Source organism: Mytilus galloprovincialis, chromosome 9 (genome assembly GCF_965363235.1).
Source record: "Mytilus galloprovincialis chromosome 9, xbMytGall1.hap1.1, whole genome shotgun sequence".
NCBI lineage: Eukaryota > Metazoa > Mollusca > Bivalvia > Mytilida > Mytilidae > Mytilus > Mytilus galloprovincialis.
The window spans coordinates 12,335,345-12,407,433 of NC_134846.1; the positions used below are offsets into that span (position 1 = coordinate 12,335,345).

At 31.7% G+C, this 72,089-nt stretch overlaps 2 protein-coding genes across 5 annotated transcripts; one reads left to right on the plus strand and one right to left on the minus strand.

Annotated features, from left to right (window-relative positions):
* Positions 1-1,839: 1,839 nt before the first annotated feature.
* On the minus strand, positions 1,840-14,209 carry LOC143044419 (small ribosomal subunit protein uS8A). Of its 2 annotated transcripts, none has more exons than XM_076216427.1 (5): positions 14,088-14,209; positions 12,381-12,519; positions 11,791-11,870; positions 3,080-3,165; positions 1,840-1,958 (listed from the first exon to the last, which is right to left on the minus strand). In XM_076216427.1, the coding sequence occupies exons 1-5, from the start codon at positions 14,175-14,177 to the stop codon at positions 1,865-1,867; spliced, it is 489 nt and encodes a 162-aa protein (XP_076072542.1). In that variant the 5' UTR covers positions 14,178-14,209; the 3' UTR covers positions 1,840-1,864. The 2 variants fall into 2 exon arrangements, with proteins under 2 accessions (XP_076072542.1, XP_076072543.1); XM_076216428.1 differs by having other exon boundaries at positions 14,054-14,094.
* LOC143044417 (uncharacterized) lies at positions 14,208-42,712 on the plus strand. Of its 3 annotated transcripts, XM_076216423.1 has the most exons (27): positions 14,208-14,358; positions 16,638-16,757; positions 17,042-17,332; positions 19,260-19,448; positions 19,663-19,941; positions 20,650-20,899; positions 21,470-21,502; positions 25,701-25,868; positions 26,442-26,512; positions 27,325-27,466; positions 28,042-28,079; positions 28,589-28,762; positions 29,238-29,470; positions 30,102-30,151; positions 32,679-32,720; positions 33,810-33,877; positions 34,326-34,385; positions 34,961-35,078; positions 36,176-36,297; positions 36,659-36,844; positions 37,273-37,402; positions 37,562-37,644; positions 38,505-38,578; positions 38,888-38,939; positions 39,338-39,424; positions 39,996-40,087; positions 42,315-42,712. In XM_076216423.1, the coding sequence occupies exons 2-27, from the start codon at positions 16,656-16,658 to the stop codon at positions 42,451-42,453; spliced, it is 3,273 nt and encodes a 1,090-aa protein (XP_076072538.1). In that variant the 5' UTR covers positions 14,208-14,358; positions 16,638-16,655; the 3' UTR covers positions 42,454-42,712. The 3 variants fall into 3 exon arrangements, with proteins under 3 accessions (XP_076072538.1, XP_076072540.1, XP_076072539.1); XM_076216425.1 differs by lacking the exon at positions 32,679-32,720 and having other exon boundaries at positions 42,315-42,711; XM_076216424.1 differs by lacking the exon at positions 21,470-21,502 and having other exon boundaries at positions 14,209-14,358; positions 42,315-42,704.
* Positions 42,713-72,089: the final 29,377 nt, after the last annotated feature.

Below are 72,089 nucleotides of genomic sequence, written 5' to 3' on the forward strand. Positions count from 1 at the left end.
AAGTAAAAATTAAAGATTCAACAAATCTGTTTTATGTATAATGCCCACATCAATATCAATGAAAAACGGCAGACATGCTGCATACCCCTGCATCATCAGTAATTTAAAATTGGAAAATGTGATATTGAATTAATGATTTTATTCCTCAATTTAAGAAACTTCAGTCTCTTTAGTTTAATTTTACACTTGAGTCTCTGAAATAGAGATTAAGGGGATCTTATACAAACATTTCACTAAGTGCTGAATATGCTCTCGAATCATGCAAATTTTAAAAGCTGTTGATTCCCATTAAAAGTGTAAAAGTAAGCAATGAAACGAGTATCAATTACCTATTCCAATTACATAATAATTTGTCACTTATTTTGGATATGTACCAGTTTCATCTTCTTTGAATGCTAAAGGGAACTAGCTTCTCGTTTCTTACATCAATTAGACCCTTGGTTTTCCCGTTTGAATGGTTTTATAATAGTATTTTTTGGAGTCCTTTATAGCTTGCTGTTCGGTGTGAGCCAATTAGGCTCTGTGTTGAAGACCTTACTTTCACCTATAATGGTTAACTCATACAAATTGTGACTGTGATGAGAGTTGTCTCATTGGCACTCAAACCATTTCTATGTGTCATATTGAAAATGTTTAATGAACAATCAACTCAGTGTTAATTCATAACAGAATATTTTTTAATTCATAAGTCATGATAGTGGGAATTAAATCACTCAAATTTTCTATCCTTTTTTTTATTCTAGCAGACTACACCTACAGGTGTCACCTCATATTCCAAACCAATCTTTTCCAGGTCCAAAATGCTTCAAGAATCAGATTTTTCTTACACCAAAGATGTACCAAATTTTAACAACTCGTTAAACTAAGGGATAAGTAGAAAATACCATTTTCACCCACAATTCTTGTCTCTGTCCAAACATCATTATTGTCCCATCTCAAAATGTGTATAAGGACTTCAATGACAATTGTTTTCCAAAGCATTGCATGCAAATTCCAACACAATTGCTCTGAATACCTTTAAAATGCAACTTATTGGTTATAACTGCCCATGCTTTGTATATTGTCCATATTACTTTCTACTGTTGATTCATGTATTTTCGTAGATAACGTAAAACTTGTGTTTGTGGATATTTAATTTCGTGGTTTTGCTGAGGTCTACATACAACCCTATAGAAAATTTGTAATTAGTTGAACGTTTAATTTCATGATTAACCTGTACCTACGAAATCCACAGTATATTATAAGGCCTTTATTCACCAAAAAAAACCAAGTTTACAAATTCTAAACTAAATCTGTCGGGCGGTTACACCATTATCCCAGCTTAAAGGTAGAGGACATACTAATCACCCACATTCTACACATGCATGCCTCAAATTAGTGATGTCACCAAAATCAAACTGGATCTGTGTTTTGTGGTAATAAGCATTGTGTACAAGTCTAATCACATTTGGTTGAGGCAAACTAAAATTAGAAAACAGTAACGAAAAATTCAGCATTTTTTCCTTTTGTAAAGAGATATAACTCTAGGACAGTAAGAGTAACACGACCATTATCAAACTGGATCCGGGTTTTGTGTTAATAAGCATTGTGTATAAGTTTAATAACATTTGGTTGAAGCAAACTTAAGAACTGAAACCAATTTTGTGACACAAAGGACCTACAAGGATAAAACTGAAACTCTGCTACAGCAGGTGAATACAAAAATTGAAGTTTGTTGAACTCCTGAGTATCCTTAATCTCTCTTAATATTTCCTGAATGTTCAATACCCTTTTCTCAACATTTCTTAACTAATCTTATGTATCCTCATATATTTCTTGGACACTTAACAAAACACTGACTAGTTTACTTTATTTTTTATTGTCTTTAGAAAAAGAAGCCAAGGATCTTTCCTCCTAAATGTTTCCTTCTGGCCTCTTCATGGTCCATGATGCCTCCTGAGGTTGTTAGTACCAAAAATCTACAACAACAAATCATTAGAATCAAAATTAAGCAGCCAAATTTGAATTCATTCATTTCAGTAATAATTTTTCTTTAAAGTGCTACGAAAATACATGTTTGATGGATGATGAATGGAAATACACATTGCGATTGCAATATTTATTTCATACAGTTGGGAGAAAATAAGTTTTGAAAGCAAGTCATAAGATGGAAGTCAAATTAAGTTATCATACAATTGAAATGTTAAGGATGTTCTCTTGTCATGTTTTGGAATTTTTGTCAGATTTTTGAAATCCTCTGGTTTTATCCATTTGAATGCCTTAAAAAAATTTGCCCATGACCACCATTTTTGTTTTTTTTTTAAATCTTTTACATGTACAATGATGTATTATTATAAGCCATTTGTAAAAGTCTTATAAAATCTTCTTTAGTTTTTAATAGTTTTTGAGAACTTTAACTTTTGGTTAAATATTTTTTTTGCTTTTTTGATTCATTAATTTCTCCCCTATCAATATATGCTAGTGTTATGGAAAGTTATTTATTTTGAACCTTCCTTAACAGAGACCAGAGAGGTTATCATAAACAGTAAGGTAAAAATAGAAGATCAAACTATTTACACTATGGCTAAAAGACAAAAGATCTAACAAATTATGAGACAACTATTATCTTAACTCTACAATAACACAAGCAAATCTTGTTGACAAAAAAAGCTAAGATTCAGTCATTGTAGATTAATTTGAGTACATTTTGGAATTTTCCTCTAGTATATCTATCAAGTATCAAATTGTAACCTAGTCATGATAGTCAAAATAAACTGAAAACATTTCATATACATTCCCAGTCAAGGTACTGTCTATGATAGGGGAGATAACTCTTTTTGCATTATTTTTGTCATTATCAAATACATTTAACTTCACAAGAGAATCTTGGTAAGTTGGAAAATATCATTTCAAATTTTGTCTAAAATAACCAACTTCTGTCCTTTCCAAGACAAATAAGTTGTAATTTGTTTAACCTGATAATTTTCTAAATTGTGGAAATCAATGCCTTAAGACTATCAGCTTAACCCATACTATATTTGAAAGATCTCTGTACTGAAAAAATATATAGCTAACAATATATTCTGATTCAATCACTTACCCAAACTGTCTTGAAGGTAACAGATTTGTGGTCCACTTCTCCATGTCTCTCATGGCAATGTCAAACCTTGGACTGATTACACCACACTTAAAAACAAAGAAACCACAATAAATACAGCTGTCTACTTATCATGCTTATTTCTTGCTTGAATATATAAGTGATCATATCCCAATTCTGTGGTGTTTTTATACCCCATTTATGGACAATATGTTTTCTGGTCTGTGCGTGCGTCCGGCTTCAAGTTAAAGTGTTTGGTCAAGGTAGGTTTTGATGAAGTTGAAGTCCAATCAACTGGAAACGTAGTACAATATTCCCTATGATATGATCTTTCTAATTTTAATGCCAAATTAGAGATTTTCCCCCATTTCCTTGGTCCATTAAACATAGACAAGAGGCTGTCACAACGACAGCAAACCGGATTGAATAACATTTATTTGTGTCCTGCCAATATCACAAAAACCATAACTGATGAACAGTGAAAGTGAAAATCGTCAATATCAAATTTGACCTCCATTTTATCATCAGTATCAACACATCAAAATTTGAAACGCTTAGGTTGAATAGTTCATGAGTAAATGCAACAAAATGAATGGAAACGCCATTTTTCGATCTTTCAAGAACCATTTTTTCGATCTTTCAAGAACCATAACTCCTGAACGGTAAAAGTCAAAATCGACATTATTGAAATTGACCTCCATTTTGTCATCAGTAACAACATATTAAAATTTGAAAAGCTTTGGTTGAACATTCATGAGTAAATGCACGGACATGACTGGTAAAGCCATTTTTCAACCTTCAAGAACCAGGACTCCTGAACGGTTAAAGACAAAATCGTCATTATTGAACTTGACCTCCATTTTGTCATCAGTAACAATCAGTAACAACATATCAAAATTTGGGAAGCTTTGGTTGAACAGTTCATGCGTAAATGCATGGACACAACTGGAAATGCTATTTTTCAATCTTTCAAGAACTATAACTCCTGAACGGTAAAAGTCAAAATCGTCATTATTGAACTTGACCTTCATTTTGTTGTCAGTAACAACAAATTTAAATTTTAAAAGCTTTGGTTGAATGGTTCACGAGTAAATGCACGGACAACATTTTGTTGCCGCCCGCACCTCCCCAAATCAATAACCGACATTTTTGTCACAAAAATCCGGTTAAAATGATAGTGCAGATGGAGCATCTGTGTACTAGGACACATTCTTGTTTTTAATAATTTAGTATCATTTGTCAGCACAAAGAGCTCATCATGACATGATCTGGTCATGAATTCACTAATCTACATACAATGTATCAGATTAGGAAAACTAATTGTAAGAGACCAGAGTGCCATTTTACTTTACAAATAAAAAGTAAATAGCAAAGAGATCTCTATTTTTATGTTACATTCAATGCGACCATATAAGCACTAAACTCCTTATACGGCTATTAGTGAATGGGTCTTATATTAAGATTTCAAATCTTGAGAACTAGTAGATTTCAGTCGAAAGTATGGCTTAAAATGAAATTTCATTTACATGTATTTGGTATTGCGTGCCACCCGACCCAAAGAAATTCTCGCTGCCTGAATTATTATGTTTGCGTTTCAGAAACTAATTTTTGGGGGTATTAAAACAACTGAAAATTGAAATGGAATTTGATCACATCTGCAGTTCGTTCCAGACTTTAGGCCTAAATTAAAATATTGTTTGTTTGCCCTTTTCCGACCCTATGTTTTGAAACAGGGTAGGTAGGTAGGTAAAATATTTTATTTTTCTTTCCCAAAAAAATAACTTAGCTCGGTACATTTTTTGTCATGGGTAGGCAGGTAGGTATAATATTTTATTTTATAGATACAAAATCTGCACGATGTCATTTTTGTCTGTATTGCTTTTGTTTAAGTATGCTTTTGCTAATAAGTTTCTAGGACTATTAGTATATATAATAGTCCCAACCGGCCAAGTTTTGAAAAAAAAATATCATGTAGAATGTGAAGTTAATTCATATGCACTACAATTTTTTTCAAATTTCAAAATATAGGGCTGTGCGGCATATTTTAAACGTTTACATACCTAGAATTTTTAAGAATTTTAACTTGCACTAATAGTACTATGTACCTTGAACGCTTACCTAGACCATAAGTTTTTCTGTAAGCAGGTAAGAGATAACTTTGTTCTGGTAAAATATGTCCGGGCAGAAATACATTGTACATTACTAGTAGAAAAAGTCCCTAGAGTGTTTAAATTTTTGTGTGTGCCTGTGTTTCCAATAAAAATGCTACAAGACTTGAAACTCAATTGTCTCGTATTTTACACCGCATTTATAAATGATCTGTATGGAAAAACTTGGCGATTTTACTGCCAAATATTCTCCCCTTTACAGACCTTTGGTTCATGTCAGATATAAATCAGAATATATCAATGCTGGTCGAAGGCATCATTAACATAATCATCCTAATCTACGGACCACCAAAGGCCATCCCTATATAGGATACAAAGTCTGTTTACAAAATATTTTGTACACACGTTGATAATTTAGTATTGGACGAACATTTTTTGAATGAACCCTGCTCTTCATGTATAAAGACACAGAGTAACGTTCGTTAAATCATGATTTCAAAGCTTTCAACATCGATTTCAAACAAATGCTTTGAAACTCCAAATGCAAGTGTTCATTCATGTCAAACGCTCATGTGATACCAAACGGACTAGACCTTAGGCCTAAAAAAAAAAATATGTGTTTCCGGTAACATCATTTTGAAAAATAAGGTCGGTAGGTCGGAATTCTTTTTTTTTTTTTTTTTTTTTTTTTTTGACATCGTAAATGAAATCCGGAAAATTATCATGTTTTTTCCAAGTCCGGATCCGTAATTAGTTTCAAAAACCGGAAGTGTGCCATTTGCAATGTTTTTGAAGCACCTGCTGTGCAAATTTCTTGGATTTTAACCTATTTGGAATACCTTTTGACATTAATAAAATGTTTTACTGGCTTTCTATGCAAGAGGAAGCAAGAGAGAAAAAATATTATGTCATCTATCAGAAGCCTGTGTCAAAAACAGGGTCGGTTGATAAATTTTTTTTTTTTTTTTTTTTTGGAAGATCCAATAAAAAAGTTAGGGTCGGGGCTAAAAAACAGGGTCGGTCGGGTTACCGGATACACGGATCTTTTTTTTCTCGGCCTTATACAGGAAAGATAAAACCTGAGAATTCCGGTAAAAAAGTTTTGAGCGGGAAATACAAATATAAGATTTTTGGTAGGAACAAAAAATAAAATAAAATAAAATCTTGCTGGTAAACACAAATAAAAGATTTTCAGGCAGAACAAATTTATAGGGTCGGTCGGTAAAGGGCAAACAAACAATATTTTAATTTAAGCCTTACCCATTTCAAATCACGATCTTAAAAGTTCTTGCTGTACACTGCATTGGGAACAAACATTTAAATAACATAGAAATTGATAGAATAGAAAAAATCTGCCAAATGTAATGTCGAAGAGGCCAGAAGTGGGAAGCATCCCCCTATGCTGCTATGCCTTGCTTAACAGAGGTGAACATTTTAAAAATAAAATTTTCAGCTATTCTTTAGAAGAAACATTCTGAAAGTACTTTTAGCTCTTACATTTGGTAAATCTATGTGTTTCTATATATTCTAGTGACCATGATCTGTATATGTGTTAGTATAAACATTTTTAAGAGAAACATAAGATTTAAATGAATTGTATATCTCTATTCCTTGTATTCTTTCAAATTTTTCATGATTAGATTTTCCCCTAGTCCATTTTTTTTTTAGACAGATACTGTAGACTATTATTATGTTAAAAATTGAAAATTCACAAAAAAAATGTTAGGATGACACAAATGCCCTTCTGCTAAAACTAGAGGCTCTAAAGAGCCTGTGTCGCTCACCTTGGTCTATGTGAATATTAAACAATGGACACAGATGGATTCATGACAAAATTGTGTTTTGGTGATGGTGATGTGTTTGTAGATCTTACTTTACTTAACATTCTTGCTGCTTACAATTATCTCTATCTATAACAGTACTTTCTGTGGAAAATGTTATTGAAAATCTTCAAATTTTAAGAAAATTGTTAAAAATTGACTATGAAGGGCAATAACTCCTTAGGGGGTCAATTGACTATTCTGGTCATACTGACTTATTTTTAGTTCTTACTTTGCTGTACATTATTGCTGTTTACAGTTTATCTCTATCTATAATAATATTCAAGATAATAACAAAAAAACAGCAAAATTTCCTCAAAATTACCAATTCAGAGGCAGCAACCTAACAACCGATTATCCGATTTATCTGAAAATTCCAGGGCAGATAGATCAAGACCTGATCAACAATTTTACTTCCTGTCAGATTTGCTCTTAATGCTTTGGTTTTTGAGTTATAAGCCAAAAACTGCATTTTACCCCCATGTTCTATTTTTAGCCATGGCGGCCATCTTGGTTTGTTGGCCGAGTTACCCGACACATTTTTTTAACTTGATACACCAATGATGATTATGGCTAAGTTTGGTTAAATTTGCCCCAGTAGTTTCAGAGGAGAAGATTTTTCTAAAAGATTACTAAGTTTTACGAAAAATGGTTAAAAATCGACTATAAAGGGCAATAACTCCTAAAGTGGTCAACTGACCATTTTGGTCATGTCGACTTATTTGTAGATCTTACTTTGCTGAACATTAATGCTGTTTACAGTTTATCTCTATCTATAATAATATTCAAGATAATAGCCAAAAACAGCAAAAATTACCAATTCAGGGGCAGCAACCCAATAACGGGTTGTCGGATTCATCTGAAAATTTGAAGGCAGATAGATCTTGACCTGATAAACAATTTTACCCCATGTCAGATTTGCTCTAAATGCTTTGGTTTTTGAGTTATAATCCAAAAACTGCATTTTACCCTTATGTTCTATTTTTAGCCATGGCGGCCATCTTGGTTGGTTGGCCGGGTCACGCCACACATTTTTTAAACAAGTTACCCCAATGATGATTGTGGCCAAGTTTAGTTTAATTTGGCCCAGTAGTTTCAGAGAAGAAGATTTTTGTAAAAGATTACTAAGATTTACGAAAAAATGGTTAAAAATTGACTATAAAGGGCAATAACTCCTTCATGGGTCAACTGACCATTTTGGTCATGCTGACTTATTTGTAAATCTTACTTTGCTGAACATTATTGCTTTTTACAGTTTATCTCTATCTATAATACATGTAATATTCAAGATAATAACCAAAAACAGCAAAATGTCCTTAAAATTACCAATTCAGGGGCAGCCACCCAACAACAGGTTGTCCGATTCATCTGAAAATTTCAGGACAGATAGATCTTGACCTGATGAACAATATTACCCCGATCAGATTTGCTCTAAATGCTTTGGTTTTTGAGTTATAAGCCAAAAACTGCATTTTACCCCTATGTTCTATTTTTAGCCATGGCGGCCATCTTGGATGATTGGCCGGGTCACCGGACACATTTTTTTAAACTAGATACCCCAATGATGATTGTGGCCAAGTTTGGTTAAATTTGGCCCAGTAGTTTCAGAGGAAAAGATTTTTGTAAAAGTTAACGCAGGACGACGACGACGACCGACGCCAAGTGATGAGAAAAGCTCACTTGGCCTTTCGGCCAGGTGAGCTAAAAAAGGAAGTATTCAAATCTTTTATAGCATGATACCCCAAAAAGGATAAACAAACAAGAAAAGTACTAATAAGCTCCATGTTCATACATGTAGCACAGACACTAATTCCAAGAAAGCTTAATATCTTTCCTGTCAGATTGTGACATGATCTGGTCATGAATTCACTGATCTACAGACAATGTACTGGATTAGGAAAATGAATTGTTAGAGACCAGAGTGCCATTTTACTTTACAAGTAAAAAGTAAATAGCAAAGAGATCTCTATTTTTATGTTCCATTCAATGCGACCATATAAGCACTAAACTCCTTATACGGCTATTAGTGAATGAGTCTCATCTGAAGATACAATTCAGTTCGTGTAATTCTAGAACACTAAAAACGTCTTGAGAACTAGTAAATTTCAGAGGGAAATAAGGTCTAAAGTAAAATTTCATTTGTTGGCATCGCTGCCTGAACTACTGAAAAACTTGCAGCCCCAATATTTTTATTTTAATTTCAGAAATTATTTTTTCTTTGTATTAAAACATGTTTAAATTATGTCACGCAATTTGATTCCTTGTATTGTTTCATATTTAATTTGAAGGTTAAGGTATTCCCTAGTCCATAAAATTTAGCTTTAGTTTTTAGACGTTTACATGTACCGTAGACTTTTAATTATATAAAAACTAGAGGCTCTAAAGAGCCTGTGTCGCTCACCTTGGTCTATGTGAATATTAAACAATGGACACAGATGGATTCATGACAAAATTGTGTTTTGGTGATGGTGATGTGTTTGTAGATCTTACTTTACTAAACATTCTTGCTGCTTACAATTACCTCTATCTATAACAGTACTTTCTGTGGAAAATGTTATTGAAAATCTTCAAATTTTAAGAAAATTGTTAAAAATTGACTATGAAGGGCAATAACTCCTTAGGGGTCAATTGACTATTTTGGTCATACTGACTTATTTTTAGTTCTTACTTTGCTGTACATTATTGCTGTTTACAGTTTAACTCTATCTATAATAATATTCAAGATAATAACAAAAAAACAGCAAAATTTCCTCAAAATTACCAATTCAGGGGCAGCAACCTAACAACCGATTATCCGATTCATCTGAAAATTCCATGGGAGATAGATCGTGACCTGATCAACAATTTTACTTCCTGTCAGATTTGCTCTTAATGCTTTGGTTTTTGAGTTATAAGCCAAAAACTTCATTTTACCCCCCATGTTCTATTTTTAGCCATGGCAGCCATCTTGGTTTGTTGGCCGAGTTACTGGACACATTTTTTTAACTAGATACCCCAATGATGATTATGGCCAAGTTTGGATTAATTTGGCCCAGTAGTTTCAGAGGAGAAGATTTTTCTAAAAGATTACTAAGATTTACGAAAAATGGTTAAAAATTGACTATAAAGGGCAAAAACTCCTAAAGTGGTCAAATGACCATTTTGGTCATGTTGACTTATTTGTAGATCTTACTTTGCTGAACATTATTGCTGTTTACAGTTTATCTCTATCTATAATAATATTCAAGATAATAACCAAAAACAGCAAAATTTCCTTAAAATTACCATTTCAGGGGCAGCAACCCAACAACGGAATGTCCGATTCATCTGAAAATTTCAGGGCAGATAGATCTTGACCTGATGAACTATTTTACTGTGTGTCAGATTTGCTCTAAATGCTTTGGTTTTTGAGTTATAAGCCAAAAACTGCATTTTACCCCTATGTTCTATTTTTAGGCATGGCGGCCATCTTGGTTGGTTGGGCAGGGCACCGGACACATTTTTTAAACTAGATACCCCAATGATGATCATGGCCAAGTTTGGTTAAATTTGACCCAGTAGTTTCAGAGGAGAAGATTTTTCTAAAAGATTACTAAGATTTACGAAAAATGGTTAAAAATTTACTATAAAGGGCAATAACTCCTAAAGTGGTCAACTGACCATTTTGGTCATGTTGACTTATTTGTAGATCTTACTTTGCTGAACATTATTGCTGTTTACAGTTTATTTCTATCTATAATAGTATTCAAGATAATAACCAAAAACAGCAAAATTTCCTTAAAATTACCATTTCAGGGGCAGCAACCCAACAACGAAATGTCCGATTCATCTGAAAATTTCAGAGCAGATAGATCTTGACCTGTTGAACAATATTACCCCATGTCAGATTTGCTCTAAATGCTTTGGTTTTTGAGTTATAAGCCAAAAACTGCATTTTACCCCTATGTTCTATTTTTAGCCATGGCGGCCATCTTGGTTGGTTGGCCGGGTTACCTGACACATTTTTTAAACTAGATACCCCAATGATGATTGTGGCCAAGTTTGGTTAAATTTGGCCCAGCAGTTTCAGAGGAGAAGATTTTTGTAAAAGTTAACGCAGGACGACGACGGACGCCAAGTGATGGGAAAAGCTCACTTGGCCCTTCGGGCCAGGTGAGCTAAAAATAACATCTATATCAATTCAAATGGAGGTTGGAAATTCTCAAAACTTGACATATTAGGATGACACAAATGCCCTTCTGCTGAAAATATTTTTTTTCTTTCAAAATGCGATACCCAATAAAGTAAACAAAAGGAAAAGTGAACTCCAAGTTCATAGCACAGGCACCAGTTTTTGTAAAAATATACCTTTATATCTTTACCAATCACAAATTACTCATCATGACATGATATGATCATAATTCACTGATCTACAAATAATGTATAGAAGTTCAGGAAAATGAATTGTTAGAGACCAGAGTGCCATTTTACTTTACAAATAAAAAGTAAATAGCAAAGAGATCTCTATTTTTATGTTCCATTCAATGCGACCATATAAGCACTTAACTCCTTATACGGCTATTAGTGAACGGGTCTTATTTTAAGATTTCAATTCATATATAATTCTATAACAGTAAAAATAATGTGTTCATAGAACAGTTATGTTGCTCAATGTCTATAAACCTGGTAAACAACCTGACCTAAGAGCAGAAAATTGCCACCAATTGGTCTTCAACACAATGAGAATAACACAGTTTGGACTATTGATGTATAAAAAAAACATGATAAAATTCATTAGAAATTAAAATTTTATACTAATTTTACATACTTTATTTAATCTTCCTGTTAAATTGACAACAATCTTGCCATTTCTGTGGTCATCTACAATCTCAAACTCTCCAATGTAACCTGAAAAATATATAAACTTTTTTTAAATTGATGGTTTACAGAGTAATAACATGATTTCATATATATTTTTTTTTTAAACTTTAAATGGAGTTCATTTTTTGGGCTCAACAAATTGTAGTAATTACTGCGTGTTTGCTTCATATTTATTTTGTGAATAATCCACATCAAGCTTGCATCGTTATATAAATAGGAAGTCTAGGGAGACATGTTAAATGTTCCTTTTACAAGTTCTATAAGGTGGGAAAAAGTGTGTTTTTGAAGTTTAATGCAGTCAAGTCATTTAATGTGTCAGCTGTGCTTTGAAAAAGTCTTTTTGTCTGTATGAAGATTCCTACTTGATCTTCCCTATTTGTAACCAGAAGTCATAATGTCATTTTGAAAGCTGTGATTGTTTAAGCTGCTTATTGAATTTTTCAGGAACATCTCCACAAGGAAATTTGTGTTTAATATATATATATATATACATTTTGTAAATTGACTGTTTACCAACAGATAATATTTCATACTTACCATGCTTCATCATTACTGTTAAAAATTTGATGATGACTTTTGATGAAGGTCTGATCAACACCTGCCTCTTTCCTCTCCTCTCAGCGGCTGCAATAGACCTCAAGGCGTCTGCCAATACATTCATACGCACCATCTTGAGCTGAAAGTAAAAATACAATTCAGTAAGAAATAAAGTAAGGTATTTTCATATGTACTTTACTTTCATCACGCTCACTTTGGTTTATTTGTTTCTAAATTGTGCTAATTGGAGGGGTCCTGATCCCGAAATCCCAAAGTTAAAGAAATTTAATCCCAGACATTTCCAAAAAAAGAATTCCCGGATCCAGAAAGGATCAATCCCAAAATCACTGAAGCATGACTGGACCCCCCCCCCCCCCCTTAATATAACTTCTGGATCCACCACTGAATGTATTTGTATGGTCCTTCCATAATAACTAAGTACAATGTCGGGCAATACTAATTACTAGAGGGTTGGTCAATATACATCTTCTACTAAAGGGTTGCATGGTCATCTACATTTACATTTTCTGTTAAACCTGACCCAATACTCCACCCTCTGTGGGTGCAAGAAAAAGAGTAATTTTGTAAGATAACCAAAGAAATTATAAAAGCAAGTATAATGTATGACAGAAAAAATTAAAATAATAATAAAGCAATGTATAAAAAGGTGGGGGGGGGGGGATTTGCTTTTCATTCATCTGGCCTGAACCAATCTGGCTTCCATACACCTTATCGCTATTTGTCCGCCATTACTGAATATCACACAGGTTCCCGTAAAATGTTGACATCATAAAACAAAATATCTGACGTCACAATGGAAAAGCGATTGTTGTATGCGTCAAAAGTTCAAGCGGCCGGGTCAGCTGGGATTAGCGATAAGGTGTATTGCGGTACCAGGAACAGTGGCGGATCCAGCGGGGGGGTTCCGGGGGTGCGCACCCCCCTTTACTTTTGCCGATCAATGCATTTGTATCGGGACATATGTTTTGCACCCCCCTGCACCCCCCTTTGCCCTGGGTTAGCACCCCCCCTTTCGAAAATTCCTGCATCCGCCCCTGAGGAATATTATCCACGGTGGCGCCGCCACAGCTCCAGTCCATCATTTCACTTAATTGGCAAATGGGGGATTGCACAGATTCATAGTCATAGATAGTCATACTATAGGCAGGAAACAGACTAGTATTTGCAAGACTGCTTTAAATAATTGGGCTTACAATGTGGGAAGTTCGAGATATCTGCTAGCCTGCAGACCAAATATGGCAACCAATCTCAACAATTTGAAGCTGTCGGTTTATCTAATACCTAAAATTTTACTTCAATACTTCATTACTTGACAGGAAAGTTTGAATCAGTGACAATCGAGATTGGAAATACGGTCAGTTACGTATTCAGTTTACTTAAACAGTTTTAACATAGTGCATTTAATAACTTAAAGTGTGTCTACTCTGTAAGGCTACAGCTATTCAAGTTATTGAAACATAATTAAATAATCTGATTGTAACAGATCTCAGTACGCTGATTTGTGATAGACATGTCATAGAACAAGATTGATTTTCCGATTATACGCTGTAAAGCACAGAAAAATTATCATGTATTTTTATAGGTATTGGTTCATTTAATAATTTAAAAGCCTTTTAATCGTTCAAATATTTTTCATATGTTAGGATGATTACAGATATTTTTAAACACAAATAATTTGGCATGTACCGTTGAAATTAGCGGAAGTAAAGGAAGAAAACAGTGAAAGGAATTGTGGGTAAAACAGGTGCTCGTCGTAGTCTTAAACACGTTTTTCATTACATTGATTTTATGTAAATATAAAACGTTTGGCTGACCTATTTCGTCGACAAGGCAATGTAAACAATATGGCTTCCAAGATTTGATTTCCGTCTCTCCATCTCCGACCGATGGTAGTAGAACGATTCACAGGGTTATCGAATAAACATGCCTTTGACCAACATTTAAGTGAAATATTTATGTAAGGAATTAACTTGCCAGAGAAATATGAATAATGAATAAGTCTGTAAAGTAAAACGCATTGATGTAAAAGTTTTAAATATTCCCAATACCCTTGACAATATATAGACTGCTTGGAAGATATGATAAAAATTATATGATACGATATGGAAGTAATATGAGGCAGGCATAACCTGTGAATGGGGACGAAGTCTGTATGATTTTTTTTTATAAATCAAACATGTTAAAAAGAGAAACGGAAATACCGTAACGTTTCCGATTTTGGTTCTGTTGTTAGGGATTTAGTTGTGACGTTATAACGTCATATTCAATGTAAACAAAGAACGTAACGTTTCCGATTTTGGTTCTGTTGTTAGGGATTTTAGTTATGACGTTATTTTAGTTATGACGTCATATTCAATGTAAACAAAGAAACGCTGTCATCAGGTAACGTTTTTCTTTATAACAAACAATTTTTAAAAATGAATTAGTATTGAGTCCTTTCTTTGACTGATAAATATACATGTACATTTTATTAAAAGTCTCATGGAAACAGAAGTAGATTTCTGCGCAGATCCGGGAATTCTAAAACGCGACAAAATAAATTGAACGATTTTGAGTTCATTAGTACAATGAAAATATCAGGAAAATTTTCCTGATTTTTTTTTTTTTTTATTGAATTTTCTACTGTTATTGGGGACTTCGTCCCCATAAAATTTTGATTTGGTTCTCGATATTTTTTTACTATAAATTAAATAAATAACATATACATGACATAAAAAAGAGGAGGGGGAATAGGACCTTTATCAGGACTTTGGGATCATGTGTTTTTAAGCTCCGGATTGAACCTATTGGGATCCGGGAATTTTTTTTCGAATTTCCGGTTACATGTATATGGCCAATTAAAATTAATTGATAGATTTTCATCCCGCCCGTCCTTCTGAAATTTTTTAAAATTTTTACTTGTTAATAGACTTTACATTTGCACCCAATACACTTTCGTTCCCACCCTACACATTTGCGCCAAATTTTTTATTCGAATTTCAGTTGAATTATAAGATATAATTATTATATAGAAATTAAAACTATTGACTTTTGTTCATGCAATGACTTTTGAGTCAGGAAATTTGGACTGTGAATGATATCCAAATCGCAAGAATTGTGGAACACCTTGGTACTCAAAACTTGGCTGGATTAAAGAAATTGACACAATCACAAACTTGTTAGGTAATAAAGACCGTATATTTTGTTAAAAAAAGTCAAGAAACATGCAATTTATTATAGCGAGCCCTTAGATTTACCCTTGGCGTTCGTTTTTTGTTGACAAACAGCAAACATCTTCTGTCCCAATACCCTTAATAGAGCCATTAAACAACAACTTCTTTTTTGTTAAGTTCACGTTTTACATTGTTATTATACTTGCATCTTGCATATGCACCAACCCTATATATACATGTATATGATTTTCAACACTGTTTGAGTTTTCATTTTATTCTGTACTCATAATACTTGTGCTTCATACCAATGCATTTGCTTCATTTTATAAGGAGTACAAACCATCCATTAGAAAGCTAAATTAATTTGGTGTACATTGTAGTTAGTCCAACAGAACATGCTGAAGGTAGCATTACTCCACGTTTTGGCTGTTAACCATAAATAGTTTTTTAAAGCGTCAATTTTATGTAGAACAGTATTTACCAATCAGAGATATTTATTTTAGAATTTGAAAAATTATGTACGATTCCTTATACATGTAATGATGTATATACATGATATAAGCTTATTATTACACTTGCATATATGAAGAACTCAACACAAGAGGGTTGCAAATGAAATAAAATTACAAAAATAAATCCTTCCAGCAGCCCCATTTTTTTTCAAAAATCTGGATGAAAGTCTATTATTTTTAGTTGGCCTATTAATTGTTATTGTTTGCACATGTCCTAATTCAGGAATCTGATGTTCAGTAGTTGTCGTTTGGTTCATAAGTGTTTCTCATTTCTCGTTTTTTATATAGATTAGACCAGTTGTTTTCACGTTTGAATGGTTTTACACTAGTAATTGTTGGGGTCCTTTATAGCTTGCTGTTTGGTGTGAGCCAAGGCACTGTGTTGAAGACCATACTTTGACCTATAATGGTGTACTTTTATAAAATGTGACTTAGATGGAGAGTTGTCTCATTAACACTCATGCCACATCTTCTCATATCTATTATTATAAATTTTACTTGTGGTACACTTTTGATTAATCTGATAAACATTAATTTACATGCTTTACTAATATAGTTTCTCTTTCTTTTAGGATATAATTGGTGACAAGATGTCTATGTACAGTACCAGACCAACCACAATAAGAAGTGGCATTACTCTGAAACCAAAATATAATGTCCAACATTGTTCAGATAAACATACAGAAGAACAGGTATATTTTATTGAAATTGGTTTTAACTTTATCCTGTTTTTATTGTATTTTATACTAATTTGTAAAAATCATTTTATTGATGATAAGATTAATATTATCATTTTTATACATGCAGATAATAATTTTATATTTTTTTTTTATATTTGTATAAAAGCAGATGTGGAATGATTGCCAATAAGACAACTCTAAACAGAAGTGACCAAATGACTTAGAAATTAACAACTACTATACATGTAAGTCAACATTTATGCATGTTTTATTCATTACTGTTACTCTTATTATAGAAAGACATAGTGAGAAATGCTCAGGCTGAACTACATACGATTATCACAGCATTAGAAGTAGTGAAGTCAGATCAAGAGGTTGACCGACTTAGAGAGGACTGTGTGAAAATCAAAGAAAAAGTAGATAAAGCTTTGTTGACCTTGAAAATCTTGTATAAAATAAATGCTGAGTTACAGTATGCCAGAGCAGATGTCAGACATGGAGAAGGGGAGCTAATCACTATTGCTCGTAAACGTGTAAAATGGTTAGAGGATCGTATGGCCACGCTTTGTGGTAAAAATAAGCGACAGGTATTAACACTTTCTATATATTGTTGAAATTTATTTTATGATTAAAAAATGATGAATAAATAAAAAAAAAATCATGTTAAAATTCAAGAGTAAACATTAATCTCTGTCATATGTACATTTAATTTTGTACATGTAAAACAATAGTAGATTTGAATAAAATATATAATTTACAAAAGTAAAAAAAAACACCATAAAAGTAAATGTACCGTTTACCATATACTATAATGTTATATCTACTTATCTTCACAAAGACACTTGCTCAATAAGACCTGTGTATTTACATGTAGAAACTAAATTTTGGATGCGATAGCATAAAATACGGTGAGGTTATTGGCTTGTTGCTTCAGTATTGATTTATAACTGATAAATTAAAAATGAGTTAGAAACTAAGGTTCTAACTCACTCAAGCTAAGTCCATCTTAGATGGACTTGTCTATTCTGTTTGATCAAACAGCTCCTCAAATATTTGTGTATTTGTAATATTTTCTCTGTCTTTGAAGAAATAGCATAAAAAAGAGTTGCACACTGAATAATCTGCGTAGTTGGTTATTTAAAAGTGTGCAAGTTGTTGTTGAGGTTATTTCGAATAGACATCAAAATTATACAGTCGTTCCTGTAATTCTAAATTTGTTTTTTTAGGAGTAAATCTCAATGAGTACAAGTTAATAGACAAAAATCAATTAGAATATGTGTTACATCTAAAATAAAGGTGGTACATAACACTACAGGGAGATAACTCTGTTAAATCAGCTGAACTTTTCAATCACGTTCTATTGTTAAAAAGCCTTAGGGAAATATTAAGCTTTACATAATCAAAATTAGTGTTTGTCAAACTGCTATATATCCAACCATTTATTTCCGATAATGTGTCGGGTTCAATTTTTTTGAAATTTTGATATTTTTGTCAAAGGGTTAAAGTACAATGTAAATATTTTGTCATAATTTTATGAAAAATAAAACATTCTGTTTTAATTTTAGTCAAGGTGTTTGGTACCACCTTACATTGTTTATCTATATATCATATAGGCTGTCAAAATTTTGAAAGTGACGGTTGTGAGTATTACTGATAAATCAAAAGGGTTTTGCACACACTAAACTTATAAAGTGTTTTAAACATTGTGATATATATATAGAGCTTCTTGTAGATTTGGAGTAGAGAAGGTTCATTTTCTCGCCGTGCACTCTTAGCATGATTGGTTTCACTTTAAGGCCAACCCTTGGGTTGCAGAAATACACATTTAAGGCACCTTTACATAGATATAAAGGCACTGTTATGGATAGGGACTTAATCAAAATATTATGCCATTGTTTCCTGTTTTTACTGTTAAGAAATAAAGATATGCATATTAGGTAACTAATCTCATTCCTTTTTGTTATAAAATGATCAATTTTAGATTTAACTAATAGAATCTTAAAATTGCAATTTAAATCTATAACTCCAGTTACAAATGTATTTAATTTAGTACCAGAGCCTCATTGTCTAAGGATGTGGTGTGAACTTGTCAATATTTGCATGACATTATTTTTTAGCTACATACAACATAATACAATGTAGCACCAATTTTTTTTGGTTCTGATAAATTTATACAAAACTATCATCATGATCATTGGCTCAAAACTGTACAACTAACATTTAGGCTATTAATGTTTTTTTCCATATAATTCTGTTTTATTCCCATTTAGATGAAAGGGTGCTGATTTTTGGTACTAAAAATCTTATCTATTAGTATGAAGACAAGTTGACTTTTTATCTATCATGAATTGGTCATGCATTGTGAATGTAAAACTGGTTAAGCTATTATTTTAACATTTATTTTTCACCATGAAAACATTTTGTCTTCTTAAGTTATTTTACACATCTGTATTTTATAAAAAAAACAAAAAAAACTGAGGTCATTTTAACACATATATTGTATATAATTTATAGGGTCAAACTGGACTAAGACAATCTCATAAAACATACACAACAGCTGTAACCTTTCGATCAGACAGTGAGGACTTTAGTGAACAGAGACTTCCTCCCATTAGCCAGAGACCAGGTTATTCAGATGATGAAGGTCCTAGTTCACTGTATACACCATCTATCAGTGGATCAGAAGATTTACAAGAACTACAGGTACAGTACCCTTAGCCTGGGGTGTCTGGGGGTTCAGACAAATCCCATCTGAAAAATATAATACTAAAAATTTAAAATTGAGAATTAGACTGCCGTTTATGCTGATTAAACTTTATAATTATGTTCAATACTATATTTAAAACATGCAAATGAATGTAATTATAACAAATAACATGTAATATGATAATGAGATAACCTACAATTTTTTACTCAGAGAGGACAAAGAGGGATGATGGACACTCCTATGTCAGAGGCCTCATCAGAAGTACCTACTACTACAGCTTACAAACAAACAGAGGAGGAATCAGATGAATCTGACATAGAATCCAGTACAAAGAAAGGATCCAGTACTAGTTCTTCGGAGAGAAAAGATACCAGTTCAGGACAGTCAGAAGCAGGAGACCAGTTAGGTGAACTGCCTTCTGTATTCCAGAAGAAAGAATTTATACAGACCAGTTCCCCCCAACCAATTGTAATAACAGCTACAGTTCAGGTAGAGTATTAACTCAAATCAGTGTTAATTTTAGTTCTTTACATAATGCACAGTTTCAGAATCATAAAGATTTTAATTGATACTTCAAACTTTGTTATTTTCTAGGAACATCTGAAACAATTGATATTCAACCAATTATGTATAATTAGTTTAATTTTTGTGTTTACTTAACTATGGAGACTTGTGATGCAAGAGTTTCATATTCTATAAATACAGAAAAAACAAAATGTCTATATCTCATTGGGGCACGCTCACTTCAAGATAGAGAGGTCATTTGATGATCAGTCACAAAAAAACAATTGAAGACATTTAACAAATATAGCGTTTTCTAATACAAATATAATTTAACATAAAAAAATATCATCCTGAATATGCATATAATATGATATATATAATTTTCCTTTGGATGTTATCCACCCTTTTGCTCTTCAACTTCGTACTTAATGTGGTCTTTTTAACTTTTTTGAATTCAAGAGTCACTGATGAGTCTTTAGTAGGAGGAATGCGCATCTGGCGTAAATACAAAATTTAATCCTGGTATCTATGATGAGTTTATTTGCATTCTAAACATGCATGATTCTCTTTAAATTAAATATATCTATGAAAATTATGTCAGACGCTACAGCAAATGATATCATGAAAATTGAAAGTACACAAATTTACATATTTTGCACAGAAGTTATTCTTATATGTATGCTTTTGATGTAGGAAGAAGATGAGGACGAAGAAGAGGATGAGAATGAGGATGAAGAAAAAGAGAATGATAAATCTCAAGGTCAAGAGGAAGTAGAACCCTATAAGGTCAAAGGTCAGGAACAAGAAGCAGTTGATGAACAAGAAACACAAGAGAAAAATGGCGCTGAAAAGCAAGAAAAAACATTCCTTACAGAAGTTTCTGCTGTCACAAATAAAAGTCGTGTAACCATAGTAACACCCACAAGAGAAGACACACGACAAGGTACTGTAGTATTTGTATAATTACATGTATTAGCCTTTTCACTTCCCAATTTTGATAAAATTGCCATCTATAAAAAAAATCCATGTTTACATAATTGTCAAAAAACGCACCACTCTACAGACAATTCTTATTACCAGATTTTCTTATTTATGATTACATACCTATTAAAAATGTTAAAGACTTAAATTTCTTTGTGTGAATAAGGAATAGAATCGAGTTTCTAGGAATCAATAGTTCTGAGCTGTTTCTCTAGCGATTAACTGATTGTTTTTGATCCTGTAAATAAGTTGTTATGCTAAGGCCAACAACATTGTTCATGTTCTGTTGTTAAATTAAGAACTTTGGTTATTCAATGTCTGAATATATAACAGACAACATTAGTTACCATTAAAGAAAGATTCTTCACCAATGGCCAAAAAAGTGTGTGCCATTAATTTTAAGTTGATATAAGTTTGTAAGTTTTGATATTAGGATAATGTCTGTTTAAAACATGTTCAAAAGAAGTTATGAAAAATCTAATTTTATACTATATGAAGAGCTACTATAATATTACTTTTTAACATTTGGCAGTTAAGATTTATAAACAGAAAAAGTTCAAACCAGGTAAAGTGTGCGATGAGAGCTTATATGTATACATTGTATTAATACAATTGGCTGTTGTTTATGTTGGATCATGGGAAATCTATATCATATGATATGTACATGTATTAAAAAAAATCCTAAACTAGAAATTGCTTATGGGATATGGGATTTCAACTTGCTTTTGAAAGAATATCTGAACGAGATGTGTGTTATTGCAATTTTTTAACTATACAAAGCGTATCTGATTTTTGTTATACAAGCTGAATCATAAAATGATTTGTGCAGAATTGTTTAGGTTACTTGTTAAGATTTTTGCAGTTGATTACAGAAATATGTTGCTCTTGGGGATAATTAAAAATTACAAATCTGATAACAAGGATCTGATAACGAGGATCTGATAACAAGGATCTGATAACGAGGATCTGATAACGAGGACCTTACTAAGTTATTATATGTAGTATTGATTTTCGAAAGAATGAAAATATTGTACACAGTGGAACGTCTACATAGGCGGATCCAGGGGGGCCGGGGGGCCCGGGCCCCCCCTTTCGTGGGAAAAATTTGGTTGATTATATAGGGAATCATTGAAGCATGACTGGAGCGGGCCCCCCCTTAGGAAAAGTTCTGGATCCGCCACTGGTCTATTATATTCAGAAGATTTATTAAGAATTAAACTTTTTTGGGATATCTTTTTTGACCTGTAAAAGCATTGACTGAAGCACATTTTGTTTGATGCATAAGGAGATATTATAAAAAATATGCTTTTAATTCTCATTTTGACCCATTTCAAAAATGTGTGCATGGTTAAATGTACTTTTTTTGACTCCACTACATAGATACATAAACTAACATGTATTTTTGCCCACAGTAAAAAAATTGTATTGAATGTTGTCCACACAAAAAAATTGCATGTTGAACGAGTTTTTGAGGAACTTCAGTTTCTAAAACTATCATTAAATGTACACTTTTAAGATCATAGTATCCTTTCAAATTACCACACCACACAAAATGTGTTCTTACTGTGTGTCAGCATATGTTGTCATTTTTTCTGAAAAAAAAGATGTTGAACTTTAAAAACATCAAACAACGATTTCTGTCACAAAGCAACAAAATACACATTTTTAAGAATAAACAAACAAGGCAGTGGCGAATCCCTCAAGGTGGATCCTAAACTTTTTATAAAGAGGCCTCGCTCCGATCATGCTTCGTTGATTCCCTATATAATAAACCAAATTTTTTTCCATGAAAAAGGGGGGGTGGGGTGGGGCCTGGATCAGCCTATGCAAGGATTGAGATAAATATTCAGTTACCAATGAAAAACAGCTTCATCAATACATTTTTGCTTGTCCTTGACAATTGAGTTTAGCACTGGCCTAGCGCCTTAGCTTAATGACCACATTTTGTTTTTTAATGTACAAGCTTCATGATTTACACAGTCCTGCTGAACCAACTCTGAAAGTTGATATAGTTATTTGTAAGCTTTAATTTTTTACTGCAATTTTATGTTTGAATATTATTTGATCAATGGTGTGTGCTATAATTACTAACCATATTGAAAACAAATGCTGGCGAGTGGGAAGAGAGTTACAAACATGGTGCTTGTTTTTATTAATGGCCTTTATACAAAGTACTTAATGATACAATTGAAAATTTATACAATATTTTGCTTGTTTTTATTAAAGACCTTTATAAAAAGGTTTTATATAAATAAGTGTTAGAAATACAAAGTCACTCATAGATGTATTTTTCTATGGGAAAATGTGATGAGGGATTAATGAAATATTTTCCATCCAGATGTTACTTTAAGAATAAAAGAAATCTATTTGAAAACTCACAACTATCAGTTAGGGATTTGACAGTTGCAAATACACTATTAATATCGACATATAGGTGAGTCAATAAAACGAATACTTACAATTATTGAATCCATTTGATGGTGACAACAGTTCAAGCATAATACTTTATTTCTATTCTCGTGATTCTAATGCAATACTTTTAAAATGTTCGAACTTTATCATTGTAAATATCTTGCAAGTGTCGACTTCTTAACATTATTGGTGATGTCTTTGATCATTAACCATCATCAGGAACTGATGGCAGAAGTCATCCAAACCAAAGAAAGTGATATTACATGTCATATTGCATTAGAATATACTACATGCCTAATACAGTGTTTTTTGCATATGTGTAAACGACCAGAATAAAACAAGACTGATAATCTGTATAAGCCCAATGACATCACTACCCGGGTTGATTTGGCTGTATCGGACTGGGGAGTTAATCCATATCAGCTTCTGGTGTACATCTTCTTTATTTTTTGAAGTATCAGATATAGAGATTAATACATGGCCTTTTCTATATTGGCCTAGGTATCATCCCTGGACCCATATCAGCACCTCAACTAATGCCCGGGCTGATATGGGAGTCTCAGGATCATATTTAAAGGTTACCAAATATATTTTTACAGAATTTCCAAATAGTTTAAATCAGAGGTCCCATAATGGTAAGAAATGCATGTCAGCTGCATGACAGAAGTGAACATTAATTGAACTAAATAAGTTTTTTTACAAATAATTGTTTTTTTAATTTATCAATTGATAATTTTGATAGAATACTTTCTGCAATTTTCGCATAAAATTACTTTAGTCAACTAAAAACTGTTGTAAATTTGCAGATAGCATGTACATTAACCAAAATATGTATCTTGATTTGTTACAGAATTTATGTGCTTAAGTTTTATCTAAAAAAAATTATGATGGTAATTATATCAGTAAATAAATTTCAAAATAAACATTTGAGTTGCCTTGATTTACATCTTATGATTCAGTGATTGTGATAAATTTCTGTGTTAAGATTCTTTATGACTGAAATCAATGATACTAAATGATACTATATATTTGTGATATTTTAATAAACATATTGACATTAAAACAGTGAGTGAGTGAATAGCTATGATGTGAAAATTGCATGCCTGATGAGTTTATTAACCCTTTCTTCCATGGATTTATTTTTTTAATAAACTTGATTCGCATAGGATTTTTTTCAGTAAAAAAATATCATCTGGTTTAAAGTGTTAATGCATTGTGAAAACAAATATTTCATCAATGAAATTCAAGTCAGATATTCTCATGATGTCTGATGCAGACATTTTTAAGTCAAAGCATTTCAACTGAGGTACTACACAGGCGTCAAAAGGCGTCATTATGGAGTAAGGGGGTTGGCGTCAAAAGGCATCATTATGGAGGAAAGGGTTAAGAAGTTATTAGCTAAAATTTCAATGATAATTGAGCTGATAATTCTTTTTATTATGTCCCACATACGATAGTAGGGGGACATTATGTTTTCTGGTCTGTACGTCCGTCCGTCCATCCGTCCGTCTGTCCCTCTTCAGGTTAAAGTTTTTAGTCTAGGTGGTTTTTGATGAAGTTGAAGTCCAATCAACTTGACACTTAGTACACATGTGCCCTATGATATGATCTTTCTAATTTTAATGCCAAATTAGAGTTTTGACCCCAATTTCATGGTTCACTGAACATAGAAAATGATAGTACAAATTTCAGGTTAAAGTTTTTGGTCAAGGTAGTTTTTGATGAAGTTGAAGTCCAATGATCTTGAAACTTAGTACACATGTTACCTATGATATGATCTTTCTAATTTAAATGCCAAATTAGATTTTTTACCCTAATTTCACGGTCCAATAAACATGGAAAATGATAGTGCAAGTGGTGCATCCGTGTACTATGGACACATTCTTGTTTCAACAGATTTCTTATATAAAGCTGTGCTTAGGAGAAGTTAAGATTAAATAGCTTGTACTTTAAATGAAAAATTGTCTAAGCAGATTTATGTACATATTTTGTTAATGCATTTTTCCTAACACATGTTTCTAATTTCCTGTAGAATCTTGGATGTTCAATACCAGGCCTCTAACTAATTTTGAAATGTTTTTTATCCTGTTTCCAATATAAGAATGTGCAAGTGTTTTTGTAATTATTTTAGACAGAGATAACAACTCAGACTTTACTCAGTTAAAATCTATTATACATGTACTCCATTATTTTTTACAAAAGTCTGTTTCTAAATACTAGATTATTAATTTAGAAGATTTAATCTGGTATAATTTGTCCCTAAATGATATGATGCAATTTTACATTAAATTTGATTCAAAAACACTATATATATCAATAACATTAAGTTCACCTAATGAATATATTTTCAGCATTTTTAAGAGATGTAGAAGAAGAAGACCGAGATGTTGTATTGGAGTACTGGCAATCAGAACATCACAGATTTGAGTATGGAGAACATTATGATGTTATGTTACAGTTAGATCCTCTGTCTTATCATCAGATGCCACTAGCTGTACCGGGTAGTTTTCTACAAAAATGTAAGTCTCATAAACTTCATAAAAGTCTTGATCATCTGTATTCTCAATAAATTAGGATAAATTGGGACCATAGAAAATGAAACCCTCTAAAGGATAAAAGTCTTATTTTATTAAAAGAAAAATACAATTTATTGGTATAAAATTGTCTAATTAAATTTGTCTCCCTTGTTTTGAGACCTCTTATGTCAGTACACCATTACTATATTGCCTAAATTTGTCTCTCTACTCTAGGCACTTTTTTTTCCCATTAAGCACATTTATGACCCTTTTTTGCTGGAATCAGCTGGTATCATTCCTGCAAGTATTTAGAGTTATTTCTTGAAATTTGACTGGCTTATATTGACCCAATAAATTTCTGTACAACTTTTTGTTAAATAAATTGGTATTATCTCCCTTATCTCATCGATTTAATAAAAAAAAAATCTGATTTTAAATCTGATTTTTTTCTAGTTGATTGATAGTTCTAATATTTTTCATTTTTCTCATTGAAAAAAAAGGGAACAAACAATTTGTATATTGAAGTTGGTAGGTTCCAACAAGAAACATTCTATTTGTCTGTATTCTGTGTTTCAGATGAGAAAGAATTTGAAGGTCTTCCCTGGAGAAAGCTTGAAAAACATGAAATCGATGTTTCCACTGTTTATGTAAGTATTATTTATGAGCAATAAATTTGGTTAAAAATCATTATCGGAAAAAAGTGAATTTGTTCTTTAACTGACTATTGATTTGCAATTAAAGTTAGAGATAATTAACTTTGATTAGTGTTAATCAATTTTCTAGCAATTAATTTTGAAGTTCTTTGAAATATCAATAGAAAAATTCAATGCAGGAACAATATAAATATGATTTAATTACTTTAAAGTGAAAGACAGTACAATGAATCATTGTTTTGAAAAACGATTCTTAAAGAAATTGCTGATGAATAAATCAGATGTAAATACTGGATTCTGTAATGATTAGTATCGTTGGAAAATCAGCTGTAGCTATAAAGAGAGTTTTACATTAAATGTTATTATATTGTTAGGAGAGGGACAAGTCAGTTAGCAGTAATCAAAAGTAAATTTTATGAGTGTTTGCATGTGTACAAAGAAAGGCAACAGTAAAATACCGATGTTCGAAATTCATAAATCGATTGAGAAAAAAACAAATCTTGGTTACAAACTTAAACAAAAACTCTAATTCAAAACACAGTTTGATTTAAGTATGGTAGAAAATCTTTTTCTACAAAAGTAATAGGACACAGATTTTAACAATTTAGGATTGTTGTTAAGCGCTAAATTAATGCAATATTAAAAAAACCCTTAAATTTTATGGAATTTGTTGGAAACATGGACATTGCAATTGGACTGTAAAACTTATCTTTAAAGCCAATCACTTTAGTCACTTCAAGAGAATATTCTTTTAGAGAGGAAACGTTTATAATTGTACACAAATTGTATTGATATTTATTTTACAGAAAGGAGATTTGGATAAGCTGGCCAAGAGAGTATACAGAATGTATGACAAAGTGTACCAGGCTACAATGTTATCTGTCAAACCAACAAAGGTAGAAAATGAGAGGACCAGGTCCCAGTCACTCATCTTTCAAAACAGAGAAAGTAAGTGCAAACTAAGTTTGATAGATTTTTTTTTACTGTAGACTTATGAATAAAATAATTGTGTTTGATTTGTCAATGAGACAGCAATCCAACAACTCAATGAAACAAAACAGCTTTCTTAAGATTGACATCAAAAGGAAAGTCTCTTTGCCTCAATTTATACTTTAAGCATGTTTATTTATTTCTAACTCTGATCAAATATACTTATGATTCAGATATTTTCACACAACATCATTTGACAATTCATTTTCTGAAATAGCTTCACAAATTAAAAGTTCAAAAAGAAATTGCTTGTCTTTCTGCTTAATCATTTTGACTTAATCTTTCATTGTCTTTCCTTTGAATAAAATTGAGAATGAAAATTGGGAATATGTCAAAGAGACAACAAAGAGTATATAACAATTGGTCTTCAAAGTAGAGAGAAAATTCCTCAGCTGGCCCCTAAATAAAAATGTGATCTAGTTTGGTGATATATTTTTTAATCAATTTTTATCCTCAAATCCTGTATGGTATTGTTTGTTTCAATTGTTTTTATGAATGATTTACAAATTAGGATTTTTTATTTTGCTTTTCAGTGATGAGTAAAGAAAGTACAATGGTTGGTTCAACAAGGGTAGGTGTTTTGTGTTTTAAATGCGAAGAACGAAAAGCAGTTGATGCACTGAAAATATTAACAATAATATTTATATACTGCTGTGCTGGGTTTTGACAAGAAATAGAAGGTCTTGATCAATGCAATAGAGAATCAAATGTGCTGTAAGAGAAGCATAGAAGCAACCTTAGGGTTACTGTTAACATTATCACACAAATATGACTATACTTTTGATCAATTGATATTCCATATTCAAAACTTATTGAAAATTACATGTTTCCACATTTTAATTTTTTTTATTTGTCTTCCAAGCATGCTGTTGACCTCTGCATTATTAGCTAGCACATTGAAGTGTTGACTTAAGGATTCAGTCTAGTTCTATAAAAAAAAATGTTATCATCCTGAATATGCATGTTACAGTTGTATTAAGAGCTGTCTTTAAATACTATAAAAAAATATATTATCTGTACTAAATTTCAATATGGCAGTTGCCTAACCATACATATTGACCAAAATTTTCTTGATTTTAGAATCAGACAGCTGCCACTAGTTGTTTACCAAGTGAGATATCCAGAATGATGTCTGTACAGCCAGCCATACCCATTAAAATGCCAAAGAGATTACTGAATAACAGGAAATCTCCTCCAATAGTGTACTATCCTAAACCAATACCTCCTCCAGATGTTTTACCTTTAACTAGAACTGTGAGTAGTATTAAGCTTGGTTTAATGAGATGTAAAGTAAAAATGTTGCTTCCTAGAATCAAAATTTGATACATAAAACAATTTGATTTTGATTAACTCTGTTTAGGCGCCGTTCAAGAAAAATGGAGGGATGGTAGAAAAGCACTTTTAATTGAACACTGCCATGCTCAAAATTTTATTTGCTTAATTCCTATAATGGCTCAATTATATATAATATCTTTCATATTAATTTATGTTAGAAATATTTGCATGTCATATGAAAAGTAAAAAAGAATTGTAATACTATAAATTATTGTTAGTCTTAAATGATGAATTGTGAATTTCAGCAAAGAAATGACAATCCAATTCGTTTTTCTGGCCATGCTTACTTTGACAAACTGTTACTAAATGTATCTTAATTTGATGTTGAAATTGTTTTACTTATCTGAATTACCTGCATCAATATTCAGGTTCTAAAAAATTTATTTTGATTTAGACAAGAGGAAAAGAGTATCCCAGGTTGGCAGAAACCTTCACAGATCCTGATCCTGTTAAACGTAAACCTGCTGTTCGTGTCTGTGACCAGGGTAAACTTGCACAGGAAACCAGATTAACTCTGTATAAAGAGAAAGTGAAAGGTAGAAGGAAGGGACCCAGTACAACAGAGAAGAAATTCAGACTAATGTTACAACAGGAACAGAGCATTGTCAGCACACCTAAATCTGACAGGTATTACTTTCATGACTTGGACGGAGAGTTGTCTCATAGGCACTCATACCACATCTTCTTATATCTATTGTGGAATCAAACTTATTTTTACAATGACTTATTTTTGTGGATCAGTTTTAAGATTTCTTTGTATTAAAAATACAAACATATTGAATTAAAATGACAAAGATTTTGATCGTTGTTTTATCTGTTTAAATAATTGTGGAATCTTTATTTATCAAGAATTGAAGAGGATTTACACTTATATCCTTATAAACTGATTCATAGCATATATCCATCAGCGAATGGAGTTACCTTGATAAGAAAACTTAACTACAGATATCATAGCTTAAAATTATTATTATTTTATAGAAAATAAAATGTTTGGATAAGTGTTTAAAAGATAAGTTGCAATCAAGCTATCAACTAAATACGCTACAAAGTTTTGAAGCTAGCAACAAATAACGCAATACAATGGCGGATCCAGAACTTTTCATAACTCCTGTCATGCTGCAGTGATTCCCAATATAATCAACCAAATCCCCCTAGAAAATGAAGTCCAGATAGTTAGTCTGATTTTTCATGCTATCTGAATTCTTTTATTGATTGTTTCATATCCAGTGTATAAGTTAATTACATTATATTCTTCCAGAGCCAGATCAAGACCATTAGTAGTGAGAATGGATACCAAGATGTCTCAAGGTTAGTAAATACTGATGGAGGGGGAGATAACTAAATCAATTAATGAAGAAAAAATTATCCTTATGTTGGAAAAGTGAAATGAAACAGAAACTGTAATGTGGAAACCTATCTTTTTACAGTGACTTGACTGTTAGTGTTGCTATCCACCAATTGCAACTCATTCAAAATTTTGACCAAATTGCAATTTGTTTTATAAAATCAAATTGTTCAACTGGTCAGAATATTGAACAAATTGTTCAGTCAAAATGTGAAAGTGCAAGGTGATAAAATAAAATATACTTACAATCCTATAAGACTTTAACTCTACTTTAATGATGTTATTACTAAATTTGTCTATCAATCTGTATAGTTATATTATAGCTATTACCATACTAAAGGTAAAATGTTTTATTTTGAATTGCTATAAAAATGTCCAAACTAAGCTTTTATATAGTTTTTCTTTCGAAAAGGATTTTATATTTATAAGAATCATATATCATTTAAAATAATACATCATATATTCAGTAAAATATGTGTGAAATAACAATATGCTATTGATAAGTTTCCTTGGGGAGATAACCTAAAATACTATTCTTTTGAATAAAGATTTTTTGAAACCAAAAAAGATTATCTCCCCTTCCTACAAACATATTGCAATTTCACAAATATTTTACTGAATATGAAATGTTCTTATTCACATAATGTGTGATTCTTATGAATATAGAATACTTTTCGAAAGAAAAAAAAATTATAGGATTGTATTATCAATACTATTTCAACTGATCGGGCGGAGTTTATTTTTTAATTTACATAAGGACAGTCTATTTGAAGATGTGTGTGATAAGGATGATTCCCGTTATAATTATCACTGATTTCTAATCACCTATCAGTGTCACCAAATGACCATAACTGGACACTTCATTGATGAGTTTATCCCAAAACACCTATCAGTAGATGGACTGGTCAATGATGAGCGAACGTTTTAACTCTGCCCAGTCAAGTGAAATAAATCAAGTAATAAGTATGTTTTATTTTACTGTGCTTATCCTGTGACCTTTGGGGTATCACAATAGCAATGGCTCAAACAGTTTACCAAATTGCAGTTAGATTTCTTCTCCAACTAACTCATCAACTGGTAAAATATTTTAGCAGATTGCTCAAGTGAAATGTTGTTAGTATGAAGTGAGTGCTGTAAAATCAAAAGTAAAACTTACCATCCAGATCCAGTTAGTTGAAATCTTTGTCATTTGTTTCAAACACAAAAATTACTTACTATAGTATGAGTCACTGAATAAGAAGGTCTAATTTTGACATGGAAACTTCTATCATAAATAGATTTTATAAATAAATAGTTGAAAAAATTGTTTTGTAAGTCTATAATTAATAGCTCCGTTTTCCAACTACAAGTTAGTGCATAATTGTAATTTGGATTTTTTTTTCTAAAGCAATTACTTATCTGCTACCATTAAAGGGAAATAATTTACATTACTGAAAATCAGCAAAATGTTGTCACAATTTTTGTTTGACAAATATCAACTTTCCTCATTTAATTTGTTTGTAACATTACTTTTATGATTATTAAACTTTTATCCTCTGTTTTGAAAAGAAACAATGAAATTTATTTTTAAGATGATTAAAATTTTGAAAAAAATTGTAGGCAAAATCAGAAGCCAGGTATCATTGATTAATTTTTTAGTGTACAATAACTCAATAAAAATTATTTCCCTTTAATGCCAGCAGATCAGTAATTTGTATAGAAAATATTATATGAATCATAATTACGCAATAACTTTGTCTTAAAAGATAAAGCTATAAAATATACATCTACAAAACAATGGTTTGAACTATTTGTTTATAAAATCTATTTATGATAGAAGTTTCCATGTCAAAATTAGACCTTCTTATTCAGTGACTCATACTATAGTAAGTCATTTTTGTGTTTGAAACAATTGACAAAGATATCAACTAACTGGATCTGGATGGTAAGTATTACTTTTGATTTCACAGCACTCACTTCATACTAACAACATTTCACTTGAGCAATCTGCTAAAACATTATACCAGTTGATCAGTTAGTTGGAGAAGAAATCTAACTGCAATTTGGTAAACTGTTTTGGCCATTGCTATTGTGATACCCCAAAGGTCACTGGATAAGCACTGTAACACCTTGCACTTTCACGACTTGACTGTGGTTTTCTATAGCAGTTGGTTCAAATTTCTGACCAGTTGAACAATTTAGTTTAATAAAACAAATTGCAATTTGGTCAAAATTTTGAATGAACTGCAATTGGTGGAAAGCAACACTTACAGTCAAGTCACTGTAAAAACTTTGAATTAATGTACAATTTAGTATTGAATATTTTCAATCATTTTAATTATGGAAAATTGAAAAAAATGATCTTGAAATGTTAACTTAACCTAAGCATAGTGTTATCATTCCATGATATAATCACAATTTCATATGATAATCATAAGGTCTTGAAATCTATAGAGTAATAAAACTGAAAAAAGTAGGATTTTTGAATACAAAATACTGGATTGTTTTTAGAGGAGGAAAATCAAGAGAATGCTGATGACAATAGCAGTGAAGGTAAACTAGGCTGGTGATAGCTGTTTTATTTTAGATCTATGTATATAGTGTTTGAATATAGTTTTGATTCTTTTTTGGCTGGGTTTATTATATTATGTACATGTGCTTTTCACAGTTTAATGTAGACTTTTTTAATTGTAGAACATTCTATTTATTAATACCAATTTTTCATTTGCAGATTTGTTAAAGTAGTTTGCTAACTTTAGTTTAACTTGGATATTAACATATTTCCACACTTTTTAAATAATTCTCGTTTTTTGCTAAAATACATGCTTTACCTGAATGTTAGGGTTTAGAGCTTGCTGTACAGCGTAAACCCTTAGTCATTGTTGAAATCTATATCAGTGGGAGGTATTTTGTGCTGTTAGGTTGCTGTCTTAACTGATTTTTACCTTATTTCCTTTTTCATTGGTATATGGTTGTTTACATTTTATTGCTTGCATCATTAACTAAATAACAACAACAAAATCTCAGCTAGAATATATAAGTGTAAGAAATTAATTATTAACTAACTTATTTTTCAGTCTTTAGCTTCTATGTTGTGTTTTGTATAGTATTGTTTGTCTTTTGGTTGTATTATGTTTTTTTGCCATGGTATTTATAGTTTGTCATTGATTCACGATGTATGAGTTTGAATATCAATTTTATGTCTTCTGCCTCTTTGTAACATGTTTATTATTGTTAAGATTTTAAATTTTATTATTATAGAGTGTGGTTGAATTTTGTTAATAACTTTTCATTGCTTTGATTAGTCATATTGAATTTGTTAGTGATCAAGGGATTACTAAAAAAGAGTCCACCTAGAATTTGCAATTAAAGTGCATGTCATACATTGATGACACAATTATAGGGTTATCTTAAATTCACAATTTTTGCTCTTGCTTTGAATTTGCTGATGATATGTTTGCCTGTAAATGATTCATTGAGTTAAAAGTCAAAGTTGTACACATTGCAGGTCCAGAAATAGAAACTGATATGATCGCTTATAATTCCTTAAAAAGGAAAAAATGTGTTTGTTTTTTTTATAGGGGGGGGGGGGTGTCTCATAATCTGAATATATATGTTACTGGAGATTTTTTTTTTTTACAGCAAGTAGTTGGAATAAACTGAAGCCTAAGAGCCAGGAGTATGCTGGTTTGAAATGGGAAAGAGTAAAGGTAAACATAATACAAATGAATGAGTCAAGTGAACCAACACCTTCTGGGGGTACAAGTTGAAAGAATGATCAGGATGGAGACCAAAGTCTGCAAACTTCATAAATACAAACTATAGAAAGACATCATCATCCTTGTTACGGCAAAGATACAATTTTAATGTGATTGAAAAGTTTGACCACTTAGTGTGGCATCTTCAAGACAATATGAATATAACAAGATATAATTCAACATTTGTAATTACATATTCAGATCAGCATTGCATATTTGAGAAATTAATCTTTTTCCTGGCAATTTGACATTGGCTTTACTTGAGTTCTTTCTCACGCTATAGTTTTAGCACCAAATTACAAAAACAAACAAAAATGATAAAAATGACCCGAACGCATGCTATGGAAACTTATATAAACACAGATATGATTTTGGTTATAATAATGTAATTGTTTTGTAGACTATTGTTCACAATAATTTGACTTCTGAAAGAACAGATGAAAGAGTTGATGCTACAAAGGTAAGGATCTTATAACTGTAGGTATATATCCCATCAATAGTTAGGATATGTCTTGTTTATATAGAAATAAGGTGATGTGGTATGATTGCCTATGAAACAAATATCTACAAATGACATGCATGAAAACAACTAAAGGTTACCATATGGCCTTCAGAAATGAAGAAAACAAATACCTTATAGTCAGCTATGATATGCCCAGACATGGCAAAATGTACATGTGAAACTGTCTTTTTTGTGATGACATTGACCACCTTGTCAAAATATATCAAGAATGTGCTTGTATTTTGCTTAGAAAACAACACTATAAATTTTATGCATCCAAAGCCATTTTCAGGATTTGCCTTCTTCCTGGAAGCTTAATGCATAACACTTGAAAACCAATTATTTATGAAACACATGAAGAGCTCTATTACCAAAAGAGACCTAAAATAATAGCCAAACCCACCATATATCACAGTTACAAATATGAATAGCTTTCTAAAATTATTTGCTTTACATGATTTGCAGTTTATAATAGAGCTAAACACCCATCAATAAGTCAAAATTACGTGGATTTGTTTTGTTTATATTTGCAGCATCTAGGTTTGCTAAGATGTGGAGATGCTACTGTGATATATGCTTTGAAAGAAAGAATGAAATTAGACGAAGAACAGAGAGTTAGATATGAAGCTGCTAAATCTCTTATACTTGTCGGTAGGTTAATCAGCTGGTTCTACATATTGGAAGGTTAAACTGGATTGAACTTTTTATACCCCCGCCATAGCAAAGGAGAATTAAGTTTTCCCTTGTCCGTCTGTACATACATACTGTCGCTTGGCTTCCAAAATGTTGTAAATAAAAAAAAACAAGAAAAAAAAATCCCACAAACAGGCTTTGAATATTTTGACAAAATGCATGCTTCCAAAATGTTGTATGTGAACTTGAACATTTCTGTAGATAACAGTGAATTAAAAACTTTGACATTTCTTGATTATCTGAGAACTTAAATTATTTTCACAAAAGTAAAAAAATATACAATTGTTTTATTCCCAAAGTCATTATACAACGATTTTCAAGTTTTCATACAACATTTTGTAAGCAAACTTTACAAACAACTGACACTGGCAATTTTGTTATATGTCTTATTTCAAACGTTTTGATTGGTCTAACTGTATGCTATTCTGTAATACCAAAGGTTTTCTCCCGCCCAGACCATTGACGTCAAAAAGTATTTTTAGCCAAAAAAGTCATATACAACATTTTAGAAGCCCAGCAACGATACGTTTTTGTCTCAAAGTTGGTTTCTGTTCTCTTACTTAAGTTTGCCTCAACCAAATGTTACGAAACTTATACACATTGCTTAATACCACATAACACAGATCAAGTTTGCCGTTTATAAGTGGAAAAATTGCTGAATTTTTAGTTTCTGTTCTCTAACTTTATTTTGCCTCAACCAAATGTTATGAAACTTATATAAAATTTAGAAAGGAAATGGGGAATGTGTTAATGTTTATAAATACAATGTTTATAAACACATATCACAAATCAAATTTGAACTTTGGTGGCATCACTTTAACTGCTCTAGACTTTTGCCCCTTTATATCTTTTTTCAAAACACATATTGCAATAAAGACAAATATCTATACTATATCTTAAGCATTGAATAGCCCAGTGGAATAGCCTATTAATATCAGTTTAGACCAGATGTTTTAAAATAAATGTAATATACTGTAGACTACAAATGACCTGCCAGCAACATAAAATTCCTTATAGAACAAAAAATACTAACATATATATTTGTTACTCTTCAGGATGGTGGGAAGAGGAAGTTATACAAGTCATTCTAAAATACCTGGTGATAGGTAATTCAGAGGTCAGACTTGACTTAATCAGTACCATGATTGATGGTAAAAATGTACAGTACGTTAATAAGGTAAATATAAATAAGTTATAGGTCATAGGTCATAGAACATAACACAGAGGTCAGACTAGACTTAATCAGTACCATGATTAATCGTAAAAATGTCCAGTATGTTAATAAGGTAAATATATATAGGTTATAGGTCATAGGTCAAAGAACAAAACACAGGATCAGAAAGGTTCACCTGTCAAAGAACACAACACAAACATCTGAGCCAAAAATTGTCTAAATGTACCTTCTCCTTTTGTTGTTGTTTTATTTTAAACAAATGTGATTAATTTTAATTGTGGAGTAAGTTTATCTTTATTCTGTTGTCATATTTTACTGTATTTACCTTAAAGAGCATGCTTATGTAAATTAAATTTTATTGTAGTCAATCAATACATTCCCAGAGCTTGTAAAAGTGCTGAGTCATTTCTGCTGTAATCCCGACCCAGACGATCAGATCTCATTTGAAGCCTCTGTTTTATTGGGAAGACTCTGTGTGTCAGATGAAAATGCCAGATTTAAACTGAAACAGTCATTAGAGTTCAGTAATGATACACATGTCAAAGCAAAGGTTTGTAGGTTATGAATCTATGATATAGTAAAAGCTTAGGACATATGGAATATAAATACTATTCATATTATCACTTATTTGATAAAGATATTAGCAATTTTTCATATGGCATAGCAATAAATTGGCCAAGTGTTATTTTGACAAGAGCAAGATTACTTCCCTTCAAGGCAAGGTAACATGTTATATCTTTCACTGAAGAACTGTTCACCTTGTTTTTTTATCCATATCAAAGTTGTGGTATAATTGCCAATGAGATGACTCTCCAATAGAGACCAATTCACATAGAAGTTAGCAACTGTAGGTCACTGTATGGTTATAAACAAAGAGCTAAACCAATACCGCATAGAAAGCTATAAAAATATTTAAAATGAACAAAATTATTCAAACATCAAAACAAATGGTCTGATTTGTGTCATCTTTATTTTCAGTCATTGGAGATTTTAGTGAAGCAGTTGAATGTAACAGACAATGATATAGTCCAGAGTACACTTAAGATGTTAAGTAAATCGTCTGTGTGGAAACATCGCTGTCTGGCGGCAGAACTTCTTATTACGTTAGGTATGTTTGTACAGTAGATTCTGAATAACTCATTATTATTTGAGTTCTATATTATATTTAAGAATTGAATACTTCTTTTTGTAACTTTGTTAGGGTGTAAAAGTGTTGAACAAAGTACATTTTGTATAAAACTTACAAATATTTGTTTTTTGTAAATAGGGCAGATTCATGTTTTTGCTGAAACAAAAGAAGAAGATGTATACACTATATTGGAACGAAGGCTGTGGGATGACCCAACTGTTGTAAGTTTATCCTTCATCTCTCGTCAAAATTCCTGATACAGTCACATGAGCACAAATATTTTCTGAGATCTCAATTATCTTCCTTTTTTAGCTCATCTGACCTGAAAGGTCAAGTGAGCTTTTCTCATCACTTGGCGTCCGGCGTCCATAAACTTTTACAAAAATCTTCTCCTCTAAAACTACTGGGTCAAATTTAACCAAACTTGGCCACAATCATCATTGGGGTATTTTAGTTTAAAAATGTCTGCCAACCATCCAAGATGGCCACGAGGGCTCAAAATAGAACATAGGGGTAAAATGTAGATTTTGGCTTATAACTCTGAAACCAAAGCATTTAGAGCAAATCTGACATGGGTAAAAATGTCAAGATCCATCTGCCCTGAAATTTTCAGACAAATCAGACAACCCGTCATTTGGTTGCTGCCCCCAAATTAGTAATTTTAAGGAAATTTTGCAGTTTTGGGTTATTATTTTAAATATTATTATAGATAGAGATAAACTGTAAACAGTAATAATGTTCAGCAAAGTAAGATCCACAAATAAGTCAACATGACCAAAATTTTCAAGTGACCCCTGAAGGAGTTATTGCCCTTTATAGTAATTTTTTTTTTTTTGAAATATTTTCCACTGTAATTACTGGGCCAAGTTCATTATAGATAGAGATAATTGTAGCAACAAGAATGTTCAGTAAAGTAAGATCTACAAACACATCACGATCACCAAAACACAATTTTGTCATGAATTTATCTGTGTCCATTGTTTAATATGCACCAAGGTGAGCCTCTAGTTACATCAAGATATAAATATACAAAATGTAAATAAACTCATATATTTTTAATTGTAAAATTTTTCTTTAACAGGATGTAAGATTATCATCAGCTAAAGCTTTGGCGGCATTGGGCATGTTTTCAAAGGCTTGTGAGAAAACGGAAAAGTAAGTATATTTAGGGACGGTTTTATTTTGTGAGTTGTGCTCACAGTACCTCTAATAATTTTTATATGTATGCTTTTGTCATGCAACAAATTAATAACTTGTTTCAAACACATAGTTTTATAGTTTGACACCAATGTTATCAATGGACCTATGCATGACGTATACAACCAACTTGAAAATAAATTAGTACATCATCTTTTACCTACTCCCAAGTCAAAAGTATTTATAAACTTTAATAGCTATTTTTTCATATAATTTCAAACACTACTGTATTTTTTTTTATATAATTCGTTGTTCTTTTTATCATAGGAATCTAGAAGATCCAGATGAAGACACAAGGAGCCAAGCAGTTATATCTGTGGTGGGTTTTCTTATATCTATTTATAAGATTTATAAACATTGAGTCATTTTTAATCTTTATGTTTTAATGTTTTGGATATTGGATTCAACATGGATTGATATGGAAGGAATGCCTACAGAACTGATTGGAAATATCTTTTCATATTAACAGTTCTCTTTTGCAGATCATTTAAAATTCAAGAAAAGAGGCAAATATAATATTGTTTAAAAAGTTTGAATATAGAAACAGTTCAATTCTTTACATGTAGATCAAAACATATAGTTGTAGTTCAGTATTTTGCAGAAGTAAAAAATTTGAGTAAGAACACAAGTTATTTCAATATTTGTTTATTCCCTCTAGGGAAAGCATGAGATAATAAAATATGTAAATGGGTGTTAATTTTTAATTGTGTTTTTCAGGGTACACTTGGAATGAAAAATGAAAGAATTATAAGAATCCTGTTAGAAATGTTAGAATTAGACTCCAGTGACTATGTTAGATTAATGGTAAGAGATTTGTAGATACTTTAACTATAGAGGTAAATGTCATTTACTGAATTTGCCATGTAGCTGTATACTAGATCCAATTTCACGTTGTTGTTTTTTAAATTTTACATCAAGCAGGTCGTACTCTATAAGAAGTATTACACTCAGAATGTTTTGCACAAGGTTAAAGTTTCTTAGGTATAGAATTAGATGTTAAATAAATGAAATATTAAGATTCATCTCTACACTTTTGAAAACATGAAAAGGTTTACAGTACAAAATTCACTCCAGACATACAAGAACAATTGAAAATATTCAAAGTCTGTCAGAACCTTGATACATGAAAATTAAACTTTTCTTTCAAGTTCAATTGGTATTTCTATAATGAGTAAAAATTGAGGTAAATACAGCCATTTTTGCCAAAGAGATACAATTTTCTTAACTTCAAATTTTAATAAGTTTTTGAGCAAATTTAGTTTCTGATATTTTTAATTGCTACCTTAATCTTTTAAATACCAATATTCCATTTCAAGTGAAAAGGTCCAATAAAGATAACTAGGTAATAAATTGTAATTATTGATTTTAATTTCAGGTTGTGAGGACGTTTGTGACATTAAAACTTATTGACAAGAGAGTTATGAGAGCTTTAAGAGAAAGAGAAAGAGCTGAAGGACCATTGTCAAGGTAACAAAAACATTTCAATAGTCAATTCCTAAAAAAATCACCCTCTTCAGGCCAACCTTAAAAATATGTTTGTTTGCAGTTTTCCGACTGTACCTTCAGACTGAATGTTGGTAGGTAGGAAAAATATTTTATTTTATCAGCCAAAATACAGTTTAAACAAGCAGTTACACTAAACCAAGTTTCTTGTGAAGAAAAAAAAACATTTTAAAACAACAAACACTGGACATGCTGAAAACCAACATCAAATGAACAGGCATTTTCAGATAAAAAACTTTTTAACCAAAACTGAAACTTTAACATAGTGTCATTATCCAATTTATGACATAAAATATGGTATAATTATTAAATACTGGAACACTTATAAACAAGGAATGTCATTATGACTAGAACTGTTTTAAAGAAATATATTCAGACATGTATGCTTCTTGACTAGAATGTTTTCATGAGTAGAGTATTTTCATCAGAAAAATGTAGATATTTAAGATTTATAAGACAATGTATTAAAGAGTATATTTTTAATAAAAAAAAAAAATAACCATTGAATCTTCCTCAATTGAAAAAAAGGCAACTTGAAAAAAAAGTATTAAGACATTCGACTGTTTTCATATTTCTAACAATATTTAATTATATGTGATAAGGTTATATTTTTGCCAGGCTTTAATGAAAACCAAAGAAATCTAAAGTTTGGGGTGAAATCCATAGCACCCATTAAAAGTAAATGGTCTGTACTGAAATGTTTTTGATGCATAAAAAAAATTGGCAGCATAGCTCCTAAGGACATGTTTTAATTGAATTCACACATGCCACACAGTTTGGGTATATTTTATATTGTAAGAAAGAGAATAATTAACACGCCTGTACGGAGAAATGGGCTCATTTGAAATGTTAATGGATATAGATCATGCCAAATCAATAAGAAGCAACCCTAACTAAACAAAGATGTAGAGAAAATGAATGGTTAGCTTGAAAAATAAATATACTCTCTCTATATTAAATCTATCTTCGATTGCAATGAGTATGCTTCTTTAGGATAAGGGCGTGTTAATTTACAGATATCCATGAAGATTTAAGTCACGGAGGAGTGGTTTCATCTTTGTCGTCTTCACAACGATTTGTAGAAAATATGCCATACTTCAAGCTGCTGTTGAATTATTTAACCACTGAAATTGGTTCCATAAAGTCAGGCTCCACAGATTCTGTATCCGATTTGTTTGAGACAGAATGGTTATCGTGTCAGTTATGAATATCCACTGCATCATCGTCAATGATATCATCACACATCATTACATGTGCCTGAATCTGTATAAACAGTTTACTAATAAACTTTTTTTGTTTGTTATTTGTCTTAAAATTGACACGAGACTACAGCGTAAAGTACTCCTCCGTGACTTCATGGATACTTGTAAACAATTTCCATGTGCTTTATCATTAAATGGTCACATCAACGCTTGACGGGAAGCTAAGAAAAACCGAACTTGAAATGCGTAATTGACCCAGACTTTAAATCATTTCCGGAAAGGACCCAAAGTTCCGGATCGCGTCAATAGAAGTATTAAAAAAAAATTCTTCAAATTTAAAGCAATAAAATTTTCACAGTCGGGAGGATTTTTAAGGGTCGGTCAGTAAACTGCAAACAAACAATATTTTAATTTAAGATTCAGGCAGGTGTTATTCCCCTTTTCAGAACCTAAAGGACTATGTGTAATCTCATTTTTCATACACCGAAAAGAAAATAATGTAAGGACATTGGTTGAATTTCCATTGTTTTGAAAGTTTAAAACCAATTTTTTGTGTATGCTTTTGAAAATGTTACCCAGAATCAATTAGATTACGAAATGGCAAATTGCAATAGACTGCCTTTTTTCAATATCAAATACATAGTTTACATCTATCACATTTAAAAAATTGTAGCATTTCATGCATAATAACATTTTATTAGAATTATTTTGAAAGGTAGGTTGATAGCTGGTATATTTTTGTTAAAATGGTATATATGGGCAAATTATCTCTCTTCAGACATAATCAATGTTCCATTCAAGTACACGGTACACAAAATGATATGACTGCAAGGCTTTCAAATCAAATTAAAATGTTTTAAAAGTACACTCAAAACAATTTTTTTTTACACTTGAGTATTTTTCCAAACTATTCATTTTGAGAGTAAATATACACACTGATTATATAAAATGATGAAAAAACAAAGAAGATATACCATTTCTATTTTCAGAGAATCAAAGAAAGCAATAAAAGCATTAGAGTCCTTAGTATCATTAGGCAGTCCAGTGCTAGGTAGAAAGTCATACACACCATCTAGAAGGGCTGGTAGTTCACAAGGACAAAATAGACTTGTACAGAGTGTGGCATAACATTTAAATCTATTTGTTATGTTGAAATATTGTAATTTTTTAAGGGTATCACTCCCAAAATTTTCCATAATCCAGTACCTTAAATATTTGGAAAAGCTAAGGATATTATTGGGATATCTTATGCTGTCTTTTGTTATATATTTGTGTCTATATTGCCCTTGTAAACTTTTATGTGAATCTCCAATTGTATGAAATCAGCTTGACATGTACTACTTAGTCCACATTTGATAGTTTCTTTTTCTGTAACTTTTGAGTTATACACCAGTTATTTTGATATTTATATTCTAAGCCAATATGACATTTTTACAGCTTGTCATTTTACAGTATTGTTTACAAACAGAATTGTCTATTTAAAATTATAATGCTTTTTTTAAATTTTAATGTAACTATTTTAAAATTATAATGTTACTATTTTAAAATTATAGTGTAACTATTTTAAAATCCTTATATATAAAGGGATGTCAATGAAAAAAAAATTCTTTGATAATTGTTATTTATACATGTTTTGATATTGTTATCAATGTTTTATGGAAAAGATCATTTATTGCAATATTTTGAAACAAGTTTAAAAAAAGATTACAAAACAAAAAGTTTTTATTTGAAATCCAATTTTCTGGATTAATATTATTATAAACATTGTCACTGTGGTATTTATATTAAACAAAGCTTTTGCTGTGATATTTGTGGTCAGTGCATTTAAATATTTTATACGTTTATGTAATGAATAACTTTTATGTAAAATAATAAAAGAAAAGACCTAAAATTATTAATTTTATTTAGTTAGTAATCCTGTTGAAGGCTGTATCATTGCATATAATTGCTTATGTCCACTTCATTTGAACTAAAGTGGATAGTTGTCTCAATGGCAATCATACCACACCTCCTTATTTTTATATTGATTGATGATTAACCTGAAGAGTGCATATGGATATTAAGGATGACAGAATGTTACAATTCCTGTATTTACTAACATGAAATGCAGAGTTCCAATTTTGATAAGCTGTCTCAAATAGCAAGTTTCATTACAGGAACACATTAAAAACCCTTGGAACCACTGAGTCTTTGGTCTTACATCAAAGTGATATGGGCTTGGTAAAGCAGTTTAACAAAACAATTTAAAAGTATTTTTCAGTGCTTTTGGAATGTAAACTGAATAAACAAATGGAAAACAAAGCAGTCTGAACTTGTCACATACTAATCTTTTAATAGGAACAGACAATGCATATGCAGAAGATACATGTTAACCAGCATATTAAAAATGGATTTGAAATATTATGACAATACAATGAATGTGACAACTTCAAGAAATATAAAAAGGAGGATGTGATTCTATTGCCAATGAAACAACACTCCACAAGAGACCAAATGACACAGAAATTAAGAACTATAGATAACTGTACGGCCTTCAACAATGAGCAAAGCTTATACCGCATAGTCAGCTATAAAAGGCCCTGAAATTACAAATGCAAAAAAGAACAAAAAACAATATAAAACACCTTAACAAACAACAACCACTGAATTACAGGCTCCTGACTTGGGACAGACACATTCTTGGACATTTCATGCGGTGCAGTTTTTTATAAAATGGAAAGAAAAAAGACATTTGGATTTTTTTTTTAATTTCAAGATGGGAAAAAATTTGAATTTGGTTACTTTTTTTTTTGTCTTTTGATATATGATTTTGCATCTTATACAGAGTTTAATTGTTTATTCATAATGTTAAACTAAAATTCCTTATTTTTCCCCTAAATTTTGTCCATTTTCTCTCAGTTTAGCGAAAGCACACTCTGTATCATTTTAAGAAGTGGTTACAACATTTGTAAATTTAGATTACATTGATAATTTCATGATTTTCCGATTTAAAATGTTTTAAATTTTCTATTGTTAAGTTTTGAAGCCATTCCAAGTCAGTAATTCTTATAAATTAACTTTGACGAGGATTTTTAACTTTGCATTATAGTTCAATGAATATGAAATGGACCTCCTCTTTATTCTGATGCTCATTGAAAGATTGTAGTAATGTTTCTTAACTTCCTGTTGACAAACTGAAAAGTCCTGGCAATAACAGAATGCATACTTGCTTTAAACAAACCCCATTTTATCTTGCTTTGGCATTACAATTACACCATGAGTTTGGCTCTAACATTTTTATTGTAAATCCAAACTTTCATGGTATTTGTGCATCCTATTCTAAAGTCATAGATATTGGACTAGTTGAGCAAATTTGGAAATAGACAGAATCCAAGATATGTCCTACGCACCTAATGGTATTACTGTCTTTAGAAAAGGTAGTCGTATTATACAGGAAGTTGCAGAAAATATTGACCTAAATACTGAAACAATTATTTAACTCACCAAGCAATATTGTAAGGAGACAACGATGAAAACCTTAACTGATGTCAGGTTTTCGAAAGTTGTCGTGCCCTTTGTTTGTTAAAATACCCCATAAACCACTCTTTTAAGGGTCCATGTGTGCTTTTGTAAGGCAAAGGCACATACACCTAAATAGTTCATAGACCTAGAATATACGCTGAAACTTTAGTCCATCATTAAACTTATTTGATTTAATTGCCTTGTGAAATATTTGCGACTGGCAATAAATATACATCAAAACAAAAACCAAATTGATTTCGATTCTTTTAATAAATGCCGTTAATTTCAGAAATATATCTTTAGAAGTGCATGTGATTTAAAAAAATAAATGAATTGAGATTCGTTTGTTTTATCTTCTAGTTTGTTGCTAGTCTGAATTCCCTTAAATATGTTTATTTGGTGGTTTCATTATTTTCAAATTAAGTTGAAAACGCAGTGTCACAGTTTATTTTATTATGAATTTCTTGTTTAGAAACAATTCAGATATTTTTGGGAAACTTTTTATTACCTCTTGTGAAATAAATTGACAATAGTGAAAAACTCAATCACTAACCTTTGACCTTATTTTAAAAAAAAATGCACCATATTTCAATTCTATGACCAGGCAAAAATTAAACAACATACATTTCTCTTTCTAAAAAGTCATAATTTAGCCTGCAGGTAAGGTCCATTTAAGTTGAAAAATTGGTGGCTTGGTCGTCACTCCACTAGCAGGGTTAAACATGTTGGCTGGATCCAAACCCTCCCCTAGCCTGAGACAGTTGTGTAATATTACAACATAAGAACGAACTATAAAAAAATCTGTTGAAAAGGTACAACCAAACTTCAAAACCAAATCCTTATATTGATGGAAGAATTAAGTAAAGTTTTAAATTTGTGGTAACGAAATCCCTAACTTAATAATTTACCAGTAATTCATAGATTACGTCCGATGAAATCAAAAACGTCACTACAGACACAGGCATAGCGAACTAGTGGTGAAATATAAACCCTGTAAAATGGTGTCAAAGGAACATCACCATCTAAAAAGGAAAAGTTAACAATAGGGAACGACAATTGTCTGTTTAGTTGTAAGTTTTAGTGTGGAGTTTCCAGTGTAAAACCAAAATATCTAGTCTAGGAAAGTACAGTTTTTACCATTTTTAAAGTTGATTTATTTATCCTTATAAATTTCGACAGTATATTTAGAAAATTCTTGATTATTTAACAAAACATTATCATCAAGATAACGGTAAGTGTTGTTTAATTTTTAATTTATCAATGAAATGTAATTTAGACGGGTCTTTACTGAGTTTGGTTATAAACTGTGATTCATAACAGTACAAAAATAAGTATGATATTAAAGAAGTTTGGTAAGCAGTTCCTCCTCCTTTTGGTTCATCCCTCATGTTACTAATTGAAAGGTCATTTTAAAGACTGAAATTTGGAGGTAGATATCCTTAGATAAAAGTAATACAGCTATTACGTGACGGACTTTCCCAAATCTTCATGATGTCCATATAATCTTGTAAGTGATATTTTAACAGCAATAAGGCTTTAGTGTGAATAACAACTCAATAACAAATATCTAGCAAAGAAAGTAGGATAGGAAACATAAAACCTGGTATATATATATCTCAGTAGCATGGGTTCGAATACCGGCGAAGGAAGAACAAAAAATTTGCGAAAGCAAATTTACAGATCTAACATTGTTGAGTTGATGTTTAGACGAGTTGTATATATATACAAGTTTATTGTTTTCTGTTTAGAACTAAATTTATATTAAGATCCATTTTGTAACATCTTGTGATCAATTTTATTTGGCAATTGCCAATGGCAGTCAGCAGGGTTAAAGAACATCAGTTGTTAGTCAAATGCGTTTTGTTTTAATATACTTTTTCACATTTTTTGTCTTTTGGAAAATGTTGTTTGTGCTGTATTTAGACCCTTCTACAGCGAAATTTGTTTTAAATGCACACGTATAAAAATTGCGGTTTGTATCCAACGCAATCATAGGTTTGAACGTAGTTTTCAATTTAGACTTGTTTATATTTTTCGTTTGGGCTTGTATCATATTTTCCCTCCGGTTTATATGATCCGTTCATCCTATATTGACTCTTAAAATTCAAGAGTCCTTCTAAAAATGAGGGTAAATTATATGGCCTTTCAAATACCGTTTCGATGCCTAACATCACTGAAGAGACATTTATTGTCGAAATCCGGATCTGGTGGACTAAAAAATATTGACACCTTATTTTTGTGGCATAACATCTTTGCCACAAGTTTATTGTTTTCTGTTTAGTATTAAATTTATATTAAGATCCATTTTGTAACATCTTGTGATAAATTTTATTTGGCAATCGCCAATGGCAGTCAGCAGGGTTAAAGAACATCAGTTGTTCGACCTGTTAGTCAAATGCGTTTTGTTTTAATATACTTTTTCACATTTTTGGTCTTTTGGAAAATTTGTTTTACATGCACACGTATAAAGATTGCGGTTTTTATCCAACGCAATCATAGGTTTGAACGTAGTTTTCAATTTAGACTTGTTTATATATATACATATATATATACTGCATGACCGATGGATGGATGAGCAGTAAATTGTAACACTTTATATCCCCATTGCGTCAGTGTTAAGAATCACAGTTTATAACCAAACTCAGTAAAGACACGTCTAAATTGCATTTGATTGATACATTCAAAATTCAAGAACACTACCGTTATCTTGATGGCATTTTTCGTTAAATAATCATTAATTTTCTAAATATAGTCATGGTAATGCTGAAATTTACCCAAAGGGACTTACTTTAAATAAAACAAATTTAAACTGTAACCACTGTCTTTTCTTAGATTTAGATATTTTTGTTTTACACGTTAAACTTCACACTAAAATTTACAACAAAAGGGACGATTTTCGTTCCCTATTGTTAACTTTCCGTTTTTGGCTTGTGATGTTCCTTTGGCACCATTTTACCGTGTTTACATTTCACCCCTAGTTTGCTATGCCCGTGTCTGTTGTGACATTTTTGATTTTAACGGACGTAATCTGTGTTTTTCTGGTAAATTATTAAGCCAGGGATTTCGGTACCACAAACTTAAAACCTTTACTAAATTCTTCCATAAATATAAAGATTTGGTTTTGAAGTTTGGTTGTTACTGTAGAAAACTTATTTCAAACGGGATAGCGCATCCTCATTTTAAAGGAAATAGTGTTAACCGTGCCCAGAAATTAAGAAACGATTCTCGTTAACTTATCGATCCTTTAGATAAACTTATTCTAAAAGCTTACTAATTCAACACTGTTATTAAATCATTGAATATTGTTTTTATTTGATTTAATATTGATTTTGTTATCAGTTAATTAAAAGCAAACTAAATATTATTGTTATATACATATACACATTCATGGATCTATAATTTATTGATACCTGTATCTTGACATTGCGCAAGGTCATGTTTTCTCTGACTTTTTTAAAGCCTTAACATTAAATCCATTGAATGTTGGATGTGTACTGATTGATAATTTAGTCTTAGATGCATGAATTTTTATTATATGTTAAAACTGGCTTTAAACTATCTGTCAGTAACTGCGAGTTCTCTCAGATCTGTACTTATTGTCATTTTGTTAATGGGATATACAAGTACCCGTCCACGTCCATTCTGTGTAGTATTTTTATTTGTATCCATTGATGAGTTAAGCCTTTTCAACTGATTCTTATAGTTCGTTCTTATGTTGTAATATTACACCTCTGTCTCAGATTAGGGGAGGGTTTTGATCCCACTAACATGTTTAACCCCGCAGAATTCTGTATGCATGTAAAATTGAGAATGGAAATCGGGAATGTGTCAAAGAGACAACAACCCGATCATACCCTAAACAAATATGTTACTAGTTTACAATCTCAATAATTAAAACATTGTACCAACATTAAAACCTTTGATTTTTCAACTCTTTATACCACTATTCCATATACTAAACTTAAAGCTCGACTGAAAGAACTCGTCAGCTTATGTTTCTTTAACAAAAAGGGCACTAGACGTTTTAAATATCTAGTTTTGGGCTGGAATTCAGCTTACTTTGTGAAAAATTATACAGAGTCAAGGAGAAAATATACCGACGTGGATATCACTGCCATGCTTGACTTTTTAATTGACAACATATTTGTTGAATTTGGAGGTTTGGTCTTCCAACAGACTATTGGAATCCCAATGGGTACCAATTGCGCGCCTCTACTTGCAGATTTGTTTTTATATTCATATGAAGCAGAATTTATCCAAGGACTTGTACAGAAAGGAGAAAAGTAATTAGCCCAGTCTTTTAATTTCACCTTTCGGTATATTGATGATGTACTGTCTCTTAATAATAATAGATTTAGTGATCACTTACATTTAATATAACCAAGTGAACTTGAAATTAAAGATACTACCGACACAGATAAATTTGCTTCATATTTAGACCCTTTTCTCGAAATGACTACTGATGGTAGGTTGAATACCAAAATTTATGACAAACGCGATGATTTTAATTTTCCTATAGTTAACTTTCCATTTCTGTGTATCAACATCCCAGCGGCACCAGCATATGGAGTATATGTGTCTCAATTGATACGTTACTCTAGAGCTAGCTCAAAGAACGTTAATTTTGTTGAACGAGGAATAGTGCTTTCTCAAAAGTTGCTAAGACAGGGCTATAAATCAATCAAATTAAGTTCATCACTGAAGAAATTTTACGGTCGCCATCATGAACTGATTGGCCATTTTGACCTAAGTGTGTCAGAAATCATATCTGATATTCTTACTCAGTCATAATAACCTTCCATCATTACCGAACTGAACAAAGAAATAACACGACGGGTGCCGTATACGGTGCAGGAAATGCTGACCCTTCCGGAGCACCTGATTTCACTCCCGGTTTTTGTGGAGTTCGTGTTGTTTCATAATTATTATTTATAACTGTTGATGTAAATGTCCTTTGGTTTTGTGAGTCTTTGTTTACTCCTTGGTTTTGATTATTATTATCTTAGTGATAAGGAACGTTATACTAAACTCCGAATTATACACAAGAAACTAAAATTAAAATCATACAAGACTGATAAAGGCCAGAGGCTCCTGACTTGGGACAGGCGAAAAATGCAGCGGGGTTAGACATGTTTTTTGATATCTCAATCCTCCCCTATACCTCTAGCCAATGTGCCTGTCCCAATTCAGGAGCCTGTAATTCGTTGTCTGTTGTTTGTTGAAGTGTTTCATATTTGTTTTTCTGTCTTTTTTGCTACATAAACTAGGCCGTTGGTTTTGAATTGTTTTTCATTTATTTTTTCAAGGCCCTTTATAGCTGACTATGCGGTATAAATAAAGGCAACAGTAGTATACCGCTGTTCAAACTCATAAATCCATGGACAAAAAAACAAAATCGGGGTAACAAACTAAAACTGAAGGAAACGCATAAATATAAGAGGAGAACAACGACACAACACTACAATGTAACACACACTCAAAAATAAGAGAAAACAAACGACGCAACGTTAAATTGTAATACACACAGAAACGAACTATAATATAACAATGGCCATATTCCTGACTTGGTACAGGACATTTTTAAAGGAAAAAATGGTGGGTTGAACCTGGTTTTGTGGCATGCCAAACCTCGCACTTTAATGGCAATGTTAAATATAACATTGAAATGACAACATAATATTACAGGACTACAATACAAATAAATAGGAGAACGTATTAGACAAAGAAACACATGATTAATGAATAACAAAAAGCATCAGGTTTAAAATTTAATACGCCAAAAACACGCCTCGTCCACACAAGACTCACCAGTGACGCCCAGATATAAAAGATCGAAAGCGAAAAAAAAGTACAAATTTGTACAGCACTGAAGATCAAAAGTTGAAAAAGGTTGTGTCAAATACGGCTAAGTTTTTTTGCTTGGGATAAGAACATCCTTATTATTTAGAACAATTAATGCTATTGCAAACAGTAAATTTTATCAAATGAATATAACAGATATACATAATGAAACTGAAGTATCAACTCATTACATAAAACAAACACGAATACATAATGAAAGACCAACACAGAATAGACACACCCGACTCAGTCCAGGCCTCAACGCAGTAAATTATGAAAATGACGTCACATACGATGGTGAAAAGGCATTACAAATTACGTCACATACGATGGTGAAAAGGCATTAAAAATTACGTCACATTTGAATATATGAAATTTCTGAAACAGCAGAAAAATGACGTCACATGTGAAAAACTATATCTCAAAAGTAAGATAGAACCAGGATTGACCAAAGATTAAAATAGAACTAAACACTGATATTGCATCCAAACACAATGCACATTGCAATACCCATTAATAGCAATTAACCACAATATATATATTTGCAGTTTGTTATGAATCCAACTTCAAACGTAAATTATCGTACAGACCATGTTGACCAAAATTAAATCTAACAAATGACGGCGGTGATTAATTTTTGTTATCATAACACATAAATATAATAGAAAAGACGTCAACACATTTGACAAAATCCGATGAGAATTACAAATATAACATTAAACATTTAAACTAAATACATGAATTTTGGATAGACAAGTACCGTAACACGTCTTATAGTAATGCGAATTCACACTCAGCAAAACAGTCATAATCGGGAATAAGTCACGTTTGGTAATTAAAAGATTAGACGACATAATAACAAACCACAATCTACCATGTAGTAAAAATGTCCTTAGCTAGTTTGGTTAAAGACACATCGTATGGATCCACCAATTCGTGATGGTGTCCATAAAATTTACGGAGTGTCAATTTTAATCTGTCCTCCCCATAACTTTGTTGGAGAAGTTTCTGCGTAAGTAGCACACTCCTGTATATGAAGTCCGTATAGTGTGAATAAGCACGTGAATAACGTATCAATTGTGATATGTAAACACCATACGAAGGGGCAGATGGTATGTTACTGCTGAGAAATGGGAAATTGATAATTGGGAAGTTGAAATCTTCCCGTTTGTCATAGATTTTAGTGTGAAGTCGTCCATCTACGTCAATATTGAGGAAAAGATCAAGGTAAGAAGCAGTCCTTATTGTATCAGTAGTAGCTTTGCTCATTGGTGAAGGCCGTACGGTGATCTATAGTTCATTCATTGTATTGTCATAACACTTCAAATTCATTTTTAATATGCTTGTTCACATGTATCTTCTGCATATGCATTGTCTGTTCCTATTAAAAGATAAGTATGACTCAAGTTCAGACTGCTTTGTTTTCCATTTGTTTATTCAGTTTACATTCCAAAAGCACTGAGAAATAATTTTAAGCTGTTTTGTTAAACTGCTTTACCAAGCCCATAACACTTTGATGTAAGACCAAAGACTCGATGGCTCCAAGTGTTTTTAATGTGTTCATGTAGTAAAACTTGCTATGTGAGACAGCTCATCAAAATTGAAAGACTGCATTTCATTTTAGTAAACGCAGGAATTGTAACATTCCGTCATCCTAAATATCCATATTCACTTCTGCAGATTTAGCATCAATCAATATAAAAAGAAGGAGATGTGGTATGATTGCTATTGAGACAACTATCCACTTTAGTTCAAATGAAGTGGATATAAGCAACGATGTGCAATGATACAGCCTTCAACACAATCACTTACTAAATGAAATTAATAATTTATGGTCTTTTCTTTTTTTCTTTTTTTCTTTTACATAAACGTTATTCATTACATAAACGTATAAAATATTTAAATGCATTGACCACAAATATCGCAGCAAAAGCTTTGTAAAAGTTCTTCAATAATATAAAGCCATCTTAAACAGTTTTTAAAAGTCTCATCATTGTCAACTTTTATCAAAATATGCCATCTGTTCCTGATGACAATCAAACAAATTTAATATACATAACAAAGTCACAATGTATAAAATAATATTAGTCTAGACAATTGGCATTCAAGCAAAATATGTTTTCATTTTTACTTGGTATAATTTGCTTCATTAATATTTATATTCAAAATATTTGATGAACAAAGGTAACCACAGTTTAAAATGTGAAGATTGACAAAAGAAGAAGTTCAGGGTTTTGATTTACCGTCTATGCAGATATTAAAAACCCAGAAAGATGAAGCATGTTTTTTTTTCTGAAATAATAATACCGATGGTTGGCATAACATTTGAAAAAAAGATATTCTACATAAAACATGGATAATCATATTTATCATTTATCATATTTTTCATTACCCTAGTTTACATTTTTGGGTTTGAATATGATAATTACAATGAAGATTCTCATGAATAATTATGTTGGTTAACAATACCATTAAAAAAAACATGCTGTAAAAATCTAACATTGTTGGATTAAACATCATATTGGCTTTAGTATACTTATACCAAATTAACTTTGTTTAGAAGAGTCTGTTAAAAGATTGGAGTAATTTTATCTGATGTCAAATAGTTGGAGATTAACATATAGTTTACATTTGACAATGCAAATATCCATGACAAAAGACAGCATTGTATTGAACATTCTTATAGTATCTTTAGGTTTTTTCAAAATATTTATTTTTTTGAAAATTTTGGCAGCTATGTCATTAATTGATACCCTTAGAAAAACTAATTTTCAACACAACAAATAGATTTAAATGTTATGCAACACTCTGCACAAGTTTATTGTGTTTTTATTGCTTTCTTGGATTCTCTGTTAACAGAAAGATGTAGGTTTTGTGTCTTCACATTTTCATCATTTTATACAATCAGTATTTATAAGATACTGTCAAAATGAATAGTTTGAAAGAAAATACTCATGTGTAAAAAAAATTGTTTTGTTACTTTTAAAATACTTTTATCTATTGATTCGATGGCCTTGCTTCGAATATCATTTTTGTGTACTCAAATAGAACATTGGTTATTGCTGAAGAGGTAAATTTGCGCATATATACCACTTACAAAAATACACCAGCTATCAACCTACCTTTCAAAATAATTCTTGTTATTCTGCATAAAATGCCACAATTTTTAAATGTATTTTGATATTAAAAAAGACAGCCTATTACAATACAAATCTGAGTGCCCCTAACTATTATAAACAGGTGAACACACTTTCAAAACTATAAAATGTTATCAGACTTATCAGTAAAATTGAGAATGAAAATGGGGAATGTGTCAAAGAGACAACAATCCGACCATAGAGCACACAACAACAGAAGGTCACCAACAGGTCTTCAATGTAGCGAATAATTCCCGCACCCGGAGTTTCCTTCAGCGGGCCCCTAAACAAATATATATACTAGTTCAGTGATAATGATTTACCTTCACCACTTAATCAATATATGTTCACATGAAGGAATCAGATTGACGTCCTGTCTCTCATTGGCATCCATTCCTCAAGTCGACATCCAAAATCTGAAACCCTCCTTAAAGTCGTCCTTTTTGTTGTTATCAAATCAATATCCAAATAATATTGTCTTCTCTGATTGACAACAGACATCTTATTAAAGACAAGACTGAAGCCACAATGAATAAAGGCAACAGTAGTATACCGCTGTTCGAAATTCATAAATCGATTGAGGAAAAAAAACAAATCCGGGTTACAAACTAAAACTGAGGGAAACACATGAAATATAAGAGGAGAACTACGACACAACAGAAACACAACATTTAAATGTAACACACACAGATATGAACTATAATATAATAATGGCCATTTTTCTGACTTGGTACAGGACATTTAAACAAAAATGGTTGGTTAAACCTGGTTTTGTGGCATTCCAAACCTCCCGCTTTTATGGCAATGTTAAATATAACATTAAAAGGACATTATTACATGACAGGACTACAATACAAATCAATGGGAGAACATATAGGACAGAGAAACACGGGAATGATAGCTAACAAAATACGGGTAAGGTTTTCTGCCTGGGACAAGAACATCTTTATTATTTAGAATAATTCATACTTTTGCAAACAGTAAATTTTTATAAAATGACTATATAATAGATATAAATGATTAAGCCGGTGACTAACTACAAAATAAAAACGGAAAGATAAATAACCCAAACCAGCATATAAGAATTCACAGCCGCGTCGATGCACTTGTGTGTTTCCTGTATTTAAAAAGATGTAAAAACCATTTTCTTTTAAACAGGATGTTAAGTGACGTCACATTTGAATTTCTAAAAGTTTCCCCAAAATAGGATAAAATTCAAGATTAGATTTGTAATGTTGAAATAACATTTATTAATAACGATGAAAATTACAATATCAATTAATATCAAATTGTGGTAGTAATTAGATAATTAATGGAGGTGAGAACCCATGTCAGATTTGGTAGCTGACTTGGGCTCTCATGTGGCGGTCCAGGGAGACTGGTAGTGATTGGGTGATTATTTCACTCGGCCCTTGCTCTGGGCCTGACAAGTTCTTAAATTTGCAGGTTTGGAAAATGTGGTTAGTGGTCACGGTGGGGTCTACAGATGGGTGACTCTGGGACCTCCTCCACTTCATCTTATAGAGGGGAGGTCTACACCTGCCAACAGGTGGGGCACTAATAACTGGAGCATTGGTAATACGAGTGTTTTCCCCGGTCACTCCCCATGGTAGGTGGTGGTGTAACCGTGTTTAACTACCAGGGGTTTTATGACTCTATGTCAACATAGGTCAGCTGATAGCCATTGTGTATAGGTAATCGGTAGTCACCCTGGCGCCTCAACAAAATATTATAGAATACTCTGTAGCCAAAGTATTGCCATAAAGTAAAAATGTATATTCTAGTCATGAAAATGTAAATACAAGTTGGTGTAATAAAATGTATGTTTAATTCAAAGGATTGTTTTTGTAAAAGTTGTAAATGAAATACAGAGGATGGAACCTCTACACAAATGAATATAATATACAGAAAGTCTGTAGTGTTTTATATTTTGGTATTTGTGAATTACAATTAACAAGAGACAAAGAGAGACAACTCTAGAATAATTTTTAACATAGTTTAGGAAATACGTCAACAACTCTTGATCGTTGTTCTTCGTCTCATTGGTATTCGTTCAGTATTGATATAGGGTCTTCTTATATGAGTATTGCAATTAATTAATGTATTATCTAGCTATGTCGGTATTTCTTCTAAATAAAACTGTAAACCAAATATATCGTATAAATTTAGTTGAACCAAACTAAAATCTAATAAATGAACTGGGCGATTAATTATCTTTGTCATAACACACGAATACAACAGAACAAAATAAGTTTTACAACTGTAAACGATAAGATATGAACTCTTCATTTTATAATTCTATTGTGCAAGACTGTATATTGACCTCTAGATGTCTTTAAATGATCTGTGGTGTTGGGTTGTCGTTGTATATATCCATGTGGCATTTATTTATATGCATATGAAAGGAAAAAAGTAAAATGGTAAAATAACAAAACATACCAAACTCTGAGGAAAGTTTAAAATGGAAATTCCCCAATTTATTGCCAAAACCTAAAGTTAAAACCGAGAAAACGAATAAAAAACAACTAAATAAACTCATCATAGATACCAGGACTAAATTTTGTATATACACAAGACGCGCGTTTCGTCTACAGAAGACTCATCAGTGACGCTCGAATCCAAAAAAGTTAAAAAGGCCAAATAAAATACGAAGTTGAAGAGCATTGAGGACCAAAATTTCTAAAAGTTTTGCCAAATCCAGCTAAGGTAATCTATGCCTGAGGTAGAAAAGACTTAGTATTTCAAAAATTCTAAATTTTGTACACAGTTAATTTATAAATATAACCATATCAATGACAATTCATATCAGCACAAAAAGTGCTGACTACTGGGCTGGTGATACCCTCGGGGAAATAAATCTCCACCAGCACTACTTATTCCTAACTTGGTACAGGTATTCTCTTATGTAGAAAACGGTAGATTAGACCTGGCATTATAGCTAAACTAAACCTCTCACTTGTATGAAATTCGTATATAGTGCTACGTTCTCACGTTATTCGAACTCGATTCGCATTAACTAATTCGAGACGTTTTACGTCCGAAAGTTATTTGCAATGCACGTCAAATTCGCTCTACTCTCCGAACGACGTTAACTTTTATTTCGCATCATCAATTAATTAATTATGATTTAAATTGAGTGTCCATTAACTAATTCGATTAGCGAATTCGATTCGCAATGATTTGATTTCTATATGAATCAAATGTACGTTTGAACTAGTCATCAAATTCCATTATATTGACAACAATGTGTAAACAAAACAAACTTACATAAGAGATACAAATGTCAAAACTAAAGGTTCAGCAGTCAACATCATGTCAAACTCTTTTACTCACTGTAAAAACAAACAAATATGTCAACTGGAGAAAAACTAAAAGGCATATAGACAAAATATAAAAGACAATAAAATTGAGAATGGAAATGGGGAATGTGTCAAAGAGACAACAACTCGACCAAATAAAAAACAACAGCAGAGGGTCACCAACAGGTCTTCAATGTAGCGAGAAATTCCCGCACCCGGAAGCGTCCTTCAGCTGGACCCTAAACGAATATATACTAGTCCAGTGATAATGAACGCCATACTAATTTCCAAATTGTACACAAGAAACTAAAATTAAAATAATACAAGACTAACAAAGGCCAGAGGCTCCTGACTTGGGACAGGCGCAAAAATGCGGCGGGGTTAAACATGTTTGTGAGATCTCAACCCTCCCCCTATACCTCTAACCAATGTAGAAAAGAATACAAGTAAATAGTTTGAAATTAATGTTAAAATCAAACAAGCTTAATGATATTTGAAGATGTTTGAATCAAACGTTCAACAATTTAAATGGCGAGGGAGAGATAAAACCCAGGCAAGTAGAATAGACATGATATTAATTGGCTCAGATTTCAAGTCATTAGTAGAGAATTGTAAAATTAAACCAGCTGTACTTAATTCTACTAACCATCAAACACGGGTGTCATTCGGTTTAACGAGAGAATTGATCGTGAAAGAATATCTAACGCTGGTCAAGTATTGCGAGACGATCGTGAAAGTTCTGGTACCGGATCGTGAAAGACATTTAATGTAAACTCTTGTTCAGATTCTGTGAAAAAATCGCTGAATTTTCAAAACGCGAAACAAATCCGAACAAAAAAATATGTTTGTCAAAACGGTTCAACTTCCTTAACATTACTGTGCAATAAGATAAAGAAATTATGCAGTACTTTATGAAAAAATACAAAGGCGCAATGCATGTCTATAAAATTGATAAAAGAAAACACGCTATTTGTACCTATAATGGTCGTATTTCAAGATATCATGTTTTTTTTTAATTCAATCTTTGATTTATCTGATAGTACAATAAAATAAAAGTATGTTCTTCCCTTAAAACTGTCAATTTGTTTATGAAAACCTTGAATTTTGTTGAATTTTCATCAAACTTGATCGTGAAAGATCAGGCAACGCATTATTTTAATTGTGAAAGATAATGCGTGACCAGACTTAATACTAGTAATCAGAAATTTCTTTTACCACTTGATATAGCTGCAACTGGTTGAAGCCTGTAACTATTTTGATAAGAATAAACATTATAGCTATAATTTTTTTTTAAATTCAACACTTTACCCCAAAACTTAAAAAAAAAACACAACTAAAAACGTGTGAAAAATTCAGCTATGAGAATCGGTCTAGAACAATTCAGACAGACCGCCGCTATTTAGCCAATAATATAGGTATGTAACCTTTAAACTACATTGATAACCATCAACCAAAAGCTTATAGCAGAAACAGCATCTTTTATGAACAATTTGAGACAGCGAACGATAACCAAAATTTTGTGCACCAGTACTTTCTTAAAGTTCTGTGTATCTTTATATACAACGTAGCAGATGTGGATTGATTTCCAATGAGGTAATTATATACTACAGACTAAATTAAAGAATACCAGATAGTATATTTGTTGAACGTCTGTAATATCAAAGGTTTTACTAGAAGTGTCAAATACGCTTAAGATTGTCAATGGTTCATAAAAAGAAGTCGTCAGATAAACCATGCCATATAGATCTCTACAAACATCCCGTAAACCAAATAGGTGTTCCGATCCTTACAGTACGGCTTAGAAACTGACAAATGTAAAAGTTATAGTTGGCCAATTAATTCGAAACATAAGGTCGAAAGTATATGAACCCTGACCGACAGCCAGACATAGACATCTTACTATCATTCAATATATCAAATTCAATTGACGTCATATATGAAACATGAAAGTACAACATACATCAAATACCTTGGCGCTATATCATACAGGTATAAACAAGCGATAGGCCAAACAACATAAAAAGAACATTGCCAAATGATGCATGATAATGAGGTCAATGTTACGAATCCGCGATACCGACTTGACCACAGAACTAAATCTTCATCAATGAAATATTTTTAATTATCATATATTTGAAAAATAGTTTGAACGTCTTCGTAGCATTAGATTTTTCACGATCCTTTCCACGTTCTTCAAAAAAGTGGTACGTGATCTTTCACGATTCGAAAAATCAATTTTGTGTAAATCTTTCCTTTTTTACCAAGTTTCAGATTATGTTTTTACAAAATAACTATGAGAACAATTTCATTCATTCAGATAGAATGCCCTTATTCGGAAAAAAAGTACTGTATTTTATTCGAATTTGTGAAAAAATCACGTTTGTTTACATTTTTTTATGTCATTGAAATGTCGAGAAGCAAACTGCCTTTTGTTGTTTTTTTTAAAGACTATTGATTTTTAAAACTGATCATTATGTTGAACCATTTTGACAGACAGTTTTATTTTGTTGTAAATGTGTCTGTGTAATTAATTAAATAAAATTATTTAGTGACCTTTCATATGTCTTCTCGATAAAATTTCTTTCACGATCCGGTACCAGAGCTTTCACGATCGTCTCGCAATACTTGACCACTGTTAGATATTCATTCACGATCATTTCTCTCGTTTAACCGAATGACACTCGTGTCAAAGCGTTTTCTTAAGTAAGAGATCTGGTGTATCAAAAAGAGGAAAGGGATATTAGAAGATACAAAAAACTCTATTTTAAAAGAGGAAACATACAAAGAGCTATTAAGAAATATTATTCATAAATATACTAATGGAAATAATATTATGGATTGTCAATTATTTAAAAGTAGAAATAAGGGAGGTAAACATTGCATATTGTAAAAATAAAAAAAGGCTAACAGAAAACTAACTCGGAAACTAGAAAAAAAACTGGGAGAGAGAAATAGGTTCAGAGATGCATTACCGCAGGGGTATGCATAGTTAGATGAGGAAATAACAGATTTAGAATTAAAAAAAGGTAAGATATACATACAGAAAACTAGAGTTACACAGGTTAGGTTAAGGAATTAATGGTTTAAATATGGGGGAAAAAACCAATGCACATTTTTAGGTCTAGCAAACAAAGACAGGTATAAAAAAGTCTTAAAATGAAATGAGTGACGGGAATGGAAATATACCAACAGATCAGGCTGATTAATTAACAAAAAAAGAATCAATTTTACGAAAAACTGTACATTTTAAAAGGTCAAAAGAATGACTTAGTCAAGATAATATTTGTGAAACTGAATTAGAAATTAATTCAAATAACGTTGACAAATCAGTTTGTGACGGAGAAGTAACATTGGAAGAATGTACTTTAGCTATTAATGCAATAAAATTAAAGAAAGCACCAGGACTAGGTGGCCTTACATTTGAACTTTTATCAGTTGTTTTGGAAAAAAAATAATTCTAGTCAAGGTTTAAAACACTGGTAATGAAAAGGGGAGTTTATCGCACTCACAACGTACTTGTATTTTGACATTATTGTTCAAAAAGGGGGATCATTTATTGTTTGATAATTATATGCCAATTTCCTTACTAAAGGAAGGACGAAAGATACCAAAGGGACAGTCAAACTCATAAATCTAAAATAAACTGACAACGCCATGGCTAAAAATGAAAAAGACAAACAGACAAACAATAGTAAACATGACACAAAATAGAAAACTAAAGAATATATTTAAAACTATTGTCTTTTGTTCTAGCACAATGCCATTAGATTATATACTATCAACAATTATTAATGAAGATCAATCAGGGTATATTAAAAACAGATTTATTGGTCTTAATTTGAGACAAATTCAAGATATTATTGACTATGCGGACGCATATTCGATTGAAGAGGCAATAGTTTTTGTAGATTTTACTAAAGCTTTTGATTCCTTGGAATGGGATTTTATGTTAATCAATTTGAAACATTTTGGATTTAATGAATCATTTATAAACTTGGTAAAACCATTATAACTTGTGTTATTAATAATAGATGGAGATCATGGCTTTACGATTTCGGAAAAACAGAGAAATCAAAGGGTTCGTAGTTAAAGTAGAGAATAAAAATTACTGCATTTAAATATCTCAATTAGCAGATGATACGACTTTTTTCTCGGTTGTAAAAAAGAAATCAAAGCTGTTATGAATGAAATGGAAATTGTTTGATCATTTTCAGGGTTAATTTTGAACAGAAATAAAACAGAGGGTATATGGATGAAAGACTGAAAATAGTAAAGAGAAGGTAGCCGGATTAATTGAACAAATAAACCAGTCAAACCATTATGAATATATGTTGGCCATAAGCATGTAAGAGAGGAGAATATGAAAAAATAAACTGGGAGAATAAAAAGTTATTTCATTTATGAGGGAAACGTAATTTAACTTTAATCGGAAAAGTTTTAGTTTTACCACTTTTACATTTTTGGCAAATGCCTGTTCAGTTCCAGAGAAATTTATAGAATATATAGTAAGTAAATGTTATGAATACATCTGGGATAGTAGTTTAGTTTAAACATATTTTATTTGCTGAATTAAAGCAAAATGGATTAGACACAAGTAAATCATACTTATGAAGTCTTCTCCATAATACAATATAAAGTTACAATAATAGTATAATATAATGGACATGCATATAAAACAAACAGTTTATACAATATAATACTAGCTTTCATAGGTGAACAAAGAGGAGACAAAGTAAAAAAGGAAACAGAAAGTTTGAAAAATCGTATACTTCTGTGACGATGACTTGTGGATTGATGGCAACGATGACGTCCTGTGTCAGCAATAATAACGCTCTATCAAGGCATAAGAAATCTGTTTGACCTTTTTATGTAATTCTGAACATGTTTGAAAATTTGAATATTTTTTTTGACTATCTGGGATAGTAAACCAGATAAGGTTAAAAGAAACACCAATATAAAGTCATACGAAGAAGAGGGGTTACTAATAATTGGCATACACAGTTATTTTATGTCTCTGAAAGCATCGTGGGTAGATAAACTCATAAGTAATGATATTTCAAACTGGAAGTTGATTCCATTAAAATATCTCAGTGTGGTTGGTATAAATTGGATGATTTTTAAGATGAATTTTGAAAAGAAGAAAATTCTAGGATATATCAAACACACCCCTTAATTTTATAGAGAAGTATTCATATGTTGGGTAATATCAGGCGGTGGACATACGAAAAAACCTACCAACTTCACAAAAGCAAGAAAACAGGTAATTTGAGGAGACAGACTGATTAATTTTGAAAATAAAACCATTATATTTGAAAATTGGATGAAGAATAACTTGATATTGTCAAAGATATTATGGATGACACTGGTAATATATCTCAACATTTTATTTTGTAAAAACTATACTGCAAGAATAATTAGATAGAAGAAATAAATATTTTAAAAATGCCATCCCAAAAGACTGGCTTCAGATGTTAAAGTCAGAAAGTTTTAATAAAAGTATTTTTTTAATATTTCTAGACAGAAACTTATCTGGAAAGGTAATTACATTGAGGCTTCAAGCTTTTCAACAAACACATTATATAAGTCAATTTGTAAAGATAAAACTGAACTATGAATTGGTGTTAGCAAATATATGCATATTTTACAAATTAATTTGTACCTTAGTATTAAACAACTATATGTTTTCATATTTCATCATTTGAAGAGAATAAGTTAAAAATATATAGATGGCAACTTCTTCAATTCATATTACCAGCAAAGCACTCATTGTTTAAATGGAAACAGAAGAATGACGGTTAATGTAATGTATACTGTAATATATAATGTCGTTAAAAAAAAGAATACAAGAAAAAACGATAGCTCAATAACACAATAACAGAAGTTATAAGTATACCGAGCCATACCAAGATGATATAACCAAACATTGACTAAAATAGGTAATAATTTACAAAGACAAATAAAAGGACACTATAACACATAATTAAGATTATAAACAACGTCATTACTAAGTATCGAAACCTCAAGACCATCATATATTAATTATGAATTTGAATGGAATATTCATTAACAAGGTCTTGGTAACTTCCGATAAGCTTTTTCAGAAGAAGGACGAGACATTCATTGACATAATTCTGGCTCATCAATTTTCTCCTCGGACACTGGGGCAATACAAATCGAGAGGATGACCTTTTTTCATCAACATATCAATATTCATGTACATGTAAAAGAGGGACAAAGATATCAGACGAACATTCAAACTGATTGATCGAAAATAAACTGACAACGACATGACTAAAAAAGAAAAAAGACAAATAATAGTACACAAGACACACAATATCGAAAACTCAAGACTAAGCAACACGGGCCTCACAAAAACCTTGAGGTGATCTCAGGTGCTCCGGAAGGATAAGCAGATCCTACTCTACCCTTTGTGTTGCTTATGTTATTATAAACCCAGTAAATATTCTAATTCGGTAGATCACATAAGATGATGACCATGGTTGTCTTATTGTCATTTTCTGATTTTGAAGTGACCTTTTATTTTGAGTGAGATGTAACCTGTAAATAAGGCAAAGATTTTATGTCATTAGACCATGCTTAAGGGGTTGACCAACTAATCTCCATGGATGAAACTTTTTAATATAAACGTACAACAACACCCCAAATATCATCGGCTCACTATTAATGGTTCCCTTCCAACTGACTTTTTTAGATCTAGCTTTTAAACTCAGCCTTTTGATTTAATTTCAATAGACAATTAATTTTGGATTCAGGCCCTGTAATACCATAGAATGAGATATGCAAATGCTCCTACAACTGCATTATAATATATACCTCATACCATTGACTTCTTATCGGTGGTTCCCGTTAGACTAACCTACATGTAACTATTGATTGATTGCTGTTTTAAGGCCACTTACTGCGCAGCAGCTGCTGCACTTTTGAATATTTATCAGTGGTAAGTTTTGGTGGTGGTGGAAGCCGGAGTGACCAGAGAGAACCATAAACCTTTAATAGGAAGACTGCCGATCATAATCAAGTATAATATTGTCATTATCATCATTAACAAATTTTAGATGTCATTGGCTATGCCCAAAACACCATATTTTTTTACCTTGATTAGCGACTTGTTGCAGCAAGACAAAACAATAGAAAATGTAAAATATTTTCGATAAAGATATATTTATAATAATGATATTGTATACATCTTATATGTTTTATACTTTATGTATGTCATGTATATGTTGTAATTGTTGGAAATAAAAAAAAGAGGTAAAATTAAAATCGGCAGGGGTTCCTTATCTGCAATTACAGCTGTGAGTAGTAATGTGGAAGGGTGACTGAATAATAAAATGCGCCACATGAATTAGCTTGATACGAACCCAGAGGTCGAATCCGGAACCTGAAAAGCAATATTGACACTACCTTCAAACTTGATACAGCTGAAAATTTCTATTGTTATTAAATATTTGACATAGATTTCTTACATAGAAAATAATGTGGTCAAAGAAATTGGACTTTTACCTTTTATGGTCCAATATCCAACATCTGAATACATGGTCAGGTTTAGCATAACAGAAAAAAACAAACAATTCCAAAATACCTTTCCCCTTATTACAAATATCACTAATATATCACACCAAACTGATGATGTATTTAAAATCATCTGATCAGCCACGTACTCACTTAGAACACACACAATTTCCAAGTTGATGAACACCACATGTTTTGTTTTCCTGATAATAGGTGGTAATTGCTGCATGAATGAATTATATTAAAAAACGGCACTTTTTCATATTCATAAATCTGAATATTTAGTTAATTAGAAATGTAATACAAATCGTGTGTAGTTTTAAAAGGAAGAAAAATGAAAATTTCACTTTAAAAAAAAGAAGTTATAAAACATGTTATGATCATACTTTATCAGAAGAGAGTTACACATTTAGCTTTATGAATAACCTTCTATGAGGCCCTCGTGATATATATTGAAACAAAAACAAAGCAAAGAATAACAAAATAATCAAACACATACGCCCTGATGTGAAGGGAAGTAATACATCACAAACAATTTTACTTTGTTCATTTTCATATTTAACTTCCATTAAAAATCTACATACATAGTTACACTCAGAAATTTAGGAAGAAATCCTAAAAAAGTTTAATTTTGGACTCTTTGAACTTTAATATGGAGCAATTCAAACTCAGACCCCAAATCCGAAAATTAAAGACTTTGAATTAAACTCCATTGCAATTGCTAAAGAATTAAGCAATTTGTAGAAAGTATTACAAAATTGTTTTTTTTTTATGTCCCTTTCAACTAAACAGTTACGGTTATAACTTTTTAAACCAACCTCAAACTTGACCGTGATTTGCATAATGTTCAGAGGCGAATGACTTTACATACATATTTAAAGCAAATACCTTATTCTATAATCGTATACGACGACAAATTGTACGAACTTAACCCTGCATGCCACCAACATGTCATTGTTTCAACTGTAACATTAATGAATTCATAGTTTACAATTTTGATAGAAGCAGTGGGGAAATCTAGTGATGTTGTCTCTAATATGCATTTTGTTCTTTACATTTACAATGTGACAACCAATTGATTTCTATTTCAAATTGTGTACTATCATGTTTTTCTCCTATATTTTCTTGTCCATAATTCTTTATTAGGAAGTTCCAACAAAACATTTTACCATATTATTGTGGATATTTTACCATTTTCATATTAAGATGGACTGTTGTATATAATTTGGGAAGTTCTGACCTGTGGGTTTTGCTTTATCAAAATAATTGTTGCATGTGATACCAAAATCAATAAGAAAGATGTTGACATATAACAGATATGTTAATGATAACATTTTATAGGAAAAAGTAAATCCAAAGGAAATGTATGAAGTCGAATCTTATTTTGTTTCTGTTCACATGCTTATTTCTCTTTACACTAATCATATATCTGCGAAAAAGGATTTTAACTTATTGGAACAAATATACAACTAAATCGAGTTCGTTGCATGTGCATCAAAAACTTTGGTTTTAGTATTCAAAAATTATTCTTGTGTTTAGGGGCATTGTCTTTACCTTCCCATATTGAGCAAGTGATAAAAAAGTATGATGTTATCTTGCAATAGTTGTTCAGTAAATTCAATTCTTATAATTGATAATCAGCAGTGCTGTCATTAGGAAATTAAGATTAAGTACGGTACATGCGGAACAAACTTTATTTCTGGTTATAATGACAATCACGAAGATGCTTGATACGCTTTAGCAACAAAACGGGTGCCAAATGTGGAGAAGGATCTGCTTACCCTTCCGAATCAGCTTAGGTCAACCCTGGTGTTTTGGTTGGGTTTGTGCTGTTCAGTCTTTTGTTTTTTATGTTGTGTTTTATTTACTAGTACTTTGTCTGTTTGTCTTTTATCTTTTACACATGTCTTTGTTAGTTGATTTTTTACTTATGAGTCTCTTTGGAATATTTCGCATCTCTTTGACATGCTTGATGAACTTAATACTGCAGGGATCAAGTTCGACTAGTCTATCTGGTAAAAGACGTCATAAAGATGCGCAAATTTGAAACTTTTTTCAAATCTAAAACTTTTTCAGTGAGGGACGTAAGTCGGAAGTGGTCTTGGGGCGGATCAAACCCAGGATAAAGAAGGTTGTTCCAACCTTATGTCCTCATTCAAAAGCTTTGGTCGTCAAATAAGGGGGAATACCTATTTGGCACCACCACTTAACAGAAACTCAATTGTGAAAGAACTTCGTAAAAGAAAAACAGGTCTTGTTGTTCCTCGATACCAAAAGAATATACAGTGCAACTACTCAATCAAATGGTACAAATATTTAATTCTATTGTGCAATAGCAATCAGGTTAATTTTGAAGAAAAAAAGTACCCCAATCATAGAATTTGGCATATTTGAATATTCTAATTAATTTCAAATAGCGCTGCATGATGCAAGTACAGGATAGTTCTTCACCATAATTAACAAACGATTCCGAAAACAGCAGTCGTGGAACGCCTCACGATTGAGGTAAATTCAAGCTGCCAGGCACCTTTAGTAGCTTTACTTTCATAACAGCAGAGGTACCCAGCGTATACAGTGTACGTTCTTACAGTACACACAGGGCACGTTCAGCTTCATTAACAGATATCAAAGTTACCAGGATTATAGTTTAGTACGCCAGACGCGCGTTTCGTCTACATAAGATTCAACAGTGACGCTCATATCAAAATACTTATAAAGCCAAACAAGTACAACAATGAAGAGCATTGGGTATCCAAAAAAATTTCCAAAAAGTGGTGCCAAATACGGCTAAGGTAATCTATAAAATTGAGAATGGAAATGGGGAATGTGCCAAAGAAACAACAACCCGACCATAGAAAAAAACAACAGCAGAAGGTCACCAACAGGTCTTCAATGTAGCGAGAAATTCCCGCACCCGAAGGCGTCCTTCAGCTGGCCCCTAATGCCTGGGATAAGAACATCCTTAGTTTTTTCGAAAAATTCCAAGTTTTGTAAAACCATATTTCGTTGAGAAAATATTGACCTGTATAAATTGTATTATAGGATTACCGTATCTGGAAGCTTTACTTATACTTGCAGGTAACATTTTAAAGAGAGACGAAGTATACCTAAGGAACAATTTAACTCAAAAGGATTACATGAAAACCCGCATGCTTTTAAGATAGATAATTAGTTGCTTTACAAGATTTTCTGTAATCTCGATATTAATTCAACATTCCAGCTGAATATTGCGTCTTTTTACCACAGAACACCTCAGAATACCACACAACATCTAATTATAAAATATTTCAGACATAATTACTGTTGTTATTGACCTCAGCTTTACGGGTGAACCTTTTTTTTATTATTCCCGATTATCGGATACTGTATTGATAGATAAATCCAGTAAACATGTATGTCACTCAAATCTACATTAATTGCTGTAATAAACATGTGTTTAACAATATATCCTTCTATTTACTCTTAGATTTTGGAATTTTTGTTCACTGTCCACAAAACATTACACTAGGAATAGGGAAGAGCTCGTTCTTTTTGGCTAACAATTCGGGAGGTATTTAAAGGAAATGATATCAATTTTGTTCGTTCAAGGATTAAACATTAAACAATCTATAAAGCCAGAATAATGTTAGATACGTGGGGTGCTGCTAACAAGGTTTACTGGATTAATCTATCAATATTGATCTTTTTGTTAGTTGTTTTCTTAGCTTCGTATCAATCAAATAAGTTAACCCCTTTCAAACTGGTATTTACAGATATGTCTTGATTAATAGAAAATAAATGATATGTGGTATCCATCCAGGACACAAACTCGGAACAAGCACAGCAATATAAACGAAAAGTAAAGAAACATCATTTTTAATGATGTTAACACCTCTGACACATGTAAGGGGTGGGTTGGCATCCGCAAACATAATAACCCCTGCTTAGTTGGTGTGTGCCTGTACCAAAAGCATGTGCTTGAGTTTCATTGATTGTCGTTTGTTTCTGTATATTATACCTGCTTTTCGTTAAAAAATAATTTGTAGTTTAATAATGACAAGCGTTGGTTTTGTTGTTTGAAGTTTTTTACGTTTTTCATGTCGGATCCTTTTATAGCTTGCAATGCTGTTTGATTATTTCTCATTGTTGAATGCCGAGTTACCTATATATGCTAACATCTATGTCATCTTGTTTCTGGTGGATAGTTACCTCATTGGTATTCATATGATATCTTCTTACTTTTATGTTATAAGTATCGGATTATTTAGCTAATTTTCTGGACCGTTGCAAAATATTTACCACAACTAAGGTTTTGAACATTTTCCAACCCTATTCTCAAGCATCGATCAAATGTCAACTATTTACCATTTATTGTCAGAATATTGTGATAATAATATGTTCATAGCGCTGTCATTTGTAATGTTACTTTGGATGTTAGCAAACGGAGTTTGTTCCTCAATTTGTTTATTCAAATTTGCTTTTTTAAAGGATTGCATTTATTTCTTTTCAAGGTTTATAGTCAGATCTTGAAATTTTGAAACTCAATCGGAAAAGTTCGGATTGTCATTGTTTTTTTTTAAATTGTCCGTTTTTTTTAAATTTTAAATTATAAAGAAACTAAGGTTTCAACTCCCTTAGGCAAAGTTGACCTAAGATTAATTTGACTATTTGTTTAAGGTATTTTGGTCATATAGCTTTTCAATTGTTTCGGTACTTATACTTCCTTCCTCGGATTTCAAGTATTTGGCTTCGAGCGTTCATGATTAATCCTAAAAGGTTAAAGGTAATCCTGAAATAATTTTTTCATGATATATCTGAATGACATATCTGAATGTGAAATAAAATAATCTTGCTTCTTTGATTTTTCTTGGTTTTGACAAGTGTCGAGAGGAACTCATATCATTCATATGAAAATAAAAAGAGGTCGGTAAGGCGAGGCACACAGTTCGTTACCAGAGGAATGCCGAGAATGTGTTGAAAAAATATATTCAAATTCAAAAAATATGTTGTCAATAAGAAACTCAAGAATAGTGATCACTTGTACATATGTGTATCATGCTTTACCTTATTGTTCACTATTAACAAAATATGCCGTATGGTATCTCAACGTAATAAATTTATAGCGTATGCTTCCATTTTTATGTTGAAAATATTGTGGATTATTTATCAGACGATTATTCAATTTTACCATTCAAACAGAATACCATCGGTCTGATATATATAGAAAACGAGAAATACTTGTGAGCCAAATCAACAAACGACAACCACTGAACATAAGGTTCCTGGCTTAGGACAGGTGCAAATGAACACAGCGTGTTAAAACGTTTAAATAGGTAAATACATTCACCCTTATCAGATATAATAGTGTAACATCACAATATAGAATGAAACTTTATAAAATATCAATTGAAATGGCTTAACTCAACCAAAAAACATATTAACACAAGAAAACATATATATAATTGTGTATAATTCGGAGTTTAGTATGACGTCCATTATCACTGTATTAGTATACATATTTTTAGGGGCCAGCTAAAGGACGCCCAGAGGCGGATTTAGGGGGGGGCAGGGGGCCCGGCCCCCCCTTTTTGAGAAAAAATTTGGTTGCTTATATAGGGAATCACTGAAGCGTGACTGGAGCGGGCCCCCTCTTAGGTCAGTCAGTGGGCCCCCACTTATGAAAATTTCTGGATCCGCCACTGACGCCTACAGGTGCAGGAGTTTCTCGCTACATTGAAGACCCTTTGGTGGCCTTCGGCTGTTGTCTGCTCTATGGTCGTGTTGTTGATGCTTTGACACATTCCCTATTTCCTTTCTCAATTTTATATACTGAACGATTAATATGATCTATGGCACAAAGTAAATACAAAATCAATAACATAAGGGGTGATATGTCAACAATATGAGAAAAAAGAACTATAACCTTGGACAAAAGGCTGCAAAATTAAATAATGTACATAGGTAAATGAAAATAATGTTGTTGTAAGTTATACAGTAATGGATTACGGAAATATATTTTACAAAATAAATACTTTTGTTGTTCACAGAACGAAAACAAACTTGAAAATGTATAGTCATACCAAACACTTATGAAAGCTGGTATATATCAAACATATAGATGCGAGATATAAAACTAAATAAAGGCAACAGTAATATATCGCTCTTCGAAATTCATAAATCGATAGAGAAAAAACCCAAATCCGGGCTATAAATTAAAACTGAGGGAAACGCATCAAATATAAGAGGGGAACTACGACACAACAGAAACACAACATTAAAATGTAACAAACACAGAAACGAACTATTAGATAACAATGTCCATTTGCCTGACTTGATACAGGAAATTTTAAGAAAGAAAATGGTGGGTTGAACCTGGTATTGTGGCATGCCAAACCTCCCGCTTTTATGGCAATGTGTAATATAATATTAAAATGACAACATTACATGGTTACAATACAAATAATGGGAGAACATATAGGACGGAGAAACACACGAATAATAGCTAACAAAAGGTACCAGATTTAAAATTTAATACGCCAGATTGTCCGAGACCACAATTGTCCCTTGATTTTCGTTGTTCACAAATATAGTCCCTAGTGTTGACAGTGGGTTACTTGCCATTAATTTTTATTCCCCTTCCAAATTTATTTCTCTATGTTTAATGCCTCAAATTGCAAGTAGGGGGGTTGAATTACACTGTAAAACAAATTGGGTCCAGAATTTTAAAGGAAAGTACTGATTTGGTCCAGCTGAAAAAGGTTAAAAAATAGCACTTCGGAAGGTGTCAAAAGATTTCAAGACGCCCTTAACATAAAATTGTCCATATTTTGAGTTGGAGCCAATGATATGATTTGTCCCAAAAGTAGTACAACACACTGTAAAAGATTCTTTGAGAAAGCGCAGGTGGGATTTGTTTTTTATTTTCATTTCTGTTCTAAAATAAATGCACTACGAAATAATTGTGGTCTCGGACCAGACGTGCGTTTCGTTCATACAAGACTAACCAGTGACGCCGAGATGAAAAAAGTTCTAAAAAGAACAAAGTTGAAGACCACAGAGGACCTAAAGTTCCAAAACATTAATACCAATACAGTTAGGGTTTTCTGCCTGGGTTAAGAGAGCATCTTATTATTTAGAATAATTCATACTTTTGCAAACAGTAAATTTTATAAAATGACTATAGAATAGATGTACATGATAAAACTGAAGTGGTGAATAACTACAGAAAAAAAAAAACCGGATACATAACATAAAACAACCTAAACTAGCAAATGAAAATACAGAGCCCAGTTAGACAAAGCCGTCAACACATTTAAATTTCTAAAGTGACGTCACATTTAAATTTCAAAAGTGGCTTCACATATGAATTTCGAAAGTGATGTCACATGTCAATAAGTCAACATTAAATAATGAAATCTTTACAAATTGTATCAACAGGTCAATGTGTATCAAATAACCTTTCCAGAAAAAAAGT

Excerpts from the sequence above, each read along its gene's own strand:
- LOC143044419 (XM_076216427.1), bottom strand. The coding sequence starts at position 14,177 with ATGAAAAACGTGTTTAAGACTACGACGAGCACCTGTTTTACCCACAAT. Across the intron at positions 12,520-14,087 it reads TACTTCCGCTAATTTCAACG|CTCAAGATGGTGCGTATGAA; the intron begins GTACATGCCAAA and ends TTTTACTTTCAG. Across the intron at positions 3,166-11,790 it reads TAACAGGAAGATTAAATAAA|TGTGGTGTAATCAGTCCAAG; the intron begins GTATGTAAAATT and ends TTTGTTTTTAAG.
- LOC143044417 (XM_076216423.1), top strand. The coding sequence starts at position 16,656 with ATGTCTATGTACAGTACCAGACCAACCACAATAAGAAGTGGCATTACT. Across the intron at positions 25,869-26,441 it reads GGGTAGTTTTCTACAAAAAT|ATGAGAAAGAATTTGAAGGT; the intron begins GTAAGTCTCATA and ends TCTGTGTTTCAG. Across the intron at positions 39,425-39,995 it reads GTGACTATGTTAGATTAATG|GTTGTGAGGACGTTTGTGAC; the intron begins GTAAGAGATTTG and ends TTTTAATTTCAG.